This window comes from Teleopsis dalmanni, chromosome X (assembly GCF_002237135.1).
Source record: "Teleopsis dalmanni isolate 2A chromosome X, ASM223713v2, whole genome shotgun sequence".
In the NCBI taxonomy this organism is placed as follows: Eukaryota; Metazoa; Arthropoda; class Insecta; order Diptera; family Diopsidae; genus Teleopsis; species Teleopsis dalmanni.
Window position 1 is genome coordinate 61,847,190 of NC_051848.1, and position 72,089 is coordinate 61,919,278.

The window sequence follows — 72,089 nt, forward strand, 5'->3', positions numbered from 1 at the left end:
GTTACCAACAGAAACAGTTCCAAACTGTCATTGATACGACGAGTTGTCCAGTGTATAAAATACCTTTTCCGGAGTTAACAATCTGCAATCAGAATCGCTTAAATTGGTCACGTTTAGATGAGGCAAAGAAACGTTTTCTTAGTAAGCAACATCAGGCAAAGGATTACGTATCTCAATTATTTGCGGATGTGCTTGCACGTTACGATATGCTCACTTTCGGTAAATTCGATAGATTCGACAATTTAACCACTCAACAACTGAAAACTTTAAATTACATTAATTTCACGTCTGTGGTGGTTTTCATGTCTTGGCGCTGCGACGAGATTTTAGCCAATTGCACATGGCAACGCAAATCCTTCAATTGTTGTGAAATATTCTTTCCACGTAAATCACAGTACGGATATTGTTTGGCTTTCAATTCAATCCTTTCACCACAGGGCTTGCGTAAGCAAACTTTGGACTCGTTTTGGCCTTGGCGCAATGGCGCTGATAGTCCTGGCAGCGGCTTGACTGTTAAGGCTTTAATTAAAGAATATAATCACTGTCCAGCAAATATAAACGATAAAGGAATCATTGTAAGTTGACATTTTTTGATTCAGAAAAAAAAAATTTAATTAAATTTAATTTTAACATTTTAGTCAATGCTCGTGGAACCGTCCGTTTATTTTGATTATCCCATTTCTGTTTCGGCTAATACCAGAACAACAATTTCCATTAATGCTATTATGCATTTTTATGACGATGTTACAAGAAACGTTCCCTCCGATATTAGGGAATGTATATTTGAGGTGAGCACAAGATTATGGATTATTTTCAATACGATTTTGTCACGCATACCAAAACAAAGAAATTTATTTATTAATACTTGTTTAAGTAAAGGAGTTTTTTTCCACACATACGCAATTAATATATTTAGATATAGATTGAAGGACCTAGTAGTCCAGTTTCTTATTCTTAGTTAACTTTCAAATTTATTTAAGTATTGACTCATAAATAAATAAATATTAATATATATTACGCAGCAGAAACTAATAGACTATGAATATAAATGAATGAATTGTGATGGAAATTGTAACCTCTATCAAGATAAAGAGGCCTTACTATAGTGAAGGGATAAAGCCACAACTCTACACTCCTCACATTAGTGTGTGTGCATTAGAACCTGTAAATAGCGTAGTTTGGGCATATTTTGAGATTTGACGTATTTTACCTTGTGACTATATCCTGAATACAAAACGACAATTGCGGTTTTAATCAGTTATCATAATCAGTATGTTTGATATAAATAGTAATTAATTTCTTATGAACAATTTGTAAAGAATATATAAAGCAATGACTGCGTTAGGTGAAACGTCATTAATAACATATACTGTTAATCAATTGAAGATAAATCGGTCTCCAGCTATTTGAAAATATTGTCTTTATTTCTCATTTGAATATAACTACAATCAAACTTCCACAACTCGAAGTACAAGACTTATGTTAAAGACTTATGTTCTTTGTAATTGTATCTAATTTACTCTCTAAACCCTGTTGCATTTTATTTAGTTCGAGTTATAAAAAATTGGAGTTATACAAGTCCCAGTTATGGAAGTTTAACTTTATTTCGTTTTAGTGGAATAAATATTAGTTTGACACAACTAATGAAATTAAAATTCTCTCAAAGAAGCTCTTATTCTTATCCAACTTCTGTTCATTTAAAGAGCGTGTTCGGTCAAAAAAGATCAAATTGTTGTTCCAGATAAATTTAAAAGAAAATTGGTTTTAGAAGAACTGTCCATTTAAGAGAAATATTACGTTTATTAATAAATTCTTAATAGCTATCGAGCTTAGTTGTATGTGTTATATGAAGTCAAACATAACTTCTTTTCTATTTTAATAGAAAAATATTATTTAATAGTCATAATAATACTTATTATATATACTTTCAGAACGAACAGGATAGTCCATACTTCACAACACTTGCGGGTCAAAAATACATGTATGAGAATTGTCAAACTGTTTGTCAACAGGAATATCTAATGACTTTATGCAACTGTACTGTTGATTTATTTTATCTTTCAGGACAATATCCTAGTTGCAAACTAAGTGATCTACCATGTCTGGTACGATATAATGGTGAGTTCAATCAATTTTCAGGTTAAGCCTAGTACTAATAGCTGATTTTATATTTTTTTAGTTTTATATTTTTTATGCGAAATGATTGTTAGTACTAGACTTTAAATTATAAACTTTTTTAAGAGTATTTGTTTAATTTGGTATAAGGCAGAAAACTGAATATATCTTAATGAAATACTGACAGATTGTGGTTGCTAATAAAGGATTTATAATAAGTAAGATCACTGAAGAAACAGTAATATCCTATGATTCATGTGATTTTTATTAATGTTTTGGACATGAAACGGATAAAAGCAACATTTGTTTCGTTAATGGGAAGTTTCGGATAAGCAAACTTCGTGACAATATATAATAGCTTTGCAGCATACTATATACACTATCTCACACTATTCTTCAGATATGGCATCCTGTGACTTATTTCTTTCAAACTCAAAAAGTCACTCACAGAGTAATGTTTTTTTAAGAACAAATAATATAAAAGCGCAATTGCGGAGTGAGCTGAAGACAACTATTCTCTAGGATGAATTATTTTAAGATTGATAAAGAAAAATACAAAATTATTTAATAACTTTGACAAAATTACTAATTTATATTTTTTATTATACCATGAATTGTATTTTAAAAAAACAGATGACAAGTTGCTTTGTTCCCTATAATATTAAATACACATTGTAAATAATTTTTAATCTTATTAACACCATATTTTAAAAGCTCTAGAAATAGGGATCAGTAAATATTTCAACAGGAAAAGATACGTATATTGCTTCAAAAGAAATTTTATACAGCGAAATGATCCTTCGAGTCTCGACTTCTGACTTGAAATCACCATTTCCGATTAAATACTTTAATATCAAAAATTATTTAGTAAATATTTATAGATATTAAAAAGTTATTTTAATATGTTACCAAGTGGACTTTCTGAGCTGACCATACAGATATTTTCATATCGTATAAGCATCTGTAGTGATATTAGAAAATATTTGATAATTTATTAGTCCATATGTAGTTTTTGAACTAACTTTTATTATTAGAACAATTTTTTTGTTTAGATGTAAAAAGCTAATTGATCTCTATCTTCTCTATTTTAGATCGATTGCAGTTTTTTGAACAATTGGGAGAGAATGAATTTATCGATACGAATATAACTGGAATACAATGTAAATGCTATCTGAACTGTTACTCCTTGACATATATAACTGATGTGCGTTCGGTGGTACTGAAAGAGAGCAAAAGGTCGGTCAATAATTCCTTTATTGAATTAGATTTCTTTTATGCGCGTAACACATTAATGGTTTTTAAAACGACTCTTAAGTACACCTGGGTTGATATTTTAGGTGAGATGTCATTTTATATATTTTTTTTAATTAATAAAGTTTTAATAAATATTTGTATTTCCAGTATCTTTTGGAGGAATCATAGCATTATGCTTGGGGTGCTCATTGATAAGTTTCGTTGAGTTGCTATATTTTCTTTTCATGGATGTTCCAAGTTGTCTGTGGCATGAAGGGAAAGAAGCGGAAAAACTTAAAATTAAAGAGCTGAAAATAAAAGAAAATCTTAATCGAATTTTGCACGTTCATAAAAGATAATATGTAATTATCACAAATAATATTTGAAATCTATAGTAACATATACTATCTTGAGTACTCTTTAGATTTGCACAGTTTTTATGTCACTGAGTTATAGAAATCGAAGTACCGCATATATTTTTTATACTTATATATACAGCTTTATTTTGAATATATTTTTCTAATAACATTTGTAATTCGAAAAACCTTTTTTTTTATTATAATGTTTTATTTATGATGTGAATATATTCCCCATTATGTGCACCAAAAATAGATTTGACTGTTCCGTCTTGAGGTCTAACATTTGGACTTAATATTTGCGTTATTCATTTCTTAGCAAATTAATAAATATTTACATATATAAGAATAAAATTAATAAAAATATGACTACTGTACTCATAATTGAACATCAATAATTCTGCTTTTGTTAACAAAATTACTTTATATCTACTGTTTGCCGCGGTTACGATTACCTATACCCACTCAATAAAACTAGATACAAGCATTTATATTAGTTAACATACTAGTTATAAGGTACTTCACTTAACTTTTTATGATCCGTAAGAGTTCCAGCACTGTAGAGTGCTGGTGGCTCCGCTCTTGCGACCAAATATTAATAATTTTGATGCCTTAAATAAAACTTTTTCATGTAATAACTGTTATTATTGTTATAATACATTGACTTTCTGAGTCATACATATTTAATCCAGTTTAGTATTTGGTCTATTTTTCGAGGTTTTAAGTCAATGTTAGATGAGATATATTCACCAAAGAATTTTTTTTTATTTATTTAGCGCTCTCTTAATGCATGCTAAGCAATCTCGTTTCCTTTGCAAAATCAGCTAATTCTATTCGAAAAAAATCCGAAATTCGACTGCTATGCAGTTATAGGCTACTGTGAAAGTGTAGACTGCTACACTGTTCTAGGATACCATAAAACGCCAGGCTGATACAAAATATTATTCTACTATATAAAATGCTAGCCTGACAGGAAATCTTAAACTGTGACGAAATGCTTGATTGCATACCATATGCAAGTTGTTGATTTAAAAGATTTACAGATAATTTAGAAAACTACCAGATATCTATATCGCCACCCAAACGAAAATTTCAGAAAAATTATAGAATTTACTGATGTGTTGTAAATTATTTTTCCAGATAGTAAAAATACATATTTTTAGTGTCCATTAAATAAATTTGTTCGTAACGTTTTATAGGGAATTATAAAAGTTATAATAATTATTTATTATATACTATAAATAATAACAACTTATATAGTTTTCAAACTCTATTTAAATGTTACTGAAAAGTTTATTTCAATAATTTATCAATTCAAAGAAGTCACATAAATTTTTTAACTTGCATGCATATATTCTAATACATACTTTTTACAATTCAATATACAATAAAATATATGTGTTTTATTTTCCAACGTACTTGATATATTAAATGGACTTAAATGGTAACATAAAATATATAGATAGCCCTTTTAAAAAAGTGGTATCAGTCACCGTGATTTATCGTTGCCGTTCTGAATTTAGTCTTTTGCCACACTTGATTAAAATGCATGATTAAGATTAGTTTTTATAGTAGTTTTCACACAGTTTTCTTCACTTAGTGAATTGAAATTTTAGTCATGCTTTAATCGTTTTGAAAAGGTGATGAAACCAAAACATAAGTAATTCTTTTTCTTTGCTGCTCATTCACATCCAAGCAGAGTTCATACATATAAACTTTCAGCCTGCAGAATTCATCAAGTATAGCATCGAAAATTAATGTACCAAAATTAAATTTCAAAAATTACTCAAGTGTGGCACGGATCTTTTAGGTGCATTCTTACTAGTTTATGTTATAGACGAGTACGTTACTATATTATTGAAAATATTTTTTTCAGTACACAAACATTGTCAGTATATTTCACTCTTCAGCATTAGAATTTTTTCTTGTTTTTTAAATTTAAATTTGATCTATTATTTAGTTATTATATATGTAATTCCCCTCTAAACGTTCGTTCAAGCTGTCAGTTAAGATGATTGTAAGTTGTGTACCACATATGGTGGATACAGTGCGGTAATTATTTCCACCACTGAACTGCATATTTGCTGCACTATAACCCAGCATGCGAAATAATCTTTGGAAGCAAGCATCGATGTCATATCATACTAAGTAAATGTATTTTTGTGCATTATATGTCATAATAAAGCCATCAATGCTTTATTGATGCCTAGAATTACTTAAAAGCATCATTGCAGTGTTGCTCTTTTGATATAAACGCAGGTGTGGGGAATCAATATAATTCAATATAATTGTGTGTTGAAATTAATGTAATTTTGTAGGTGAATTTTTATAACTGCCAAAAAGCATTTAAAAGTATCAACAAAGAATCAAACTCAAATAAAAGTCATTTATATTTGTGAAGAACACATTTATATTTGTGTGCATTATTCATATAAATGATATGTAATCCGTATGTAAATCATATGTATTTAAAATTAGTGTAAAGAAAAACAGGCAAAGTCTATAATAAAACTAAAAGAAGAAGAAGAAGTAAGTAATAAGTTATAAAAAATAAAAGTAATAAAAACAAATTTTATAAAATTGTTTTAAGATGAATAATAAATAATAATAATATGAAAGATATATATATATATATATTTTTAAATTCATTTTCCTTTATTGCGATATGTCATTTAAGAATAGACAATTAACAATATTTAAGAGTAAATGGCTGAATACTTAAAAGTACTGTGGGCTTGCAAGGACTGTGCTCAGTAGCACATCCGTCTGTTGAAGTCGGTCACAGATTAAAGTTCCAGTGGTATTTGTTTGGGGAGACGTGTGAACTTTCTTCCTTCTGCTATAATTCTAATAATAAAGTAATTATTATGATATTGCATATGTTATTTATGATTTCTGGCGAAAGATAAATATGAATTTATTATATTTATCTTTTTAATATAATTTAATTAAATATACAAATTAAAACAATGATAAATTCAACAAATTGCTTACTGTTTTCTTTTGAAAACACCACGAACGAATTTCAACACAGCTGCTTCAACTGTAAATATTTGCTTCGCGTTTGTTGGCGTTGCCAACAAAATATTCTTCTCCGCAGAAATAAATATTAAAGTATTTTATTTGTAACACTTATTTGATTACATTAAATAAAATAAATCCATATTTGTAGTTTTATTATATATAAAGAAAAAACATGCGATATATCTAGAATGAGAATACCACTACTTCAAAATTTTTGCAAAATATTGAGGTGAAATACAGCATAAAGCAACAAATTGCGCACTTTGATTACTTAAAGCTGTTTATTTGCGCGGCAGTGGTGTTCTCACCACACTTTACACACAGCTGTTCCATAAAAATCTGTGTAATTTGGCACTTTATTTGTGTTACGCTCTCAGTTTGTACTTGTGTTTTACTTGAGTTTTACTACGAGTAGCTCGTGGAACAGACTTTGTATAACATCACACGAGTTTTGTGCTATTTTGTTTTCGTGTGATTGGCTTCTCCATACTTAATATGGGTTCAGTAAAATCTTATCAAAAATTTTGTTGAGTTTAATTAATGTACAATGATGAGATTTGCTTTGAAATAATTTGTTAAATTAAATATTTAAAATAAAATGATTGAAGTAATAAAATAACATCGAAAAAGGAGTGTTTTAATTAAAAAACAACGAATGATTATTTTTACCTTGCTTTGTTATTAGTATATGTGCATATGTATGTATTATTGCAGTCGATGACGTAGTTGTAACTGCTGTTGTGTGGTGAATTTGGTACAATAAATTTCAATAAACAAAGACAGTGACGTAGCAACAAAATATATTATAAAAGTGATTTCAACTTTTTTCTTTGCATGTAAAACTAGGAAGTTTTGTTGTTATTCTAGGAAGTGTCACTCTTCCTAGTTAAATCGAATACATTGTTTCAAATTGAAATTGTTGTACGTTGTCTACAAATAAAGTTTTAGCATTTACTGAAGAGGTGACGAAGATTACAGTAGCAATAATAGTGCAGCACAGTAAACGCACCAGCACCTGTAAAATTGTGGCGAAAACGTTTAAAAGAATGAAGACTCAGACAACAGCGACTGCGCCGATAACAGAAACTGCGCCCATAACAGCGACTGCGCCGATAACAGGAACTGCGCCGATAACAGGGACTTCGGCGATAATAACAGCGACTGCGCCGATAACAGGAACTGCACCTGTAAAATTGTGGCGAAAACGTTTAAAAGAATGAAGACTCAGACAACAGCGACTGCGCCGATAACAGAAACTGCGCCCATAACAGCGACTGCGCCGATAACAGGAACTGCGCCGACAACTGGGATTGTGCTGACAACAGCGACTGCGCCGATAACAGGAAGAACGCCGACAACAGGGCAGGCGAACAAGCTTTGTTACCTTAAAGGTAAATATATTTTTGGACTGTAAGTACACACATATGTTATGTATATAGCATCCATGTTGCTAAAATCTTCATAGACTCCCGTTGTTTGGAATTTTATTATAAAAAAATATATTTTGTTATAAATATTAATTTTATTATGGGATTTTTGCAAAGGAAGTGTGCAATTTGTAGATTTATGATGTTTAGGTCTATAAATTGAAAAAGTAGAAAAATTAAAAAAAAAAATTAACTACCAAATAAAACTATCGATAAGCATCTTTGTATTGTTGCTAAATAAAAGACATTTCAAATAAAAGAACGACATTCAAAATATCTGAGGCTAATTCAAATAAATTCAATCTCAAATTCAAGTCACGTCTTTCATACTAATCCTAAAGTGCATATTTGAAGCCTAACTACAAATATATTTGATATATGTACATATATACCATATATATTTTACAAACAATAAGAATAAAAAAACAAAATACAGTTTTTCTATATCTCTGTTGCAGTATTCCAACATATAACTTAGTGTATCTTATAGATCCTTATGGGTTCCGATGATTTCTCTGTTAAATGATGTTTTTTACAAATAATATATTGTAGTTTTTAATTTTTGAATGGAAATGAGATTTCAATGAGATTTCGTAGATTAGTTTACCACTTTCAAGTGAGAAAATTGAATACAAATTCGTAATTATTCTAAGATTTGCTAATCAAATTAATACTAAGACAAAATAACATCTTAAATTCTATTTTGGTAAATTAACTTCTTTCTTCTTACATAAAACTGTAAAATTTCGGAAAAAAGAAACGCGATAATAGGGCTGAATTTTGTCACATCTGTTTGTCCAGCTTTGAGTAATACACGAAATTTAATTTAAAATTTCTCTAACTGCACATCGGCATTGTCAATACATATATGATGTATATTAAGTCCGTGCGTTTTTTATCTTACTGATGTTTGAGTATTTTTCAAGGAACAGGAACCTCTATGTTCAATGGAGATAGAGAATTTTTTGAGTGCTTTTAATAATGTAAGAATCAAGAATTTTAACTCTAAGTTTGCAGAAGTTAGTATGGATCATTGATAATTAGGTCGAACGGAGAAGGTACTAGTGGCAGATATTCTAACTAGTTAGTAGTCTGTATACCTTATGACGTAAAGTCACAAAAGCAAGTACTTCTCAGTAAAACCACTTCTCAGTGATTTTCTCAGAAAATTTATTAAGAGAAAGTCATTTTCAATTTAGTTTATTAAATGAATTTCTTAGTATTCTGTGACATACGATTAACATTTGATTGTGCTTTGTAGATTGAGATTATATCATAAGTAATTTTACACAGTTGGGTACAGTTAGGTCACGGTGAAGATTGCTGTTTCTGAAGTACCATGGCGCGTTTACTATTGATCGTAGCATTTTATTCTGGAACCGCTATATAACTTCTATATTTGTTTTGTTTGCACAACCCCATAGCTGTGCGTTAGTTGAGATATTGTTGATTAGGAAGAATTCGAGTAGGTCTGGAGATTAGTTGCAATGAGTTGGACAATATGTTTGTTTCGCTGTTGTTATGATATCCAAATTTTTTTCCCTTACTGCATTTGATAGCGCTCGGTCTTTGATGGTAATGAGCCTCGATTCTCAGGCGGTATGTTTCGCATTAAAGTCTCCACCAATCATGCATTTGTGTTGAGAATGTTCTAGAAGTTGCTTGTAGTCTTCAATTGTGATTGTGTGTCTCAGTGGATTGTGACGTCTGCCAACTATGAGAAATTGCTGCTTCGCTTTGATGCCTATATTGATGATCTGAAATTTATCAGTGCATATGTACACTTCCTCATGAAGCTCAATGTTTTTTCTTTACTAATAGTACCTCCACCCCTAGCATTATTGCTGGGATAAGTAGGGTGATAAGTGATGTCAATAATGTCAATAAATTAAGAGAGAACTGTTTGTAGCAAGAAATAAAAGTTTCCTTATTTTTTTTTTCTTTGTAGGTGAAAAGCATTAAAAGACACAGTGTGAGACTTAAATCAATTCTTTCGAATTTAGGAATTAATGCATTAAAATTTGACAGCAATGTGTTGTAGCGCCAGCATGGGGATTATATGACCAGGGTTACTAAAGCCGCGGTTGAAGAGATGGTGGGATCGGAGTTCCACTCATTAAGATAAAGGGAGAGATATTGAAGGGTTTATAGCGTAAGGCTTGGACAATATCCGCGGGGAGGGTGCTGGGAATGGAGATGTTAGGAGAGGGGTTGTGTAGCCGGGGTACCTTCGAGGAATGAGAGGCGATACTCGTCGATGCTAGGACGGTGCTTGCCATCAAGCGTCCGCTTGTAATTCATGTAATTGCGAAGGAGATCACAATCAAGATGTTAATAGTGAAAAAAACAATTGCTTATTTAAATTAATTACACAATATAAAAATATGGTTTTAACATAAAATAAAGCAAATAATTTCAAAAAAATGCATAAACAAAACTGTAAATGTATTGTTTGAAATTAGCATAAAAAATTAAAGACTTTAATACAAATTTTCATTTATTTTCAGATTCCGATACACATTCTATCACAAACACTCTAACTTTGTTATAAGGTAGTTCATGTCAAAGTTTCTCATCAAATAGCCAACTACCAACTTCTTGGCTTATGTTACTAAGAAAAGAGCTTATTTGTAGATAAAACCGCGACTCAACTGCTTAACCTAGCAGTTGCTTGCTGGTGGTGCCTTTAAGTACTTATAAGGTTCTTATAATTTCATCAACAAACCTGGCAGATATCACAAATATATGTAAGTCTTTTAAAAAAAATAAAATTTATTTACCGCAGAGGTTGAATTGAAATAAAATATCTGTTTCTAGAACCCTATGTCTTTTATCCTGGCAACGAACGGTGTTTAGCCAATACTTACACAGAATAAGAAACTCAATCGCTACTAAAACTAAACAATCTATCGAACCAGTACTTGGTTTTAAATTTGCTAGTAGCTGCACCTTATCATGCTGTCAAACAAAGCTTCCAAGAAGAGCTTCTTGAAGAATAGTGCCTAAATTGCTAGTTGGCAAAAGTTAGAGTCTCGAGCCTTTGGTAAGTTGGAAACAATGCAGATCTTACTGACAAAAATGTCTACAGAACCGTGCACAGAACTTTGGTGCTTAAGTAAATAACTCCTCCATCAAGTTATTGATTAGTCTTGGAATCAAAATTGTACCATAATATAGCTGCTATGATTCTTTCACATCATGCACTTGGAAATTAGAGCTGTTAGGTTTTTAGTGAAGTGAGATTTCATTTCTATGCGGTGTTAAAAATTAATCCATTGGTAGTAGCGTGATTCTCATGCATTCCATTTTTAAGATGCACCTACATTGTACTCAATACTTTAGCCTTTTCGATAAGAGATAAAAAGACGTGATTTGCACTATTGATAGGTACTTATGGTGGCTAGCATGGTCGTACAAGCATGCCTTGTAATTTTAAATACAATTCGAATGAACTATTAGGATATTGGGCATTTTATTATTATAGAAGTTTTTTTTGGATGTACTATTTTTATAGTCCTGTATCCCAGGTTATTTGCAGTGTAAGAAAGGAACTACAAAACTACTAAGAAAAAAAACAATATAATTAAAATCTTTTCATATTGTGTTTATTAATAAGTCAGGAAACAGAATCGAAAATAAATAAATTGTAATTTTGAAAGTTTAAGATATGTATAAACTAAATTTACTTGGTTGTTTTTTGCATGGCAGGTTTTTGAGCAGATAAACCAGTCGCTAAACGTTTGCGCGACATATAATAATCAGTTCTGTTATTTACAGGCTTTTTAACTGAACTTGATTTTTCCTTAACTTCTTTGGGATTGGCACTCTGAATTGACTCTTTTAGTAATTTTGCTTTGGTAACTAACGTTGTATTTGGAATTTTTGCTCCTACAGTGCGTTTTTTAACACACTCCTCAGAGGTTTTTGATTTACCACATGCTTCTGATACTAGAGAAAATAGGTGGTTTTAGGCACGAGTCTGAGATAAACCGATTCAATGATTGTCAGTTTTTAACTTACCTGAACTAAGTGTGCTAAACTTCTTATCGTCTTTTTCAGTTTCCGTCTGGAGAATTTCTTTTTCTAATTCATCTTTAATAGGTGCACAAATCTCATGATTTGAGTTGTGCAAGTCCGAATTATACAATTGTTCTGTGGAATACTTTGAATGGACAATTTTTTCAATATCGCCCAAACTCTATAGAAATAGCAAAAATAATACGTTAACTTTTTTTAAAATAAATAATTAATAAAAAATTATCATACCTGCACTGACGGAGTGCGGCTTAAATCGTATTTATTGTCTTCTAAAAACTTTGTGTATTTCAGATAAACCTTTTCAGATACTATTGCATATGGCTTTTCCTCCTCTACTAGGGCTGTTTCAATCTTAACATCCTTTGCTGGATTGATTTCAAACGTTTTAGTGGAAAGATCTGGCTTACTCTCTTTACTATTAGATGCAGTTTCATCCAATACCGCATTAGTGGTTTCATTCCCATCGGTTTTAATAGCATCACTTAAAATTTTTTGAGCTGTTTGCGGTTGTGTGGTATCATTTATGTTTGGAGTAATTTTAGCTGGTGCGTTGGTGGTTTGGCTTAAATTGTTTCGAAAGTTCAACATTTTCGTAGGACAAACAGATGGTGTTATAAGCCGTTTTTCTTTCAATTCATTGTTTGCTTGTAATGTGCAAGTATCTTTGACATTATTTTCTGAAACGACCTTATCACTGTGTTTGTCAGAGTTTTCAGATTGTTCCATATTATTTTTTGCATTCTTTAAAATAAAAGTCTTATAATATATATTAAATACTAGTGAATATCATAAATTTTAATACCTCTATCGAGCAGGCTTCGTATTCCAATAATGTGTCAATATCGAGTAATCGATTTGCATCTGTATTTGCTATTATAACAGTATCAGGCCTACAAATTTTGTGGTAGAAGGGAGCGGGCAATAAGCAATCTTTCTTTTGGTGTTTGGTTAAATCGGCTTTTATTTTATTCAATGGTTTCGGTTGATCAACCGATTTCGAATTTTTAACTGCATTGGGCTTTCCTGGGATATATAGAGTTTTTCGAGTATTTGATAAATTATGCATATTTCTTGGATATTGTGACGTCTTCATAGTACTGGGCGGGATCTTGGGTACTGCTTCTTTAGTTTTCTTAGCTTTGCTTCCCGATGCATTGTTCAGGTCTTTTTCAGTATTTCCTGTTTGCTTAGCATCAACTATACTGCTGTCACCTTTTGCTAAAGACATCGGTTTCAAAGATCTCCTGTTATATAATGTAGCTGGCTGTTTTGTTAAGGATGTTTTAGGTTGAGGATGTAGATTATTAGTCGTTCTTATTGGTCCTCTAGCAGTCATTGCATGCACACTACTTTTACTATTAGAAGATTCCACATTTTTCATACCTGGGCGCGCGCTTCTTTGCGTGTATAGATTCCTTTCCCTTGTGTTGTCAGTTCTAGACTCTGTAGCTGCGATAGTTTTTACAGTTTTTGGATTTGGTTTCGATACTTGTATTTTAGATGCATTAGCTTGTACAGTATTCAACTTAGGACCCAAAACGACTTTTGAAGCAGTTCCAACAGGTTTGGGTTTTGAGACATGTTCTACAGTTTTCATTACAGGGTACTTGGTTTTCGTATGTTTTGTATTATTCTTAATACATGTGGAATTGTCTTCATTCAAATTAACTGGAACCACATCTTTTACCGTTTTTTCAGTGCTATTCGCATGAGATCTGCGTGCAGTATTATCATCGCGCTTTATAAGTTAAATATTTTTATTTATATTTGTTTTAAATATTTATATTCTAAACTATTTATAAATAACAAAAAATCGTAATTACCGGACTTGTTGAGGCCATATTGCTTATTGAACTTCTTGCATTAGCTTCTTTATGTAGTCTATTGGGCATCTCTAAGACGTTCTTAGATGTTTTCGACGTCACTTTCTCTTCGCCATTTCTGCCAACATTGTATGTTCTGTTTTGTTGAACGCGAGTTGTTCTAACAACTAATGATCCTTTGACCTGCGGCTTTGGTTTTATTTCGTCATCTATTTTAGGCAGTATCACATAAGGTTTGTTAATTTCGCTTTTCAAATTGTGTGTGTTTGCATCTTCAAGTTCATGTATTTCTGTTAAATCGGGAGTTAGTACTCCGTTTACTTTGTTATTCGGGCTTATATCACATTCTTCCTCAGAGCTGGTAAGTCTCACAATTGTGAATGTTGCATCAGATTTTGTGGATATGACGCTATTTACAGTTTCTTCACTTGCTTTAGATAAAGTACTCTCCTGTATTGATTTCGTGCTACCACTTTTTTTTATTTTAGACCATTTATCCACAATTTTATTGGTACCTTTACGTTCGGTCTGTATTGTTCTGGAGTTAACGTATTTTTTACCTGCTTCTGCGCGCGATTGTGACGTACCCATATGAGACTTTTTAAGTTGTGAATTAACAGCTACTTCAGCATCTTTAGAATTGCCATTACCACTTGAAATCCTCTTTAGAAGTATTAATAAAAGATTTTTTAATTAATATATTTATCTATTAATAAGAAACAAATTTACCTCAGTTATTGCTGAGCCCACATTAAGCAAGTTTTTCCTAATCACCTTTTTTACAGTATTATTCACAACTTTGGACTTGCGCGACATACAAGTAGTATCTGTAGTATTCGCACTTAAAACTGTGGTCTTCTGGTTTCGCACTGATTTGGGAGGAATAATGGGCTTAAACTTTTGAGAATTTGTATGATTCTCTATGGATCTTCCAGGTACTGAAGATGGAATGCTACTTTTAACACTGTCTGTACTTTTGGATTTCTTTACGCCCACCATTTCAAACGTCACAGTGCGTTTAAGTTCAGTTTTAGACTGAACTTTTTTTTCATTTTCTGTAGTAGCATCACAAATTTCGTTATATCCTCCCAATTGTTCAAGTTTTGTTGATCCAGCTTTAATAACAGGGTTTGGCTTTTCTTTCGGTATATTGGTTTGAGAAGAACCCAATTTAGAATACAACAAGATTCTTGACCGAATACTTCCCAATTTATTACGCGATGAACTACTCACCAGTTGTGTTGCTGAATTCTTACTCTGAGGCTCTTGCTCAAAAATGTCATTAGATTTATTAGTATCAATACCGCCTGAGACTAAGCTCTGCATATCTAGTTCAGCGCTTTCTGGTTGATTTATATTCTTAGGATGGAGTACACTCTTTACGAGAAAAATGTAAGTGTTTAAAGTGTGATTGTTGATGTATTAAAAGAACCACATACCTGACTTGGGCCGTTTGTGCGACTTTGCTGTTTGGCTGAAAACACCTTTTGGAAATCCTCCATTTTTTTAGTTTCTTCGACTTCTACTGACGTACGTCCCAATTTCCCTTCTCGCGCTTTGCTTAACTTCATTCCTTTTTCTACCAAAAATCTACCATATCTGACAACAATGTCTGCCGAATATAATTTTGATATAAAAATTTTTCTGACATTGTTATCCATATTACTTGAAGAATATTTTGACAAGTATTACCATGGCAATGTTTTGAAAAATTATTTGAATTTGTTAGATAAGATTTTTTAAAATCTAATTATTAACTTGTTATATCAGTAAAATCAATGTATGTTTTTAATCGCGATTTCCTAGGTTTTCCTAGACTATGTGATTTAACTATCCAAATTTCATGGTAAATAAATATGCACTTTAACTTCAAAAACATTATTTTTCGTGTCTAAAATAATCTAATTCTTCAAATTTTATTCCTAAAATACATACTTTTATAATTATATATACTTTATAATAATTATGTACTTCTACTTGCCAACCGTTATTCGGTACTTATGAATGTGGAAGTGGATAGGCCATTCGCTTAGACAACTGACAGATCACATAGCGAGGCAAGCATTGGCATGGAATTCACAAGATAGCAGAAGACCTGGTGAAGAAGAACGGCCGAAAGCAAACTAGCTGAAGCAAGGTATACATGGAACGACATCTGCAGAGAAACAGCAAATGGAGTCAGATTTAAAAGAATTAGTAAGGCCCTATGCCCTACTAAAGAAATTGGATAATAGTAGTAGTAGTATAGTTATAACTATCTGTAGTTTATATCGTCAGTGTGAAAATTAGTTTAGCAACACAATTTGATTGCTCAGATTTTAGGGTTTAAAGTTATAAATTTTTTCTTGAAAAGATTATACAATATACAAACCCGGTATATTAATTTTGTCATAGTTGCAGATGTATTTCGTAGATATTTTTTGAGCAATCAATATAAAAATTTACAACTTTAAAGCTCATATCGCGAGAAGTAAATTATATCAATTATATAGCATACAGAGAAGTTTCTCCGAATAACCAAACTTCGCCATCAAATATCAACGTCTGTTATTGACATAACATTTTAATTGGAAAATTTTCATTAATAGAAATATTTATCTTTAAGGCGAATAAATCTTTTATTTATTATTAAGAGCATTTAACTTAAAATTGGTGTTGGTTATAATGTCACAAAAAATTTCTCATACGAATACGACAACAAATCAATTGACACTATTGTTTTCATTAATGAAATGAAATATATAGTTTAATCTTGACCTAATCGGGCAAAATCTTATATATAAAGCTAATGTGTCTTATATGACTATTATTTCTGTGATCAGAATACAATAATCAAGCCGTCGGTAATTTATAGAAGACCAAAGATCTTATAAATAACCCTATAGTCGTAAACTTCCAGTGGTACTTTACCATTCTGTGATATCGTCTATGCTTCTGCGTGAAAGAGAGGAGTAGAGAGGTAAAATACGTGATCTTTAGATTTAGGTTCTGTCAGTTGGAATAGAGGTCTATACCCCAATTATTTACTGAGACTATAGTAGTACGTATTAACAATGGTTGTTCTTCGTCTCTTTTTCAGGCTAACATCGTTGTTAGTAGTTATAGCAAATATATCATGATAGATGAAACCTTTGACAGCTTCAAAAGTATAGTCGCCAGCAAGCAGCCATGCGTTCGAGCAATGCATATTTCGGCAAGTAGCTCGCATATACTTCGTTTTGCCCTCCTTTACTGCTACGCTTATTTTACAAGAGCTAGAGGGTAGGAGAAACATCACCGCAACAAAAAAAAGTGATAGGTGTTATGTTCATAGAGACTTTCTTGGATTTATTGCAGTGTGTATAGCTTTCGATATTGGAAACAGTTTTAACATCGAATGAGGGTCGGAGATCATAAGTTTCTTCGAGTCCCGCGTAGAATATATCATTGGTCATGCACGAAATTAAGTTGATGTTAAAGCAAGTTCCTCTGATGCGGATCGAAGCAATCCATTTTTTCACTGTTGTATTCAAAATGACGCTTGTTTGCATCACAGCTTACTCTTTTTGAGTATACAGTCCTATATATTGCATTTCTCAAAAGGCCGTGATGTTAGGTTATAGCTATTGATAGCTTGAAGGTTAAATATCACTATTTCAGATACATTTTTTCGGTTGCGAATTGTTTTATTTATTAATACACCTCGCACAATACCTGAATTATTATAGAACCAGTCAAAATAATAATTAGTTAAAAAATAATAAATAATAATTGAAAGCAAGATTTATCGCTGAAAGTTTTAATGGAACACTAATTGTGCTCGTCCTCAATTCCTTTAAATAGCGAAATTTGAAACATCTGATTTGTGTGCAGTTTACTGCTAACTAATTTTCTTTTTCTTTCAGCACTATTTATCGTTTGATTTGTGGAAAGAAATATAGCACTCAGTTCGTCACAGTCCACTACACTGCAAATCTCATCCCGGTATATTATAAATATATTTGGCTCCGTTTAAACAAAGCCAGGCGCCAGGGTAGCCAGGCGAAGGACAATTGATGCCGAATTAACATCAGCGCGCTACTCATGGAACGACGGTTCAGACGAATTGTTGAGGCCCTATGCTCCACTGGGAGTTAACGGAACAAAGAAGAAGAAGAAGAGACAAAGCAGTTTTGGAAGCAGAAAGAATCTGATATTTGATTTCTGAATAATTTCAAGACAAGCAGGAAATTCTCTCTCTCATACAAACGAAGTGAGCTCCTCAAGAAGCTCACTTCAAGAACAAGCAATGGTCTGATCTAAGTAAAAAAAAAATCGTGGGTCTGTGCCTAGATAGATTTGAGCACTCATGTGCAAAATGTGCAGAAATGTGTTACTCGTGAGCATGCAATTATGAACTCTGCTGAGAGCATATAATTGAAGCGGTATTTTTGAACAATGTCTCGAAATATAATTCCATCTAATGCCAAGCAAGCAACAAACCTTTTTAAGGCTTTCGAATGAATTCCAATACGTTTAATAAAATATGGTCCAGGTCAAGGCTAAGTCCGCGAAAACACTAACCTTTATTCAAGTCCCAACAGTGTTGAGTCAATACACAAACCGTAAGCTTTTCTGAATACAATTAAACGGATTCGGCTGGTGACTAAAAGTAATTGCTATCCAAATGTGAATACACTCCATTGTTGACAGTATAATGGGTGCAGTATTTAACGTACAATGGGAATGGGAATGGTATTCTCACATCAAAAAGCGCAGTCCAAAATTATATAATACTAACTTTCCGAATATTTTGGAGTACACATGACGTCATTAGCTGTGATTTGTAATATGAATAGTTTTCTGTATAATAATAGTTGTCTATTTTACTGGCTGGATTATCATGTAATCATAATATAACACATTCAGAATTAAAAACAACTTAATGTTTTACTTGCCACTGCAAGACCTCTTTTAGGACTGATTTTATTATATTTATATTTCTTAAATCTGATATAATTTTATATAATACTCTATGATCGACAGAAACCTTTCCTTTGCCAAATATTATGAAATGAAAACTCTTCTTACAAACATCACTAAAACTTTCTCTTGGGTGAACAGTTTTTTCAAAAATATCCTTTTAGCTGAACACAGTTCTTAAGTGAACAAAAATTCGCTAACGATTAGTGTTCGCTAACGAGTAGTGTTCACTAACGAGTAGTGTTCACTAAAATGAGTTTTTACTCTTATTTTAAATGTCTGTGTAACTTTTGATTATTGCGATACGGACAGTAATTTAAAACTGTGATTCCCTAACACTTCAGTTATTTTTTAATTTGTCTATTGATAATACTGGCATAGAAATACCTTAAGTAGGGAATTCTGACAATTCGTAATACAATTACCAACATCAATTGCAAACCATATTTTAATATCGGTTAATGTACCTCCTAATATATTATATACTTTTTATTTAAAAATATAATTTTAACAAACTTCTATACCGATCTTTTATATCATATATAGTATATGTGATATACTACATGTATATAACAATCTTTGAACGAATATTTTATTTGTTGGTAATTGAAAAGAAAAGTATAAATGTAATGTACTTAGACTGGGACAGTTTGAATAAGAATAATTTTATTTTACTTTTTATATAAAATAAACATTGTTTAGTAAACGAAAGTTATAAATTATATGTCAGAAATATATATCAAAATATCAGAAAAAAATTGTAACCAAATATATAAAAATAAAGTGATGAGTGAATTTCACTCCTTAATTTGAGATAACGTTGAACATGAATCTGTTATGGGTCGGAATAATATCCATTCTGATAATCACTTTCAACGGGTTTAGTATCCTGTTTTTTGATCTTTGGGCTACTGCATGTTTGTTCATCCTACATAAACTATGATTATTATTTTATATTATTATAATAAAAAATATGTGTTACAAAATCCTCGTCTTGAAGTATTTCTCTAATTTGCATTAATGGCTTGTGTTCTTCACATACGCATAAGATCCGTTTGGTTTCATACCTTCGAACATGATACAAATGCAAGCCCTCACCATATTTTTTAGTTGAAAAATTGACATCGGGTGTAAGTTGCGGAGCACCTGTAGATAGTACATCATTACCTATTTTTTCAGCAGGTCCACTATTTAAAAATTTTTCTGATGATGTGATTTTTAATAGCATTGTATTGCGTCCACTTGGTTTCTCATCACTACTATCGCTGCCGCTTTCGCAGTTGCTTTCACAGTCGCTTTCGCAATCGCTTTCACAGTTGCTTTCGCAATCGCAATCCCTTTCGCTGTCAGTTTCAGTGTCTTCAAAATATGAGCTTTTGGAAGGAAATCCATTTGCCATATTGAAGACGAAGTTAACAAACTTAGTTTGAGTATCCAAATAGTTGATAAATTTATCTACACTATCCTCAGCGTCAGACCTATACGTACAGGATAAATTGTTTAATATTTAGCATTTACGATTAAATGAATAACTTACATCTTTGTTTTCTGTATTCCTACCTAATTGAGAAAATAGGATGATGTATTAGTGCTACCAGATTGTTGTGAACTTTCACTAAAAAATGTTTCTTTATTTAAGAAACTTTAAGGTCTATTTATTTATTTTAAAAATAAATATTTTGTTTACAATGTGTAAACTTTTTATTAATTAAATAATTATAATGCCTTCTTTAATATATTTAAAAATTTCGTCGTTTTCACTATAACTTTAAAGCAATGCACATAAATCTTTTCAGACACTAACAACCTTAACAATATGTATATATATAATAAATAAAATAATAATAAAAAAAATGTATTATAATAAATATGATAGCAAACATATTTAATCCATTGATGACCTATCAACATTTTTTGATTATCTGTTAATCCTTCAATCAGGCATCACTGATATTGATGTGCAGATAAGTTTTTTAAAGAACCATTTGCTAATTAATAGGTCTGTTCCACGAGCTACTCATAGTAACTTTGAGTAAACACTGTGTATATATAAGCGCGTTCCACCAGCAAATTTTCAAGTATTTTTGTGCAAATTTTACTTCTGTTTTACTATGAGTAGCTCGTGGAACAGACCTAATATTTTCTTCAGATTTCTGCACATTATAATGGGCACATTATGGTAATTACCTATTAATACCATTCAATTAAAGAAGATTTTCTGATATTTTCGGATAATATCCTAGTCATTTTAATGAAAATAAGACTATAGAAAACAATTTTTTTTGTTTTAATTTTTTAATGGTAACTCAAATGGGATTTTAGGGTCGTATGTCTAAGACAAATGAATTTATTTATTAAAGCTTACTCAAAATGCAAAACTTATATCTTTTCAAATGATTTAATTTTTTATTATTTTTTTAATACATCAATACATCAGCGGTCCAAATAGGGACGATGAGGTTTGCCAATTTCTTCTTGTTGCATAATGTATTGTGCCTGATCGTGTTTTGCCGCATCATAGCTAAGAGCTTTCAAGACAGCTGCACCATCCAATACCGTTCCTGTCATATGTTTCATTGCCTCTTTCGTACAATTTTTTATGAAATGAATAACCAGATCATTTAATAGGTTAATACATTCCGGGTCAACATTGTTGACAACGCCCATACCAGCCAATAATTGCTTAATTTCAACGGAAAAGTCTACGTTGCGGGCAATTCCAGTTGCGAGCGATTTCTTTTTATTTATTTTTGCTTTCTAGAAGTGTATATTCAGCAATTATGTTCTAACAATATATATTTTATAAACTTACGCGAATTTTTCCAACCATCTTTACTATTTCTTGACAGACTGACTGAAATCATACTAATCAGAACTAGGTGTAGCAAATTATTGGAGAGTGTGGAGAGTTTGGAGAATTTCATCTCATCTTTGGGAAATTATTATTCGTATATTTGCCAAAACTTATAAAAAAGAAAATTGTTCTGTAAAAATCATAATTTTTATTTAATTACTATTGAATTAATTAATTTCTTTTTTTATTCTATTTAATCGCAAATTTGAACTCAGCAGATCCAAATTTTCCTAAAATCATTGAAGAATCAAAAACGGGAAAAAGACTTCAGTTTTATCTCATAATGGAAATAGGCAGTTAAATTGTATCTAATCAGGTGTTTTAGTAAATAAAATATTTGTTCATTGTTGTTGGAATTGAACCTATTAAATGGAAATTTTAAATGCCGTTGGTGGAGCAGTTAAAGATGCCAATGGTTGGAAGAAGGCATGGGTGCACATGAGTTAAAGTAGTCAAAAATGAAAATAAGAAATGTTAACAGTTAATATTATTTATATGTAAAAGAATTATACATACAAATATGTAAAATGACATAGTCGCATTTCATTTTAAAATTGTAGTGTGCATATTTCTTAGAGTAACTATATTGAAAAATTGTAAATAAAAAAACTCCATTGTTCAATTTTAGATCCAAAAGCAAGGGAAAAGTTCAAGAGTACAAACATGCAATGGGGCTTACCGGAAATGCGTCCGTAGGTATAAGAAATTTAACCGACCTGAATGAACGGATTATTACAGTAATGCATCCAGTTGCGGTGCAAGGCATGGACGATGTCTGCGAGCCAACAATGCATGTTGAAATTGATATTTCATGTTTTGATAACATAGAAGTACGTATTTGAGGCGAATGACTTATTATCGCTTTTATTTTTTTATAAAATTTTTAATTATTAATCTAATAAATGTTTAATTTTAGTACCTTGAGGATGGTAAGGAACTGCCAAGCGGTTCAGGTCCATTTCGTGGTGTCAACGACGAGGGTTGTGTGCATTTAAGAGCTAATCGTCCAACTAAGCGAAGAAATCCAAATCACTCGTTAGAACAGACCAACCAAAAGTCCGTCGAGTTGGAGGAGAAAAGGCTGAAGCTTGAGGAGCGCCGACTTGAGCTGGAGGAAAGAAAGCTCAAGCAAGAGAAGGAGATTGCGGACCAACACGTGCAGGCCACTAAAGAGCATACAGATGCTATAAAACTATTAGCGGATGCACTTAACAATTTTAATAAATAGAATAAGGCTATTGTAAGTTTTTTATGGTGGATAGGCCTACTGAGGAACCAGCCATATAAAATAATTTGGTTAACGCATTATGTGCAATACCTCAGGATGATGTGGAAATTTGCGCTAATAAAATAATTGTTTATTTTTAAAGTTTTTCTTCCACATTAAACACTGAAGATAAAATATTTGTGATACAAATAAGTTTTTATAAAAACTAAAATACAATTAAATATTTAACACAAATTTATAAGTATAATATTTATGTGTTGAAGTAATGACCTATGCTCAGTATTAATAAAAAAGTGTTCAATATTGGTCATAATAACAATTTATTATTAATAAAACAATATTAAAATAATAACAATATAAATAAATACATATTTTAATAATATTAAAACTTATTTAAATAAAACCCGATTAATATTGAAAATAATTATTGATTATTTCCTCTCTTGCTATAAACGCTTCAGGGACGGATTATTCTGCTTCAAAGTCATTATCTTCATTTATTTCTTCGTTCGTGTTTTCTGCGTATTTAATATCATTAACTTCGTTCATTATATTATGTTTAATAATGAGTTATGTAGCACCAAATATGAATTAACAATTTTGCCCGTTGTTTCAGGATCATACATTAAAATTCTTTCGCTGCTAAGGCAACGAAATCTACTTTTTAATAATCCGAAACAAGGCTCCATGCAATTTCTTGCCTTTCAATGTTGCACATTATAATTATTATGTGCCGTCGACAAATTATTTCCTCGAACAGGTGTCTTCAAAAACGGCAGGAGGGGATGACCGCTATCTCCTAAAAATACAAAAACTTTTTCTTATTAAATAGTATATTATTTAATTGATCCACACACTAATGTTATATTAATTTAATTTTAATTTAAATTTCACAAAAGTATTAAGTACTTTTTTCCTGCAGTCTCTGCTTTTAAATTTTAAATTTAAATTATAATTCCAACAGCTGATATTTGTTCACAATTTTTGCATTATCCACATCGCCGGATAAATTTAGCGAAGAGATTGTGTTAACATAATTGCATGATCGCTTATCTCCTAAAATAAACGAATCACTTATTTAAGAATTTTAGCGAAGAGATTGGAGTTTGAGCGATAGCGATTAGTGGAATTGGCCTACAGGTTTCGGAACAATACAAGAGAACTGAAAGATCGCATGCTTTTAAGATTTTTAACTTTGTGCGTGAACTATAGTTGTTGGAGCTTCACATTTTACGAAGCCTTGTAAAAGGTTTCTATATTCTATTTATGTCATCTTGCGCTACACATCAATTTTTTGACACAATACTCCCCAGATACTGGAATTTATTTATATGTACGATGGTCTGTCACTGTTTCCAATTTCAAAGGTTCGTCAACTTGATGGTTTATTCCGACTTCTTTTGTTTTCTGTAGATTCAGTTGAGGCCATTATGTTTTTGTTATTAAAATAATGAATTTTTAATATTAAAAATTATTACAAATAGTTCGTAAGTTATATAAATTAAGATTAATAAAATTAGTAATAATATAAATACAAAATAATAAATAAATAAATTAAAAGTAAAGAAATAATAAAATATTTAAAAAATTCTATAAATAAAATAAATAAAATCTAAATACATGTCTAATGTTGATCTCAGGGGGTTATAATAAGTATAAGAATAATTAAAACGCTAAGTACTTTGCAAACATACTTATTAATTAATGATGAAGAGATTAGATATTTTATATTTTAATTAATTTAATTTTAAAAAATTTATTATTAATTAATTTTTAATTTTATTTATTTAACTTTTAAAATCAGTTAAATGAAATATTTGGTATTTTTTATGAAATAAAATGAAATTTAAAATATTTACATTGTATGAAGTACCATCACGCATTTAGATATTATTTTTACAACTAATAGGAATAAAGTTATAGAACACACTAAATATTTTATTAAGTTGCGTGCTTAAATTTTTAGTTGTAAATTTTAAATACTTACTGTTAATTTTGTATAGTCAAACCAAAGAATCTATAGTACAAAGAAGTGCCACGCTCATACAAACGAAATACCCACTTTATTTTGCTGGTGGATTTATAATAAATCCTCATGCAACAATGTTCGATCGAGTCACAACTGGTATGATGTTCAGTTCAAACTCATTGCAACCCACAATTGTTTTTATATGCCTGTTTCTTTTGCCTTTCTTGTTTTTATTTGTCTATTTAATTCATATACATGGATTGGTAACGAAGTGAATGGTAAAGAAATCCCTGAAACAATTTTTTCATATACGTTGTTGCTTTATTTTCTTGTACTTTATTTTCTTATTGCAAAAAATGATGCACTACAAAAACCATTATGTATGTACAAATGTGATATTGGAGACATTAAGTCTGCAGTATATTAATATGTATGTTTTTATTGCACATTTGTGCATATATTTTACCTTAAAAGGAACTACTTCTTAATAGTTTGAATTTTTAATGACTTTTTGTAATTATTTTAAAAAATATTTGCAAGATTCATATAAAAGTGTTTGAAAAGTATTTTAAAAAAAATAAAAATATTAGAAATGTAAGAAAAATTATGATGAAAAAATGTGTAGAAGTCACTAAAACCACTAATAATGCCTCCTGATTTGAGGAAACGCATGAATGCTATTTACACCGGATTGAAATGTTAAAATTGGTGTTTACGATATTGCTTCGGAAATATTGCGCATGGACAATATTTAAGAATAAAGCTTCATACAATTGAAGAAATCAGATGTGAGACATAAATAAATTTGTAATGTATTTTAACACTACAATTCATACCAATAGTAATTTTGTTTTTGTTTTATACTATTAAATTCAAAAACTTATCAAATGTACACAATTTTGACTTCGTCACTGAAATGCTGTTTGATCGCTTGAACATTTTACAGCGAACAAACATACAAACATGCATATAATGTAATACAGAGGGTTGCATGTATGATTGAATACGTATGCAGTCGGGCTTTTGTCAGCCTTACTCGACTCACATATAGGTTTGAACTGGACATCATACCAGTTGTGACTCGATCGAACATTGTTGCATGAGGTTGGGTGGATTTATTATAAATCCACCAGCAAAATAAAGTGGGTATTTCGTTTGTATGAGCGTGGCACTTCTTTGTACTATAGATTCTTTGGTCAAACTATTTTTTATGATTATATTAAATTTTCTTAATTCAATTTTATTAGCTTTATTTAAACTATAATAATAAGAACTTTAACATATATTTAATTATATATATGTATGTATATATACATAAAACATAATAAGATATTAAACACCATGGTGTTTGTTAATATATATCATCATATCATTGCTACTATAGTGTATAATACTATCTTCACTGCCAAACATATTTATACCATTACACTAACAACAACTATGGTTACGCTACTGCCGGTGCTTACTTATCTCATAATAGGCAAGCCGCATATATTTGTAGGAGACCAATATAAAGTTTCATCAAAAATCAATTTTATAATAATTTGGAAACAAAGTCAATCATTATTTTACGAAAAATATATACAAAAACAAAATTATGCATTGACTTCAGAAATATTGCCTCATCTACCCTTGCAACCGAAATTATTTAGTAAGTTTGCAATAGGAATGAAGAATAGAAGAAGTGTCTCCGACTACCATTAAACGCCCTTTCCTCTCTATTCCCTCTTTTGCAAAAAGAAAAAAATTTTCTTAATAAAAAAAACGATAAATTGCACTTTACTGATTGCCATTTCGTCTCGATGCAGCAAAACTCATGAAGCATAAGAACGCAAAACAGAAAAATGTCGCCAAATAAATCCCACAAGCCCCCAAATTAACAATATGAATAGAAAATATAGCAACAATTTCTATACTCTATCACACACCCTCTTTTGTATGTTTCGAACACTTAAGATCATTGTGTTATACGCAGTTTTTGTTTGTCTTAATTGTTCTAAAATCCAAAGCTCATATGTGCTTTTAACTGGCTATTGGAGCTGGCTGCTAGAAATCATTGGGGTCATTTTTTTATTCAATACACAAACCTTAAGCTTTGCGGAATACAATTAAGCGGATTCAGCTACATGACTAAAAGTAAATGCAATCCAAATGTGAATACATTCCACTGCTGACAATATAATGGGTGCAGTGTTCGACGTATAGTGGGATTGATTGTGCTGTTCTCACATCAACGAGCACAGTTAAAATCATAAAATAGCACCTTTTCGAATATTTTCGAATATCCATGACGTCATTAACTGCGATTTGACAAGAGGTCGATACTTTTGAGTAATGGCTTAGCTTTATTATATATTATTCCATTAAAAAAAGATGAATATCTATTCTACAATTTATATTACTGAAAATTAAAATGAATTAAGTTTTGAATAGATGTCCATTGCTTAATAAGAGATGGCAGCCTAGTATTGGTATCGTTTTAATGTCGATCCAATTGTTTTACAATTAAATAATAGGACTTCTTAAGCATCTGGCAATGTATGAGTACTTGAAATACAAACCCTGGTAATAATTTCAACACAATTAACTCTCATTGCTTGTATATATAATTCCATTAAATAGATGATTAATCGGGCGACATATATTGTTAATCGAAATGGAAAAGAAATTGTGACGAGGCTGTCACGCCTATTTGCAATATTTGTTGTCTTTTCTGACAGAAGTTGAATCGTACTAATATCTGTAATTATTGGTACATTCGAGAATTTGATTCTACGTGAAATTTTATTCTATATATTGAATTATATTCTATATATATTTAATATTTATTATATATATATTGAAGTATAAGTCGAAAGTCTTGAAAGACATAAATAAATTATCAACCCTGAATGATTCTAATTTTTAATTTTCACAGTATCTATAATGATTGATTACGTATAGCGTTGTCCTGCAGCTGTATAATCAGTTTGTTTAAATCAAGTTTTAGATCACAACTCATTTTAGTAAGAAAAGTGATAAGATCCTATCAACATCTGAAGATAAGTAGAATCTTTCGTATAACAAGAGAATTAACTAGAGAAGATGTATTGAGAACTTAACAACAAACATCGGGTTTAGGCTTATTGTAGTTCTTTCAGACCACTGTTGTATAGGAATCCAATTGAAAAAACTGTGTATGTCGTTCGAAATCCACTGTTAAAGTGTCGAAAACTTGACGAAAAACTGAGAAGTACATACTTTTCCTGAGACTGTTCAGCTTGAGCTAAAAGAAAAAACAGACATTAGGGAAATGCTTTTATGGCGGTTGCTCAGACTAATCATCAGTAATAAAAAAAAAAATAAAGGGAATCCAATTGTGTTATCTCGCTGTAATATGATTTTAGGAGGCGATGTTTAGACATCTGTGGACTGGTTTCTGGTCTTTTGATCACTAGCGATTATAACTTATGTATTTATTTATTATTTGGTTTTTCTTGCTTGCATTTCTCTTCTGAGTTTTTTCAATTGATCTATTTTATACTCCAAAACACGGTTTTCTGCAGGCTGATGTTTATTTTCGAACCCATTTGCAGAGTTTAAATAAACGGTCTCGACGCTTTTCTTGGTGTTTTTTTAGACATTTCACTTACTATGTATTGTACCGCCATTAACAACAACTTTCAGAAGTAACTCCGAAGAATCATAGGTCTTTAGTGCAGCAAATAAATGTTATCAAATTAATTAATCTTTACGATGAATCTTTAATATTAATGGAGATCTTTAAAATAAAAGTTTGCTATATTTTCAAAGACTCAAATTATAAGATTGAAGATAAAATAAAAATCTTGGTTGTGTCTTGTAAAACTGTACTGAAAAGTGAATGGATGTAGAAATGATTATAGAGTGTTAATAGAGCACTCAATTATGTTACCAAGAGACGATATTAATAGCGAAGGGCAGAAGTACGACACCTAAGTGGTACGCATTAGCCTCGTTAAATGACGGGAATAATTTAAATATACTTTTCCTAAAGTCTCATCTAACACCAAACAGAAAAAGACGAAAAATATGACTTCTCCAAAACGAGATATTGTTTACTTCAGCATTCCGCTTTAAGCACCTCATGTGATTTGTTCTTATTAAAATCCATGAAGTTGTATGAAAATGCCTCTTAGCATCACTTGCGCTATTCTAAGTAGTTGTGTTTTCGCTTTTTAATAATGAAGTTAATCACCAAACAGAAAAAAGAATAGTGAAAAACTTAAAGGACAATAATTCTGGAAGTGATGGCAAACGATATGTTTCTTTGTAGAACAATCTTTTAGGTTTGATTTTCATCCTTTTTGTAGCAATTTTCTCCCGTAAGAGAAAGATGTCGATGTCTCTATATTTGCAAACAGTCATATGTAGGAGAAGAGTGATGGACTGGTTTGGAAACACAAATAATAAGCCATAAAATTACCAAGAGGACAAGAACCTATTGGCTGTAAATGGGTTTTTGCAGTGAAATATGATACATATGGATATATCGATAAGTATAATGCACAACTGAAAAGGCACACCCATAAGCATCATGTCAGCTATAGTAGCTAAATATGAAATATGATCATCTTAACAAAGCTTCCTTTTTAGATCTTTTTTTTTATTAGGTAAATAATCTCGCTATTTTGCTTCTTAACATTTTTTATAAAAGCTTTTCCAAACAGATTAACATAAACACAGAACGTACAATACAAACAAAGTCACACATACATATGTTAGTTACATTCAACATTACTTATAATTAATAAAAGAGAAAACATTCCTCTTAAAATATACTAAGGTTCAGAATAAAAACTGCACCGCGCTGCTTACAAAGCATAAAAAATAAAAGAAAAAACAAGCCCCGCAAAATATGTACGTAAAATAATCATAACTCTTAAATTAATGCGTGTAAGCGGTTCAATAAAAAAAGTGAACCTCCAATGTTATGCAAAGTAAATAAAAGAGAAAAGAAATGACTGAGCGAAAATCGCTTTACATTTGACCAGAGGTTCAGTCGACTAAACTGAACCCCAAGTTCATACAAAGCGTGTAAATACAATTAAAGTCACAGTTGCCGTTTTATATGAGCAAATGGTTCAGTAAAAAAACTGAACCGCGCATAGTAAATACAAAGTAAAAGAATAAATGAATGTATGAGAGTTTCTTACTTTTATTAAACCAAAAACAAAGTCATTATTGCAATTTTATACTAGCAAATGGTAAAAGTAAAGAAAAAAATTAAAGAAATTTGAAGTGAAAAATAATATTTAAAAATAGATAAATGTGTGATTAAAGATTTGAATTAAATATCTTTTTTTAAACGATCTTCTGAAAGAAAGGTTTTAATTCATAAAATGAATAGACCAACTCCAGATATGAAGAAATTGGTGCCTGATGTAAAAATGTCGAAATCTGTGATAAGTCGCCGGTTTCCTACAGCTATTTACCATAAAAGCCAGTGGACCACAGGCTGCGAACATTTAAATAAATTGTGTTGTTGGTCTTGTACGCTATTTGCTTGTGGAAACGACAAAACTCAGGAGTAGGGGGAATATGTTACAGTTGGAATTCTGTTTTGATCAAATTGTGAATATCTTGCCAAAAACCTGACGCCTCGCTACTGCTAACAGCTATCAATATGAGTCTGCATTATAATAAGAATGATGCGGCAATTAAAGGATACGTTATAGGAAACTCATATACAGGTTATAATAATACAAATCCTAGAGTCAGTAATACAAATCCTAGAATTAAGTCCACATGCTGCACTTTATGAAGAGATAACACTTGGAAATGGAATGATCATAGTCACACCAATAATTGAAGCAAGTAAACTAAAGCCAATATACTAACTAAATAAAACAGATTCTACAAGTAGTAGCGAAAGCCCAAGCCAATCTAAAAACAAAACCATAGAAATCACAAATAAACCTAATGATTGTCGAAAATACAGCACCGCTTGTCCAAAGCTGTCAACAACTTCGCATCCAAACGCGCATAGAAATTTGTTGAACAAATTTGATGGTTAACGTATGTATGGAAATGTCAAATCAAATTGTGGATGCATGTCGAAATCAAAGAATAATGGGTCGTTCTCCAAAACTTTGACTCTCTAATGACACTTCACGGAATATTTTTGCTTGACTTGCATTGAATGTATGCAGACACTACATAAAAGACTTGAACTAATCTTTAAAACTGTAACTAGGTATATTTTTCGCCACACTTGACACACAGCATGTCAAGCTCCATCAAATGCTGATTGAGTACTTCCCACCGTACATAAAGCAGTTTTTTTCAATGTGGGGTTAACCTGTTTAAGGAGTAATTCAAGGTTATGATAATTTATTTAACTTAATGGATATTTTGTATAAATTTTATAATAGCTAGACTACATCAGCAAAACAAGTACGATAGGTGAGCTAAGAGGCCCCAAAAATACATATTTTATTTTTTATTTCTTATAAGTGGTGGTTTCTCTAAGGTAGTGGGAATACTTTTAATAACGAACACCACTGATAGTATATACGACATTGTCAATACTATCACGACATTGTGTCACTTCGTTTCAAGCTCTATACAGGATGATGATCGTTATCAATAAATTAAAGCTCAGTTAGTCCGAATTTGTCCTAAATTATCACATTTTTTCAATTCTTTTAATTCGTAGTTTTTAATAAAATCAGTATATGCTTCTTAGAAGGGAACGTCTCTGATTTCTTTTTTGTAAGTAAAGTTGTCATTTTAATTTCTTGTATATCCTGGTACCTTGGAAACCAAATTATTGCACTTCATTCTTTTTTACGGAGCGTGAAACTCACGGCAAATAAAACACAAAGTAATATTCCGGCGATCAAAATATTTCTATATCATGGTAAACTATATTTTAGACTCTGTAAATGAAAAAATTATGTTTCATTAGTCCTTAAGACTTATTGAGTTTAAATTCGAATATTTTTACAGCATACTGGTCTACAGCGTATTGGAGATTTGAAAAATATTTATCGAGTGGTGCTTGATATATTTGCGACTTAAAGACTATCAAGAGATAGTTTCAGTTTTGGAATAGTACATCCATTTCTACTGGAATTATTCTAAATTGCTATAGATTAAAGGAAAAGGGCCAGAAATAAATGCATACAAATTATGAAAATGTATTAGGGAACTCTTTGAATATCTGACAAAGTTTTCTTCAATTGATAACAAATTTAATTAAATGGATTAGCTTTGGGGTACAAAATATAATGAAAATTGATATAGATAGTTTTGACTATTTCCAGTGAAATCGTATTAAATTTTTCATTCTCCTTAATTTAATTTAGTTTTATTTTTAATTTCAATAAGTTTTTTAAATCCAATTCCTATGGATCCGTTCCTCCTAGAAGTACTGTTTTAAATATTTTTTACCTAAATAGGTTTTTCGTCTTTTGTTTCATGAAAATTTAGACGAATCGGAAGCGATGAATTTAATTTTTATCAAAATCTATCGCGTTTACAAAAGAATAGCCCATATACAGTGGTAAAAACAGGGTCATCATACAGTTTTTCAAGTTGTTGGATTGTTCTATTTCTATATAATGGCCTTTCTGTGTTATAAAAAGGACTATAATATTGATACACCACACTAATCATATAATAAAAGGAATTCTGGGTTCTTTACAGAGGGCTTTATTTATTGCCGTATTTGTATAATTTTTATATATTTTGGATCAATAACATTGTGTGTGTTATTTTTATATTTATTAATATTTGTCAGTGTTTTTAAATGTTTTTTACAATACAAACTAATTCCAATTTCAGCAATCAAACCAATCAAAAATTAATTCAAAAAAGCTGTCGTCGTCGTTATCTTCATCTCGTGGCGTTGTTGTAGTTGGAGTAGCTGGAGTAAGTGAAGTAAGTGAAGCGGCTTTTTTTGGTTTTGGTATTTCCAATAAAATTTCATATATTTCCTTCAGGTTATTTTCAGATTCCTCAGCTATTTCAACTGCCCTTTTCACAGGAACCCCTAAGTCAATTAACAAATTAATCACGTCATATTTGTCAACGGCGGCCTAACGTGTGTCAATATATGAAAATGTTATTATTAATATATATTTAAATAAATAAAAGTTTTGATATTTACATTGACAAACATGAATCCATTCAACAGCAGACTCAGGAAGATGCAGTAAGTCCATAACTTCATTTTGTGCTTCGACAGAACTTTTCTCAAAACTGAAGTTTTCAAAGGAAAACTTGCCTTTTTATACAATAGTTTTTATCTTAAATAGTTGAACATAAATAACTTTTAATTATTTACTTTAATTACTTCTCGACAATGTGACATAAGTAAGTAATTTACTATCATCTTATAGGTATATATTGAGAAACCCAGTGCTTTGTTTAGTAGCGTGGAATTATTAGTTGTAATTTTTTTTGTATTTTAAGATATTTAGATAATTTCTTTGTATTTAAATAGTTTAAAAATTTTTATAGAAATTTAATTATAAACTCTTAAAACTTATAAACAATATTTTTAATATTTATTATTTATTGATAATAAACTTATTCAGACATGCGAAATGTATGCTCGAAATAAAGACGTCCATCCAATGGTAATATCTGTGATGTTAAAAATAATATCCATTAAGAATGTTTACGGCACGAATCAAACTGTGGATAAACGTCGAAACCACAGAATTGTAGGTCGTTTTCAAAGACTTTGATTCTCTGATGACACTTCATGGAATACTTTTTCTTGATATGCATTGCATTTATGCAAATAAATTTCAATTGACCCGGAACTTCAACCAAATATCCAATATATTGAGAGATTTGTGATTGGGTGGGTTTTAGAGAAACTTGATGAAGATTCGCTGTTTCAAAATTAATGTATACAATATTTCAGTAATTTTATTATTAAAATAATTTGCAATATACAATGTTGTTTGTTTTTTTTTTCAATATATTTCAGCAATAAGTTTAAATATATGTGACTTGTAAAATATGTCATTACATTAGACATTATTAGACATTATCTATAGGAATTTGTAAAATTTTTACATTACGAATAGAAAATTTGTAATAGATAACTCATATTTCTTTACGAACTCATGTAAAATGATCTGAAATTAATTAAAGTAAATCACTTTTCATTATTTTCAATTACTTCTCAAGATAAAAACTATTGTATAAAAAGGCAAGTTTTCCTTTGAAAACGTCAGTTTTGAGAAAAGTTCTGTCGAAGCACAAAATGAAGTTATGGACTTACTGCATCTTCCTGAGTCTGCTGTTGAATGGATTCATGTTTGTCAATGTAAATATCAAAACTTTTATTTATTTAAATATATATTAATAATAACATTTTCATATATTGACACACGTTAGGCCGCCGTTGACAAATATGACGTGATTAATTTGTTAATTGACTTAGGGGTTCCTGTGAAAAGGGCAGTTGAAATAGCTGAGGAATCTGAAAATAACCTGAAGGAAATATATGAAATTTTATTGGAAATACCAAAACCAAAAAAAGCCGCTTCACTTACTTCACTTACTCCAGCTACTCCAACTACAACAACGCCACGAGATGAAGATAACGACGACGTCAACTTTTTTGAATTAATTTTTGATTGGTTTGATTGCTGAAATTGAAATTAGTTTATATTGTAAAAAACATTTAAAAACACTGACAAATATTAATAAATATAAAAATAACACACGCAATGTTATTGATCCAGAAAAATTTAAAAATTATACAAATAAGGCAATAAATAAAGCCCTCTGTAAAGAACCCAGAATTCCTTTTATTATATGATTAGTGTGGTGTATCAATATTATAGTCCTTTTTATAACACAGAAAGGCCATTATATAGAAATAGAACAATCCAACAACTTGAAAAACTGTATGATGACCCTGTTTTTACCACTGTATATGGGCTATTCTTTTGTAAACGCGATAGATTTTGATAAAAATTAAATTCATCGCTTCCGATTCGTCTAAATTTTCATGAAACAAAAGACGAAAAACCTATTTAGGTAAAAAATATTTAAAACAGTACTTCTAGGAGGAACGGATCCATAGGAATTGGATTTAAAAAACTTATTGAAATTAAAAATAAAACTAAATTAAATTAAGGAGAATGAAAAATTTAATACGATTTCACTGGAAATAGTCAAAACTATCTATATCAATTTTCATTATATTTTGTACCCCAAAGCTAATCCATTTAATTAAATTTGTTATCAATTGAAGAAAACTTTGTCAGATATTCAAAGAGTTCCCTAATACATTTTCATAATTTGTATGCATTTATTTCTGGCCCTTTTCCTTTAATCTATAGTACTTTAAAATACTTTTGTTAGACATGGATGTACTATTCCAAAACTGAGATTATCTCTTGATTGTAAGTTGAAAATCATACGTCGTCAATATAGCAAGAACAACTCGATAAATATTTTCTTTATCGGTAACAAAGATAGATGGAAGAAAGATCGATCCTGGATAGAGCTTGGATTCAAGTGACTTAGTTCGTGGCTATAGGGTCATTGGTGTTCATTGACCAGTAAATACCAATGTCGAAAAGTTATGAATCTTTAACCAAAATTTCAAAAGTTGCAGGAAACAACAGAAAAAGAGATGTCTAGACACAAAATCCTGTGAACACAGCTTTTATATTATGACATATAGCTCAGAATCCCTTTCACAAGTAACAACTTAACATCAAAACAATTGTCGTTAAACCTACACTAACTGACGAAATTACCAGAATAGTACTGCCACAGTCCTAAATCTTCGACTGAGATTTAAGTCGAACATCTAAAGCTTTAGGAAGCTAATGACCTTATAGTTGACTGTAGTAGTGAAAATAAATATTAAATATCCTTTATGTGTGTGTAATAATAATATAAATCTTGTTATACAAACGAAAGGATAGTAAACGGAACAAAAGGATAAAGACTGAAAAGGGTACTTAATCACGTCACATACACCCATTGGTATACGTTTTGTCCCTGTAAATAAATATAATTTTCTCTAATTCTAGTTCAAATCTGTCCGAATTTTAATATTCAAAGAAAGAGTCAGCTTTACAGTTGCATGACTCACCAAAACATGTCCGTGATATCCAAAGAGCTCAGAGAACATACAAAATTTACATACATTAAGACCGAAAAGTTTTCGGAAATTCTCATTTAAAATTCGCGCGCTGTATATTTTTCGATATTTTAAGTTTATGTAGTTTGGCAGAAATTAAGGACAATTACTATGCCAAAAATGAGCGCGATCTGTCAGACAGTTCGTTTACGGCAGCTGTTGAAACCAGTTCACCTCAGTAGTGCGTTGCGAAAAAAACAATGGAAAAAAATATTGAACAAAGAGTTTGCATCAAATTTTGTGTTTCGAACGAAATTTCGTGTGCAGAATCGTTGCGAATGCTACAAAAGGCTTATGGGGAATCAGTTTTATCGAAAACTCAAGTTTATGAGTGGTACAAAGCCTTTCAGGACGGTCGTACGCCCGTCGAAGACATTCCGCAACGCACTACTGAGGTGAACTGGTTTCAACAGCTGCCGTAAACGAACTGTCTGACAGATCGCGCTCATTTTTGGCATAGTAATTAAGGACAGTGCCGCCAAACTACATAAACTTAAAATATCGAAAAATATACAGCGCGCGAATTTTAAATGAGAATTTCCGAAAACTTTTCAGTCTTAATGTATCTATATATATACATTTAAACACTTCCTAAATTATAAATAATTAGTACTTCTTCCTAAAATCAGGGAACAGGAATTGGTTAGTTTCTTGAGTACTTCTCAAGAATTTGATATATACTTCTTCGGAGTTGTGAACCCAAACGATGTTGCGTTGGTTTATTTTGGATCGGTAGATGGAAATCTATAGTAATTGCATTAGAGCAGTTGTAGATGTTGTTGTTGTTTTTCACGATGTTGCAGTAGCATATCAAAGAACAGATTTTTAGAGTAATTTGTCCACTAAAATTTAATAAATTCATTATTTACTTTGTCGCTATTTAGATCAGCTTCTGACCAAGGTTCTAGTTGATTCATATGTCGTTTAACATAATTTGTATGAGCCCATTATATGTGGATTCAATATGAATTCTATTCCAGGATATACATTAATTCATAATTTAAATCTGCGGCTAAAATATAGCAGTGCATCTAATTTTAGTTTTTTTGTCCAAGCTTTTGATGCGGAATTTAATGCCTTCTTGAGTGTGTTGTCATCCTTCACGTGCTTCTGAATAATCACTGTATGCATTAGCAGTCATCATTAGTGTTCAAGCGTAGACACAATAGTGTATCTGCGTTACATTGCACGGTTGAAGCATCGCGTCTAATATCAATATCATAAGCCATCAGAACGATAGCTCAGCATAGTAATCTGGGAATCTGATTGAAGTCATAGAAAAATATATGTATCATGATTAAATTTGGTTATCAATGGCTTATGATTGATAAGAAGCACTTATTTTCTGCCACACAAATGTTGATGGAATCGTTTTACTCCGAAAATTTAAAAAACTTCTTTCTTTTCAATTAAATTATTTTTAACTTGATCCTTATTAAGTGTTTTAGTTGCGAATGATATAGGTCTTTCGCTGCCAACCGGTTGAATGTTTGACAATACTTCACCGATGTCAAATTTTTATGCATCAGTGGTGTGAACACACCACTGAGATGTAAGATGTGATGTGAGATGTGAGATGAGATGTAAAGAATGTCAAGGTTGAGAAAAAGTGCTACTTTTGGAACTCCAGCTAATAGCGTGTTCTTTTTGCAGAGTTTATTAAATCACGGACATACAGATGCGCATTTTAATAATTGATGATTTCTCTAAGGTGGTTTAAAATTCCTCGTAAGGAAGACACTGACATTGAAAGGAGAATATTGATAAGTTTCAAGTTTTCTCAACTTGTTTACTGAGAGAATGCAGCACTTTATATTTATTACCTCAAATTGAATGAATTATGTATTTAGGAATTAATTACAATAACCAATAAGATCTCTTCATTAGACCAAATTAAATAATATTCAACGCTTTTTTAGTCACTGAATCTGACAAAGATAATAAAAGAAACTTCCGAATGGTTATTAAGACAGTGGCGGATAATGACTTTTTCATATTCAATTAAGAGCACATGTTAGTTTCAAAGTGGAAGATTCATTTCCACTATCCTTATTTCAAACTTCTCTAAGTCAAAGAAGAGGAGTTAAATATAATTGCATACAAATTATGAAAGAGTAAAAGGAAGCTATTGAAATATTCATTTTCTGTAATGACAAATTCATTCAAATGTATTAGACAAACGCTGAGTTTCGGACTACAGAGTTAAATAGGCCTTAAAATACAAAATTCGTACCTAAGTCCATTTTCACTAAAATCGAAATATAGTTTTCTTTGTCCAATTTGCCTTACATTTGGCTGCAGTAGTGAAAAGCAGGTGATTCCAGTTTGCTAAGCTTAAACTGCACCTATACGTTATAATCTTTCTGTGTTACAAATTTGTTGAAAAACTTAATCCGCCACAAAAATTATATATCAGAATTTATACTTCCAGTTCATTGAGTGGGCTCTTCTTCATCCAGCACTATACTCTCCACAGAGGAAGTAGTCATAATATGTATACATAACATTTTTTGTGTGTTAATTTGCTTTATTTGTATAATTTTTATATTTTTGGAATCAATGACATTGTTAAATTTTATTTGTTAATATATGTTAATGTTTTTTTAATATTTTTTGCAATACAAAATAGTTCCAATTTTAATCAAACCATTCATAAATATAAGCTAAAAAGCGATCGTTGTCATGTTGGTGGCTTTGGAGTAGGTGGAGAGGCTGCGGTTATTTGGGTATTTCCAATAAAATATCATATATTATGCCTAGATCAATAGTGGGGTCATCAGCTATTTCAACGGCTCTCTTCTCAGAAACTCCTAAGTCAGTTAACAACCTAATCACGTCATATTTGTCAACGGCGGCCTAACGTGTGTCAATATATGAAAATGTTATTATTAATATATATTTAAATAAATAAAATTTTTGATATTTACATTGACAAACATGAATCCATTCAACAGCAGACTCAGGAAGATGCAGTAAGTCCATAACTTCATTTTGTGCTTCGACAGAACTTTTCTCAAAACTGAAGTTTTCAAAGGAAAACTTGCCTTTTTATACAATAGTTTTTATCTTAAATAGTTGAACATAAATAACTTTTAATTATTTACTTTAATTACTTCTCGACAATGTGACATAAGTAAGTAATTTACTATCATCTTATAGGTATATATTGAGAAACCCAGTGCTTTGTTTAGTAGCGTGGAATTATTAGTTGTAATTTTTTTTGTATTTTAAGATATTTAGATAATTTCTTTGTATTTAAATAGTTTAAAAATTTTTATAGAAATTTAATTATAAACTCTTAAAACTTATAAACAATATTTTTAATATTTATTATTTATTGATAATAAACTTATTCAGACATGCGAAATGTATGCTCGAAATAAAGACGTCCATCCAATGGTAATATCTGTGATGTTAAAAATAATATCCATTAAGAATGTTTACGGCATGAATTAAACTGTGGATAAACGTCGAAACCACAGAATTGTAGGTCGTTTTCAAAGACTTTGATTCTCTGATGACACTTCATGGAATACTTTTTCTTGATATGCATTGCATTTATGCAAATAAATTTCAATTGACCCGGAACTTCAACCAAATATCCAATATATTGAGAGATTTGTGATTGGGTGGGTTTTAGAGAAACTTGATGAAGATTCGCTGTTTCAAAATTAATGTATACAATATTTCAGTAATTTTATTATTAAAATAATTTGCAATGTACAATGTTTTTTTTTTCAATATATTTCAGCAATAAATTTAAATATATGTGACTTGTAAAATATGTCATTACATTAGACATTATTAGACATTATCTATAGGAATTTGTAAAATTTTTGTATTACGAAAAGAAAATTTGTAATAGATATTTCTTTACGAACTCATTTAAAATTATCTAAAATTAATTAAAGTAAATCACTTTTCTTTATTTTCAATTACTTTTCAAGATAAAAATTTTTGTATAAAAAGGCAAGTATCCCTCGAAAACTTCAGTTTTGCGAAAAGTTTTAACGAAGCACAAAATGAAGTTATGGACTTACTGCATCTTCTTGAGTTTGGTCTTGAGTGGATTCATATTTGTCAATGTAAGTATCAAAACTGTAATTTATTTAAATATATATAAATAATAGTTCCTAAATATATTTGACGAGTATCAGGCGGTCTCCGATCAAACCACACCAGAAACATTGACAGAACCAGTGACACCAAAAGAAGAGGACGACTGTATAATTCTATTTTTGTTTAGATTATTTGATTTCTAAAGTTATGAACATTTGCGTTTGGAAAAATAATCTAAATATATTAAACAATTATTTGACATCTTGAAAATATCAAAACATTAACATATATGTAAAATAAATAAACAAAATATGTGCTTATATTAATATGTCTTATCTCTGTAGTTTCCAGACAACTATTATTTTACTATTCTGTTAAATCGGTATATTAAGTTTGTTAGAAAGTTTGTAACAATAACAGGCACTTTAGACTATGCAATTTAATGGTTGTAATTGGTATGTAATACATACGCAGAAGTGTAATATTTTTTATATTATATCATACATTACAGATATGTTATACTTTCAAGGCATAAAATGAAAATACTAGTTGAGTTACTCACAAATTGTGAGCAATAAATCTTATCAAATGAATACGAATTAATTTTAAAAAGAAATCAAAAAGTTTGTGATAAACAAAAATTTATTAAAAACTTGATATAATTGAAATTTTTGACCTTAGCCCTAAGAAAATGATTTCAGATGTCGATGCGACGATATATATATTGATAAGTCGGCATATTATTCATAACAAAAATCTATTCAGACCCAATATTCTCTTTCAGATTTTATGCTATTTTTTTTATATCACAGCCAGGCTTCCTTGGGTCATAGCCTAGGATCTATTTCGAGATAAAGAAATAGAAAAAATATTTACTTGGTTCTTCTTTCGGTCTTTTGACTTCCAGTTCCATTAACATTTTTTAGAGTTTTTAATACTCTGCAGAAGTCTTAATATATTTAAGACAGGCTTCTTTGGCTACGACATTTATTTTCGTGAATTGAAGTAACTGCAAGTAATAAATATTGATTTGATACTTCCATTGCTTATTTCTCTTTCTGATCCATTGTTTCTTCTTCTTCTGCAGCAAACCTTCCTTGTCTAGGATGTTAGTTTTTGTAATTCGAGAAGGTTGGAAATAATAAATATTTACTTGGTTCCTCTATGCTGTTTTCCCTCTTCTGATTCTTTGCTTTTTTGATTGTTCTTTGTATTCTTCATGAAAGCCTCTACGTATTTCTGCCATCCTTCCTTGGCTATTGCATAGTTTGTGGCATAGTCCCTATTTTGCGCTTCAAAATACATTTTGTTTATTTGTGTTCGTACTTCAGGTGAAAAATTATTGTACACAGCTTTCAATAAACCACACATACCCTTTTCACTACAGTTGGGTACATGATCTTCCTTATTGATGCTTGGTCGTCTGTATGTAGTCATTGGAAAAGATATGCTTTGAACCTCAACTGGCTTTGATTCATAAAATTCTAAACAAGTCCAACGCTCATTGGTTTCTTTCATTAGTCTAATTTCAATTTTAGTAGGAAATACTTTATATGAAGACTGCATTACTTTTATAGCATGTAACAGCCTTATATCAAAATTGTAATTCTGAGCGGTTACCACAAGACCTTCCCGTGAAATTTTGACATGACAATCTTTCTCGTCTGACTTTTTTAAAAATATAGTAACAACTACAAATGTTTCCGATTGATACCAGTCATGGCGCACCGACATCTTTTGAATTTTGTTTATTCAAATATACTAAATATATACCAAATTATTAAATGATTTTTTGAATTTACTAAATAATTATACTTTTTTTATAAATAGTTATTTCTGATAAAAAATTTCAAAATCCAATCTCTATGTTGTCTATGTTTTTTGCGTAAATAGAGTTTGAGGCATTGAAAACGTTTTCATAAAGCGAAAACGAATCATATTTTTGGAATTTTATATCAAGTTCGTTGGCCTATCTTATACCCTTTAATGTCATGACCAGTAGAGGATTGCATTTTAATATATAGGTATTAACTAAGACCAGTGCAGTCTGATTGTGTTATAATTTACAGAATGAACTCTATATCTCTCACTATGTGCGTATTATTGCGGCATATCGGAAAACGTAATAGTGGACGGATTTTAAAGAACCTATTCTAATATGATACCCTGGGAAACGCAACCATCTCTCTCTTATATAATTAATGAAAAAATCATGACAGCTGCCAGCACATCAAACTGATCTACACCACTTTCGCAAAACATCTTTCGTTTAAACCTTGCTGTCCACTCTGTTTGAAGGGTAAAGACACCACAGAATATTTTCTTTGCTTCTGTCTTGTCGTTTCAGAACACAGTTTAGAGTTGTAGAATATGATGATAACCAAATAGTTCTGAAGCCAGCTCTCCAACTCTTCGCGATGATCTCTGCTTTCCCAACAAGGGAACATCAGAATTGTGATATATCAGAATGAGATTCACAGTACAATCGATCTTCACGGTCTGAGTGTGGTCTTTTTTCTACCTGTCATTCCCAAGAAGTAACTTTAGTGGGTTGAGATCTTCAACAGTGGCTTTTTTGCTTTCCACTTATTGGAACAAAAACAACAGAAATGTTTGTTTAATGACGAATGGGCAGATATTAGTGACAACATGCGCTCTAATCTCGGAAAATAGGCTTGTTTATATTTATATTTTAAAAAATGATCTGTTATAAAATTATTATAACAGAAATGGTAACATATTTAACCCACACATTTTGGATTTTGAATATATATTTAGGTAAATGGGAAACTATAGTATATAATGCCTTCTGACGGGTATCGAGTACTATCACTTTTGATGAGCAATGTTTATATTTTTCTTCCTTGATCTGTATCCACAGCACGCGGCTGCAAAGTTCCCTATTTATTTCTAAGAGGTGGTTTTAGTAGGTTCAAGTCTCATACTGTCTCATTCGATGCTTTCCACCTACTGCAAAAAGAAAAAATATGATGTGGAATTATTATTATCAACTGTGTTGTTATTATTTATATATTATTTGAGTATAAATTTTACAAACTTTTACTATTATTAATTATAACAATTATAACTATGAAAAATAAAATAAAAACTAATATATCCATAGAATTTAGTAGTAACTATCTTTTACATTATGGGTGCTCTGTGGTGTTACAATTCTTTGCTTTAATCCAAGCCATCGGAATTTTTGAAAAAATTTCCATTGTTGCCATTTTTCTTTTAATTCATCAATTATAAAATGTGGCAGCTCTATAAGGGAAAAATAAAGCAATTCCACCGCGCTGATCAATGAACAGCCCAGAAATAGTCCGGCAATACCACCGAAAGCAGCTCAAAATATATCAAAAAATAAAAATCAAATATATAACAATTGAAGCATAAAAAATATATAATATATACTTATATAGAATAAAAATGTGTTTATAAATATATATAAAAATTAATATTTTTTTAGTTGAAATATTAATTAATTTTAACATTTAATAAATCAATTATTACTCTTTGTGATATATTGTATTCAAGGTCTCAAGATATAGTCACGGATACACTTTTCTGCCAATAACACAAAAGATACAAACCATTCATTTCTATGCAGAAGTAATTATTTCAGTTCAGTTTCTTTATAATACATACATCATGCCTTTATAATCTATATTATTTTCTTCTCGATGATGGCAAGTACAAATATTTCACATCTTAGGGTCTCTGAATACAACGGTATTAGTGTTATTTTTGTTTATATCTACTGAATACTTCTACTTTCTAATGAAACTATTCATTTATATTTGCTTTAGTTTCCATATCTGCGATTTAAGCCTATTTATTTCCTTTGCCATTATTTCATCCATTATTTATCCATTATTTTAACAAACCATTAGTTGCGTATATTATTATTTCCAGGTCCGGTTCAAGTTTTCGGTAAGAAAAAAATAGATACGCATTTTTAAAGCATAATAAAATGAAGTCACTCACTCAATTAATCATTAAGCTCTAACCCAGAAAAAAATTATATACCTAAAATTTATTAGAATATTTTGATTAAGTTAAGATCAGCCAGAAAGAGAGCATGAAGGATGTTTCTTCACGCTCAAGACCTTATAACCTAACAATCTTAATCTCATTTTTGCATATGCTAGGCAATATATTATGCTCTATCTTATCCACATGCCAATCATTCAACATAATTGATATCTTGGATCTACGATGACACCCGTAATAGTCATGAGGTGCTCATTTGTATTGTCCTATTAAAGTTTCGATCAATATTCAATACATAATCGATCAATATAATTCTGCAGAATTAATGGCTAAAATTGGTTTTGGTCTTATAGGCGAAGTAGCAGAGCCTTTATCTTGCCAAGTTATCTGTCGATTCATTATCTATTGCAAAAGTCCATATAAAGTGTAGTTTATTACAATTTAATGGCTTAGAAGCAGTTTGATTGTCACTATGGAAGGCACTGCGACAGTTTGACTGTTACTGTGGAAGGGAAGTACCCCTTGCTATTGTAGTGCTAGTGTTGAAATAGCTCCTGAGTTGGAATTTTTTGATGTGATACTAACCCATTTTTCTCTGGAGGCCCACTTTTTCGCATTTATTAGCTTTTCTGCTCTTTTTCATTTTACTGCATTTGATTCTTGAGGTTGATCTTCACGTTCTTAACTAAATTTATTTCTAGTATGAATACTAAAGTCAAAGCTTAACATATCAAAACTGAAACAATAAGTTAATATTAAAGAAGCTAAAAAAGTTGGGATATGGTTCTTGGAACATGAAAGTACATATCGTCAAGCGGAGGCTTCTACAATTCCAGTTCTAAAGAAATAATATACTTGCATTGTTAAGTTATATTCCTTGCTATTAATTTAAAACTTATAATGTTTTCCAATCCCATGCTCTTCCATTTTCCTTATAAAACGTGAATGGATTTACACGTCATGTTGTTGTGGCCTATTTTGAAAAAATGTATTTCCTATTACAGAAATACTTATACACTCTATTGCAGTACAATAATTTTTAGCAAAGAGTATCGGTGAATCCCAAATTTGACTATTCACTTATTCTTGAACTCACCTAATAAGTCAACCCAATCGAAAACTAGACGTGTCCGATAGAGCATTAATGTATTAAAGCGATAGTGTACATCCAAGTCGACATATGACTCATTCTCGCGTAATCTTTCCGGCAAGTACAATGTACGCAAGTATGGATTATAGAAGAGAGAATAGCAATTCCGCAGACACTCACAGACCATTCCTGGAAAGTGATTTCTGACATATTTTTCTTCGTCTTGCAAATGTGAGTAGCGCACAAAATCTGAGAATGAGAAATAAAATCAAGAAAAGTTTTTAGTGTTAATAAGAAGTTCGGCAATAACAAAAATTGTTACGAGAGAACCATTATTTTTTGCTAAGCACACTAAGTCCTTAGTCTCGCATGGAGGAAGTGTTCCTGACATATTTAAAAGCATAGAGTTAATAATATTAACTAAAAGAATAGTATTATATTAGCTCACCCATTGGAAATAGTAAGTCCATGGTACAATTGCAAAAACGCATCATGTATTCCTGATGACACTGGGACTCACAATTCTCAAACATGTATATGAAGCCCGGCAATGATTTAAAATTAGCACTCGTTATTTCGTCCTATAAATATTTTTTAATAAAAAATATTATATTAAAATAAATTAATATTACAGAAAATACGCAATGTCTTTGCGAGGATGATATGCTACGTGTCGCTTTATCGAAAAAATACATAATGGGCTCCAGTATACACATCGCTCTGGTATCGATCGGTACATTAAAATTGTCACTGTCCCAGACATTTGGTTCATTTATCATTACCTATAAATGCAAATATTATAAGTGTAAGCCGACTATGTTTCAACATGAAAATTACATTTATGCCTTTATCATTTGTATTATTGGGATAGTGTTTATGTTTATTTATAAGTACGCGTAAAGTCAGAGCACTAGTGGGCCCCGAACTACCAGTACGCCACGGATAAAATGGATCAGCGCGTTGCAAGCTACGTCCTTCTTCAGTCTCCATCGTGTTGAAAGCATAGCAAATACCCCGTTTCGTCTTACGTTTGAGAAATATTTTGCAGCAGTCCAGGCCGTAATGACGCCAAATACAAGATGTCAACAGTTCATCGCAACGCCACGTCATAAAATCAAATACCAAAGTGAAATTGATATGATTTAGGAGTTCTAAGGGTTCATGCTCTAACACTGCAAATCGATCGAATTTAGCAAAAGCAATGTCATCGTATGCAGCAATTATTTTCTCGAATAAAGCTATTTTCTCCTGTGACTCTTCAGCAGGTAAAAATTTCGCCTTGGCTGCCTCCAAGCGTTCCCAGTTGAGTCGATTCAGATTACATATTGTGACAACGGGAAAGTGCAATCTGTAGACTGGAAAACGTGTGCTTTCAATTACAGTTTCGAAACGTTCCTCATTGAAACGCTTTGAAATGATTAGGCAAACGTAAATGTAACCTGAAAAAGCAAGTAGCACGATTATTATCCAAATTAACCTGAAATGAAGAGGATATTCAATAATAGCATATTGCTTCATTTATCACAAAAGTTTATATGTAACCTCTCGTATTTGTTCGTAGAGTCACTCAGTAGTCGATTGACGCCATGTATAGATGAACTTTTGCAAAATTTGTTCGCCAATTCCCAAGCAGTTGAGTTGCGCTGCGAGTCATTTATTGGCTTTTCGACAGTCCAACGCATCGTCTGCATATCGGAATACTTACGATTAAGTATTCGCAATGCATTTGGCTGTGCTGGAGTGAATTGGGGAAATACCATAGCTGTAGTTTAAACTGCAAGAAGAAAATGATTTCTAAAAATGAGATATATATCAAGAAAGAAAAACATGAATGACGAAATACACAGGTGGCTGATGAAATCAAATAAATTCAACTACAGTTAACCTGAGTTGTTTAAGTACAGAAACCTTGCCAAAACCTGTAAGCTACTGCCATAGTCGTATAAGACCATCCACTTACCAGTACTTATTTATTAATACAAAACTTAGGTGCTTAGCAAAAAGCTTTCAGAACTTTTCAACACATTCCAAGGAAAAGTTTTATGAAGAATATTTCTCCTCATATATGCGGATCGGCGATTCCACAAATGCTACAGTTACACACTTAACGTGATCCACCTTAATATGGTCATAAAATAAAAGGTTAATAGACGCTGAAGAGTAGATCATCTACTAATATGAAGAAAGAGATGCAAGCTTTGAAAACGCTTTGTGGCAGATTTTATTGTAAGCGATAGGGAGACAGATCGAACTTACACAGAAATGGATGCAGAATTAGAACATATCGACTCAAAATTGAGATGAGCTCGAAATCAAGATTGGCTAAAAACCAAGATTGTCTCGATATCGGGATTAGTGAAGAAGTGTATCATCTATTTTAAATAAAACTATTTATTTTCATAACAAAAAATTTAATAAAAAAATAAAAAAAAAAATATTATTAGTCAGTTTTTTTTATTAAGAAGCCAAAAAAAAAAAAAAACATAAACATTAACAAAAATTTAAAAAAAAAACTATTAGAACCAGAAAAAAAACATCATGACTTAAAGCAAATACTGCTCTACAGTTCATATTTTTTTGTGACGTTTTATTTGAAGAAAAGGTGAGTAAAACATTCTTTCTGACAGAGTCTGCGATATATTTGTATTACGCTTGTCCAAACTTTTTAAGCAGCGCGGAAAGTTTTCTCATGCTCAAATATTTGAAAAAATTGATTTTTTTAGTCAAAGCCACGTTTTTAATAGTAAGACTTTGAAGTATTGAACGATTTGCTTGATACTTAGGTTCGGTAAGTGTACGAAAGTATAGTGAAAGATAAATTGCTCATGTAACTTTAAGTAATGTGCTTAAACTCTCCGAACCTCAAACTCAAATGTGAATAATTTAAAAAATAAAAACTCAAAGAAGATAATCTAGTGGGTTAAGTAGAATAACATCTAACAAACTTTAGAAATCCCAAGTAGATAATCTCCCAATCTAATGCATAAATCCCAATCAGAGATTACCACAGATTATATATAGATATACAAACGAGTACACAATTATCGTACTTAAGGTTGTCCAGTAGATTTAAGGAAAACGAGAAATCCATGAACTAGCCAGAAAAGGAGCGTCCTCATATTATACGAAGCCAAAATCATTCTGCGGTCCTTTATGGAGTTAGCCATTCAGGCCGGAAAAAGCAGCTCAGCTTGATTGGAATAACCTTACTACCAATCTAAAGAATTCATGCCCAATCAATCAAAAGCCACTAACGCTGAACAGAAAAGGTATTCGACTTGTCACAGGGTTTTTCGTTGGACATTAAGGAGTCAAAAAACATCTATCGCATCTAGGTATGACATGGGATGATAACTGCAAACTTTATCACGAAGAAAAGGAAACAGTAGAACACATGCTATGTCGTTGCGATAGTCTTGTTAGTGTCGGACTTCTGTGTTTATCAACTACCTATCCACTTATAATGGAAATAGGCAATATTTCTTCGAAGAACATAATGGCATTTTTAACTTTTTAGCGCCGTATGGAACTAAAGTGGGTTTGTCACAATAATTCTCAAAAGATGCAGTGACGTGTTGACATAGTTCCCAACTATTTCAAAAATCTGATCTTATCTAATCTAAGATTGTCTAATCGTGCATTAAACACGATGAAGTTCTTGAAGCTACCTAAATTATTTAGGTAGCTCTGTACTGCCGCTCTCATATCATTATCGCATTTATTAGTCAGAAATGTGATTTTTCTAGATGCAATTCTTCTGTATGCCAAAGCTCATTATTGGGATTTCTTTGTTCTGTGTTCGTTAAGGGCTGTCAATATTTTGTTCGTTGTTTATATAAAAACGCAGTTTATTTATAATAATTTATACTGTGTTTTTGATACAAAAAATGTTTGATTTTGTTAGTTGCCAGAGTCTTTCAACACTGAAATTTATATTTAATTCGAAATAAATTTTTTCTGTACAATAATTTTATACCAATTGCACAGTTAAGACAAGAACCGCATATTCCAGTGCTGAATTACGTTTAAAACAAAAATCGTAAAATTGTGATAACAATCTTTACGATCTACATTAGTTGAAATTCAGTGCTGAATTACGTTTAAAACAAAAATCGTAAAATTGTGATAACAATCTTTACGATCTACATTAGTTAAAATGAGTTTTTATCTTAAATAAAGACCACAGACAAAACTAGTCTGTATTATTTGTCTGTGCTCAGACGTTTTGTAAGACTGTCATACAATCTTTCAATCAATGCATAAAGTAAAGACCGTATTTTACAGTCGTACAAAGCTAAAGCTGTTGACTACTATTTACGGTCTTAAGTCTCTTTTTTGAAAACTAGTGGGAAGTACATGTTAATGCAATCTTTACTGTCTATGTTAGTTAAAATGGTTTTTGTCTTAAATAAAGACTTTATCGGACGTTTTGAAAGACTATCATACGATCTTTCAATGTATAAAGTAAAGACCGTTTGTTGTTCAAACCTTAAGCTGGTGACCACTATTTACGGTCTTAAATTCCTTTTCTTGAAAATTAGTGGGAAGTATATATGTGTGCAGTGGCTCTGTTCTCATTAGTTTTCCCCCATACGGGTACTTAGTTAAAGATAAGAATTTCTATTGAAAATGGTAAAATAAATTGGAAAAAAGTATTACAGAGAAGTCTTGCTAATATTATTCTATGATCGCTTCAAGACACTTAGAAATAAGAATAGACTTAGAATAAGAATCAAGAAATAATAAGCAGCCAAACACTGCTCACGCAAAGGTCACTGATGATGGGTCTTTGGCAATAGTCGCTGTTCCGGTCCATGACCACTCAAAATCCATTTCATTAGTTAAAAAGGTTTCATAATTAATTGATAAACGTGACTCTACTTTAATTTGTGGTTTCTGAATATTGGAATAATCGATATCACTGTTATCGATCAGTCATTGCATTCACCTGAAATGATTTTGTGTGGTTTCAAACATCACCTAAAATGAAATCTATGATCAATGGAAATCGTGTCCATAATACACCGACACACATCCAAAAACCTTCGACTGAAATTTGAAAAATGTTTTGAAAAGTTATTCAGACGTTTTCAGTGCCTTTTGATTTGATATTAAATTATTTAAAATAAGAATATATATCAAAAATATATAGGAATAAACGGGGTACTAGCTCTCAACGGAGTGGAGCACTGAGATTAGATTGATCTTTTGTGCTGTTCTTGAGATAAGTCTCAGCAAATTTGGAACGCATTATGTATATAAATATTGCCAAGATTGATGAATAAGAAAGCAGATTATCTCTTTTTAACTATTCAGGTATCTTTTATAGGTGAATAGTCTTATATAAGACTTATGTATTTAATAGAAGACTCAGTGATTACATTGATCTTTAATTTTTAAATCAAAAATAAACAAAAAAAAGTGAATATATGATTAAAAAAAATTATTTGTTGACATAACTTTTATTCTATTTTTTACAGATAATGTCAAAAATTAGGAAAAAGTAGATATGAAATTAAAAATATCATATCAAATTTAATTATTAACATATTTTCATTCTATTTCTTTAAGATAATGTCAAAATTTTAAAGTTTGGCTCCGGTGATCAGTTGTCGAAACTCCACTATTGTAAGTAATGTTGGTCAAAAGTATACATTAACGAAACTTTCTACTATGTACAATCAACAAAACGGGAGGGAAGACGGCGTCACATTTTAAAATTTTTCGTATTTTTAATACAAAACAGCGCTTCATCAAAATTTCGTGTCTTATGATTCCTAAATTGTAATTGCATTATTCAAGAGTACTTCGTTTTATGACTCCAATTTAGACACAAAACAATTCAATTCACATTAATAAAATTTCATCATGGAAGAGGAACAGACTATTATTACCACTGAACAATTGGATGAAATCAAAGAGGCCTTCAATTTGTTCGACATAAACGGAGACGGTGCTATATCAACAGCTGAACTGGGTATTGTGATGCGTTCGCTGGGAGAGAATCCAACCGAAGCAGAAGTTCAAGATTTGATCAATGAAATTGATGTTGATGGCAGCGGCGATATTGGTTTCACTGAATTCTTAAATCTGATGTCACGAAAGTTCTTGGACCATGAAGAAGAAGTTCGTGAAGCATTCAAAGTGTTCGATAAAGATGGCGATGGCTTCATAGAATTTGATGAGATGAAGTTAGTGTTGGAGAATATGGGCTTCAATTTAAATGAACATGAGTTTGATGATTTGATACATGGTGTGGATATTGATCTTGATGGTAAAATTGACTTCGAAGAATTCGATGTCTTGATGTCTGCAAAAGATTATAAACGTGCACATCTTAATTTTGACAGCGAAACCGACAGTGACAATTAAATTAACTTTAAAAGGACTCGATAAACAGAGGGCCCCACGAGCAACTGTGATTTTTTGATTAGAAACAACAAAACTATTAATACTTTCACGTTTAAATGAAATAATTGAAGAAAGTAGTTCGACCTTAAACAATCTCTATCAGCAGATTTTGTGAAAATAAATCGTAAGAACTCCAGTAGGCACTATTAATACCTATTTTGAACAAAAAATCAATTATTTTGAAAAATGCATTATTCTACGAATATTTTTGCTATCAACTCCAGAAAAGATTAAACAGATTAAACCGAGAGAGATTCTCTGTTTGAAAACTTCAGAAACTTCTAAAATTATTATTTTTTCATTATTCAATAACAGTCACCATCGCAGTCACCAGAAGTCGATCGATCAAAAAAACAATTAAGAATATTTTTAATAGTAAAAGCAGGTGATAATTTTTAAGGCCACATTTTATAGTATTATTTACAAAATAGAAAATATATCTTCAAGCTACTAAAATATTACATCGAATTTTTGTAATATTCCTATGAAGTGAGCCACAAATAATATATATTTGTTTTTTTAAGAGAGTGAAAGTTATTGTTGGATCTTAGACATCGTTTCCATACATACATGGTTAATGGATGGATTGCGCGTTATCAACAAAATACAATAGTTTATTGTACTAAGTTTCAAAATTTACATTCGCAGCATTAAATAATCCATGTATATTATCATACATTAAAATTGATAATAAACCTAAAAATGAAACAAAATTTCATTCTACATTTGAACATTTTTAGAAATGAACCTTTCAAGAAATTATTATTTTCGCTTCTTCATGGAATGACTCTATGAAGAATATGTTGTGGAATATTCAACCACGAGAACTTTAAAATAAAGTTCGGGTATATAATGTTATTAAAGCTGATAGCAGGAGGAATTAAATGTTCAATTGGCTTTGATGCCAAACTCATTGTGCTAGAGTTCGACAATACCACCATTCAGATTGTTGACAAGCTCAAATATTATCATCTTTTTCATCCCACACCTTGACTATGTCATCCAAAATCCAAGACATAGGCATGCGCAACTAAAAAATGACCTTCGAAGGTATAACCAGCATAACTGTAAAGTTATTCTCTTCTGTTATAAACAGCTCATTCGCCCCACTATTCTCGTACACTTTCCCCATTTGGTCCGTAAGCAGTTCTGCCTAGATGAAAAGAATCTGTCTTTTTGAGTGCTAGGTTCAACGTGATTTCATTGATTACAAACGCAAGCCGTGGACAAGCACTTCCCTAGCCCCGTGTTTTACGAGAAAGTTCAAGTTACTCGCATTTACGAGTACCTCTTGGCACTTATTCGTCAATGCATCTCCTAGTTGTATAACCCTTCCCATGGCGTCTTAATTCTTAGCACCTTCCCTGCCGACCTTGTGAAGCTGTGTGCTTCAAACCCTCCTAACACCTTATGCTACACTTTAATTAGAGGTATTCTGCTACTTTCATCATCCCCAACTACAATCGTAACTCTTGTAGTCACAAAATCTGTCACTACCCCACCCCACACGCTTGCACAATAATCCCATTCCCTCCACCTGCTCTCCTGCCATCGGTGCTACGCCCATGCTTTAACTTAGATCTGTAGGTATTAACCCTGTTGATCATATTTCTTTTCTTTAATTACTGAAATGAAGTTTCTATCTTGCAGTGAAAATCTTCTCTATTCCTTCATAAGAGGAGGTTTTAGTGGATTAAAGTCTTAAACTGCGGCTGTTGATGTTTTCCACCTACTGAAAAAAAAATTAAATGTTTAGACTGTGGGTTAACAGTCATATGCTAACTACTAATCTCTTAAAAAGTTACCACATGAAACGAAGACCAGAATATCCTTTTTATGCAGTTACAAACACAGGATTAGTTTTCAGGAACTCAGAAGCCGTTTCAGGAGAGGTGCAGTTTTTTCAGGTTACTGGTTAATAGAAATCCATGCACAAAAGTTGCACAATCCTTTTGATATTTTTATTAAAATTGCGAAAACTTGAAAGAAAAAGAAACAACGTAAAGATTTCTTCCAGTTTTCCAATTTTTACAGATAATTTTTTTTTTAACAGTTGGGCGACCTTCCAATCGGTGATGCTAACAGATATGTTGAATTGCATAAAAGAGTGGCTTTTGTCTTTAGAATTTCTTCCAAGATTTTAAATCGTGGTTAGTTGGTTATTCTCGTCAACATGTACCATACATCATTCACCATTTAATTTTTAATGATTTGTCAGCTTTCTACTACTTGACGTACCTACCTTTAATAAAGGCTTGAGTCGTTGCTCTCATCGACACCTACCATATGTTATACTATAAAATTGTTGATAATTTTGCAGTCTTCTTCTACTAGACCAACCTATATATAATGAGTGGTCGGTGTGTTATTTCCATCAGTATCTAATATTGTGAATTGATTTGTCAGTCTTCACCTACATAACTCAGATCAGACTCAACATTATTTTGTGAATGATTTGTGGGTTGCTCTAACCGACATCTATCAATGTATACAATTTGTCAACATTTCATCATTCGACGTAGCAGAATAGACCCAACGGTCGCAGTGCCACATCCCTTAACCATCCCGACGTAACTAACTTTAATAAAGATTTAAGTCATTACTCTCTCAGCCAACTATCATTCTACGTTTTTTCACCTTATCTATCTATCTATTTATTGAGTTGTTGGTTGATAGCTGACTTGGTTCAAGGGAACTTCAGTAAAATTTATCTGATGTGGGACTGAGACAGGGCATGAGGGCATGAAGCCCAGTGCTTCACAAGAAGTTAACGGAACCAAGAAAAAGAAGGGACTGAGTCCAATCGACATTTGTTGGTTGTCTCTCAACAATATGTTTGGAACTATGTTTGGAATTTAGAGAAAATCAAGATAAATATTACATTTCATATAAATTTATTTGAAAATTAATACATTCACATCCACATTTACTGCCACAAAACAACTTTCCAAACACAATGAAGGGGTGTAGCGGCTTCCTAGGAGAGTCAATAAACACTCGCCCGCAACGCAAACGCCTGTAAACTATGCAATATTTCAAACTACAGAGCAATAACAGAGCAGCAACAGCACCATCAACAGCAACAGCAACAACAGTTCGAGCAACAGTTTTGGAAAATATTTTATATGAGAAATAAAAATAAAAATGAAAATAAATTTAGAAGTCGACAGAATGTTCTTTGTGGTTTATTGGGAGTGTGGCTGGATTCCCCGTTTTAGGGCTGGTGTATTGACGGCATTTGGCCGAAATAAATTTGCATGTGACTAAACATAAATAAATATTTTAGCAAAAAGTAATACGAAATACTAAAATAAAGCAAAAAGGGCTGGAAACGCAAATATTCATGCACAATATCTCACAAACAAAAGCTGCACTTGCCACATTCACACCTAAAAGTGAACCAAGCGAGTATGTTATGCGTCCGAACAATGGAAGAGGGCAGTTCCTGTTGGTGGCGAAGCAACAATTGCTGCTATTTTGCAATAAATGGAATAATTAAAATCAAAAACATATTTTGCTGCCGTTCTTGATGAAAGTATATTTTTAACTAATTTTTCGTAATTTTATTATTGTCTTTATTACGGATGCAAATGGAACGGCGCGCCGCGGCGGATAAAGCTGCTGCTGGTCACTCAGCATGCAGCTCTGCACTATATGTTGCAGTGCATGAAGACAAATTTAACAAAAAGGATTATGGCAGATTTGATTTTATTTGATGACTTTTTATTTGATGATATTTTCGAAATTTATTTCACGGATATTCTCGCTTTAGAACCCATAAATTGTAAATGTCAAATAAAATTTAAAGCTCGAAGTTTTTCAGACTTCAGACTAAAATATTGCGATTTTTAAGCTCAACAGATTTGATTATTTTAGAACGAATTTGAAACTTTTTTTGCATAATTTTTTTTTTATTTATTTTGGGATTTGATAACGCAATGAAAACATTTTATTTTATTTATTTTGTGAAAAAATAACAAAAAATCAGATTGTTGACAAATTATGGTAGAAAAATTGGCAAATAAAAAATCATATTTTTTTTTATCTGTGATATTGCAATTTTATTAAAAACTGCTTTTGTCAAAAAGTTAAACAATAATTTTAAAGCCAAATTTAATTAAAAAGTATTTGCGTATAACAAATCTGAAATGCTGAGCACGTGAGAATGGCGATTGTTGAAAGGATTTTCTATTATTATTTAAATATTAAAACTATTTAATTATTATTTTGCTTTTAAGTTGATCAAAGAAAAATTAAAGTTTTTTAAAACCAATAAAACTTCTAATGTGCGAAAAATACTTTAAGAGAAGCCTTGACTTTATCTTTCAGAGTTGTTAAAGAACAGCATTAAGTCTGGTTGACATAAATTGGCATCACTTTTTAAATATGTTTAATGCTTATTTTTGACATATGTTTGTTGTTGTGTATTTTTATATAAAATATAAAAATTATAACCAATAAAAATGCTTTAACTTGAATAAAAGAAAACAGAATGAATACTGGAGGAGCAATGGTCAGCATTTTTATCTTACACATAGGGTTCGGCGATTGAAGTGTTACCTATTCAAGCGACCATATCTGTTTTGTGTGAAATCATATTTTACCGATTCAAATTACAAAAATTAATGGAAATAATCAATATTTTAGGATCCATTTACTTTAGTTCGATGTCGTCACCTTTTGTCTTGACTATGGTCTTCAAACGGCTAAAAAATGTTTTATATGTTTCACAAATGTGATCTTACGGTATTTTGGTACATTCCTGAACAATGGCTTTCTTTAGCATATCCATATGGACATATTTTTCAGTCCTCACCTTGTTCACCACCTCACCAAAATGACCCAGATGGAATAGTCCATCAGATTTGCATCAGATTTGAAAGCAATTATGTGGAGGAATTGAAATGTGGAACATGAATTTTTAACCATTCTTAATTCACACTAAACTTATTAAGTAAAACACACAAACAAAATCATCAATCAATCAAAACTTATTTTCAGATCTTTGGGAACAGTAAGACCCATGAGACAGTGCCGAGTATTGTTGGAACGTTCATGGTCTGCAACCGAAATGTAGGTCTTCTAGTACTTCGATTGTATAAAAACCACGATTGGGTTACTACAATATACCGGTGAAGTGCTTTAAAACAGCGATGGATTATATTCGTTGAGTTATTCTTTTTAAAAGTTCTTCTATATCGACAGTAGCAGTTCGCAATCAAATCCGACAGAACGAAAAGATGAGGTACTGTTTACATTTTTAAATTATAAATGCTGGACATTTTTAATATAGATTATATATAGACAGTTGATTTGCTCTGCTTTTCACTATATCTAGAAGTTTGTCAATGTTTTCAGTTAATCCAACAGCTACTGTGGACTTGTATAAAATCTCACTGAAAATAATTTTTAATTTTTGAATTTTTGAACAATTTAATGATTACCGAAAGGAGTGTTTCTATTTTAAGAATCTATACTGATGTCAAAAATCGAAACTGGTGGCTTTGTAGTATTTATTAACCAAAAAATTCCGAATGTTATATCAATATAACTCAGCAATAGATTTATATATCATATAATATCAAAAATGTAGTTGGTGCAAAACATTGCTTCAGAACTTATGGTACTTACTTCTCTTGTGTGAGTGAATAATGGAAACTTACGGTTCTAATAAGTTACTGATGCACCACACATCACCCGTGTAAAAATCAACTTCTTGTGGGGCTAATTTCTAAAGTGTGTTATCTCAAATTAATGTGATTTGAATAAGTCGTCGCATCATAAAAAAATGGCTTTTATGAGTTATGCTTGTAAATAACTTTTTTATTACTTATTCCACTATATTATTACTGATATATAATAGTAGAGAGATTTTACACCATACAATATAAGGTTAAAGTGTATCCAACTTGGATACACTGATCTGAATTGAAAACATTTTCTACTTGACTGAGTATTCTATCTCTAGAGGTCCTATGATCCACTGAGAAATGAGGATAAGAGAGACTATTCTATCTAGCACTGGATTCAATATAGTGCCAATACAAAATACTACCAGCCGCTTAAAATTAGTTAATATTAACTAGAATAATTGTTTCCCTAGGACTACATATACATCGGTGTATATTACCGTGCTTTAGATTTAGTGTCCATCAATAAATGTGTGGCCTTCTACTTATAGAAAGTGATATGTAACCGATATAAATAATCGTTTCAAATATGAACAGATTTTTAAAAATTAATGAATATTTTTATATAAAGTTTATCTAAAACTTAATTTTTATCTCTTTCTTTTTATAAAATTAATTTAATTAGACTTTCATTGTAGTTTTATTGGCATTTATACAGCAAAACATGAAATAAGTACTGCTTTCCATTTCAGTATATAATAAGTGGTTTATATAGCCATGATTGGCAAGACAATATGTTTTTGTACAGATACATTTAACCACATTCAATTCAACTCATCAGTTTCTGTGTGTAGTTTGCGTACTTATGAGTAAACTGCTTTACTTATATTGACAAGTAAGTCTTTAGGTAAAGTATCTCATTTTTTTGTTTAATTCATGTTCAGCAGATGTTGTTAGTGAAAATGCTAGCAACAAAATGACCTAAGCTATGAGAGTTAAAACCACTCTATTATACTTTACCTTGCTGGTTAAGTAAAGTAGTTTGTCATTGCATTCACTGGTGTACTGTAGATGTCAATCTATCTTGCAAGTGTAGATTATTTCTATTATGCAGGTCTAAAAAGAAACTGTAACAAATCAGAGAAAATACGTTGAAAATAATCAATGACACAATTAAGAGTTTTTACATATCAGCAAAGTGAAATTTTCATGAGATAGTCACATCCTTTCAATTATTTAACAATGCAGAAAAGTTTTTAATTTTTAACTTCGTGATAAAAAAAAAAAAAGAAGAAGAAATAAACTATATCTTCTAACACGAATTATTGTTTTAATAGAGAGTAGTATATTATTTTGAACAGTAGTAAATTAGTTATATACTTAACAAGTTAAAAACGGCATTGGGTAATTTGGACAATTAACACTAACTCTGAGCTTCAAATTTGGCAGGGCATGAGTTTAATCGTTGGTACTTGCAGTCTCAAAAATTTATTTACAAATAATAATTAAATATTAGAAATAATTCCAAGACCACTAATGATAGGTATTTGGTAGTACTCAAAACAGCTGTATGTATGGTCAGTCAAAATTCAATTAATTAATAAATAATAATAAAATTTGTTGTTCTAATCACGGTTGCCACTTGAAAATTTTTTCCTGTACCAAAATTGGTTTAAAAAGGTACCATTTCTGTAAAAAAGGTCCAAAATTTTTTTGGACCTTTTTGTTTTTTCGTTCTGTGTTTTTCATAGTGTTATAAATGAACAAAATATAAAATAGTGCAAAGTTGCATTTATAAAAAAATTAATTGGAAATATCCACAATAAAGTTGGGTCGTCAAAAATGTACCATTTTTTGAACATGAGTACCAAACGAAAAAAAATACCAATTTTGGTACTAAAGTACCATAAGTGGCAACCGTGGTTCTAATTCACTGTTGCTCAAAATACATCTCTATTAAAATTAAATTTGTTCTTTTAAAAATGAAATTTAAAGTAATTTCTTTGATCTATGTAAAAATATAAGGGTAATTTGAATTAACGTTAAATTTTTTGGTACGATATCTTTTTTTTTGCACCAAAAACCACCGTTGTAGTAAGACTCTTTCTGGCACCTACAGCTAGAACTGATTAGATTACCTCCAAAAACAATACAGACAACTTTAAGCAAGAAAGTGTAGAGAATCTAATAAATTCATTGGCGGTAAGAATTTCGGTATTTATTTGGAACGCAAAAGAATGAACCTAATTGTCCATAATAGCTATTATATTGTTAAATATATATATTTTTTTTTGTAAAATTGTAATAATTTATTGATAAATGTTCATTGTTTTAATATGGACCAATTTACTTGATACCCAAAAAGGTCGATCAGCTTTAAAAAGGTATATTTGATAATATTTTTATTAAAGTAATTTGTACAACCATTAATATTGATTTAGTGTTAAACTTATACATACTTGTAAGTCAACTAAATGAGAATTATAAGAAATTTAGCTAGAATGAATTAATAAAAAAATCGTTTAGATTGTCATATCAGTTTTTAGGCATATGATATTATATTATTATATGTTTAATGCATACGCATATAATACTTAAAGCATAACACCATGATCCGCAGATGTCAAGCCATCAAGTGACACTTAGGGACACAAAATAGCTGAGAGACTTAAAGAGTGTAAATAGAATTAAGACAAATTATTAAACAAATTATTAAATCCACATATAGATAATAAGGAAATTGGCGAACCAATCACAGATTTTAGTACATCTATTGACGATAAAATTTCAGATGTTGTTAAATGTTTAAGAGAATTTTCAGGAAAACTAAGAGAATTTAATTCATGGCGCAAGACCGTTGATAGAATATTTAAAATGTAAGCAGGATAAAGAGGCACCCGCAAATATTATTCCATATTACATGCTATAAGACACAAGATAGTTGGTGAAGCTGCTACAGATTTAGAATCATATAGAATTTCACTTGATTGGTGAAATAGGATATCTGATGAATATCAGATGACAGCACTAACTCAGAGATCAAATACAATTAAAGAATATTATCAAAAAATATATCAACATATTTCATTTATTTTAGACAAAGTAATTTCTTTAGAATACGGTGACGCAACAATCAGAGCAATGACAGATACATATAGAGGCAAAGCATTAGATACGTTTATACAAGGACTAAATGCTGACTTTCTTAAAGTACTCAGTGTATGTGAATCAACAAGCTTACCTCAAGCTTCATATTTATGTGAAACGTGAGACGACATGACATTTAGAATGAATTATGCCCATTTGTATAATTCTTAACAAAGAAAATATAATAACCAAATTCCACTACCAAGACTCCTTCGATCAAAATATGAATTCACTTACCAGACAAGACCATCTTATCCAGAATTTGCTTAAATACCTTCAGCATATAGACATAATTATTTTAATAAGCCATACAAGTATTATCAATCAAAGTATCCCCTGTTTAAAAAAAATTTTGGTAAACAATATAAGCAGTACAATCCCAATCGTTTAATAGAAATAATAGCTTTAATAACAGACCAAATTTCTCTTTTAAACCATCTGTCCGAATAGACATTGACCCATCAATGTATACTCAAAAAGTTAACTATCAGAATTACCAATGACAATCTAATCCAATTGCAGTAAAACGACCAGCACTACCAATTGATAACAGATATCATAAATTTCAGAGAACTTTCTATATTAATACGGATACACAAGCACAGGTACCAATTGATGATTATAATGGAGATCCAAATGAAATATTTTCATAGGTTGAGTTTCCAGAAAATAACCTTTCTCGTAACGATGTACCCAAACATACAATTCATCAGCAGGATATTGAAATATATCACCTTCATTTTTAGGTTAAGGTCGTCTTTACTACCATACTTTAAATTTACCACACGGGGTGAATACATTAGATTTTCTCATAGATACTGGTTCAAATAAAAATTATATTCAGTCAACACGTATTATCCGACACCAAACGACAAACCTTTTAAGGTTAGCTCATTAATTGGAAACATAAATATTACACATCACAATTCCATTTTTGATATGAAATAATTTGGCCGCAGTTCATAATTAAAGTTAAGCAATAATTTGTATAACTAACGCTAGATCACAGTGAAATTATAGCACCAATTTCTAACACTGGCTGTAGTTTCGGTAAAAACTTTGCCATTCTACTGACGGTTCAAAAACCAACAGCAACACTGAAGCCACAGTCTACTTCAGAGACCCTAGAATGTGTAAATGCTATCATTTTTGCAATTCCATTTCAATATATTTTACTTCTCCTTAAATTATATTAAAATTGAATTGCAAAAATTATAATGATAGTGATGATAATGATGATTAACCATTCCAAAAGCCTGGCCTTTCATTGCGTAAATGAGTTTTCAGTCACTAAAAAAAACCAATTAATTTATTTTTTGGACGAAATGTTTCTTTTACATCCGAAGACATCGAAAAAACAAGAATAAACTATTTAGAGTCATTACAAGAGAAGTAAAAAATAGATCTAGAATACTATAATTAGAATAGATACGAACTAAAAATATATTTGCCAGGGTATGTTAAAAGAAATAAAAGATTAGGAACTAAGCTATCAAAACCATATGTTAAGGAAATAGTTAAGGAAGGTAGAAACACGAACGTGCTAACTGAGAGCGGAAAATTAATACATAAAGGTCGCATTAGCGACCTTATATATATAATTTTCTTTTCCATAACAGAATGTTTTTGGCTGTATAACCGACAGAAGTTAGAATACTTGAGTTAGTCGTTATTTATATTGAAACAGCAAAATTACAGACTGGGACTTTTAAAATATATCATATAATAACCTTAAGAGATTATGAAGACTGAACTAAATCACTTTTTAAGCCCTTACTTTATGTTCACTGTAAAGCAAATTAAAGGACACTTAAATAGAATCAAACCACAGGAAAAAAACAAATAGATTAATTGACGCTATAGGATCAGTGTGAAAATGGTTAGCAGGAAATTCTGATCACCAGAACTTTGAAATATTAAATGATAGAATGAATAATATAATAGGAAATAATAACAAACAAGTTAAGATAATGCAATTATAAAAAGTACAAATTATTTGAGTAATGTTTCACATGGTATACTAAGAATATATAATATATAATGTTAAAGTCAAATAATAAATTTAAAAATGAGGAATGTTTAATTTATAATTAAATTTAATTTATAATGAAAATTAGAAATTTTATAAGAATATATACTAAATATTGTATATGCCATACATTGGGCTAAGAATGACATTGTAAATGCATTTATTTTGGAAAATATTGAGTTGGAAACAAATGAAAAAATATTAATGAAAGATAATGTTATGTTTAGTAATTTAGATAAAGTGTTCAAATTTTCAAAAATTAATATTATATCGAATAAAAGGCAGTGATTACCACTGGGTAGTCCCGCACAAGCCTGTCAAATATTGTTATTTGCATAAGTATTACTTATTATTCATGCTTAGGATAGATTGTATATAATTTATATTACTATAGCCATAGTAATAATAGTATTTAGATTTGGTTTAAAATTGCTATATCGAAAAACAATATTAATAAAAATAGAAAATCACAAAATAAATCTCAAAATAACGATAAGGAAAGTATTGAAATGGAATACCTGCAATTATCCAGCACAGCAGTTAAGGGTCTTAACCAAAGTCAAACGATAATGTTTGAATTTAAGAGAGGGGGATTTAATGCATATGAATATAATACATAATGCATAAGCATATACCAGCATATAGCAAGTATAAGATAAGCAATCTGTGACACTCCAAACACAATATCATGGTCCGTAGACGTTAAGCCATTAAGTGACACTTAGGGTCACAAAATAGCTGGGAAATTTAGAGCAAGTAAATAGAATTAATATTTAAATATATTAGAATTTTCAATCCAGAGTAGAGTTTAGCATAAAGTAATAAAAATATAAACTCATTTACATATATTATATATTATTTGTTTTATATTGATAATGCAGCTATTATTTGATAAATCTTGAATGCTTTAATATAGACCAATTTACTTGGAAGACTAAAAAGGTGGACCTACTTTAAATAGGTATATTTGATAATATTTTTATTAAAGTAATTTATACAACCGTTAATATTGTTTCAGTGTTAAACTTACACATACTTGTAAGGCAACTAAATGAGAATTACAAGAAATTTAGCTAGAATGAATTAATAAAAAATCTTTAACATTGTTATATTAGTTATTAGATATAAGAGATATTATTTTGTTAAATGTATATATATTATAATTGGTATATTGTTAAATACACTTTTACTATCTTGAATTGACAGTTAAACATTAATAAGTCTGTTTTTTTAAATTTTCTTTTTTATATAAATTTTGATCAAAATCTTAATATAATTAAAATTGTATTAGTCGTTATTAGACGTTTTAATAAACGCAACTAATTTGGCACATTTTTTTATTACAAATGTTTTAGAGTCAATTAAAAACTAGAGTATCAATATATTTAACATAAATGTGAATAAGCTTGAATAGACATAATAGTTGTTCTGATCTTTCTTTTTTATTAACCACTTGGTTATATAAATGACACATCATTTAGATCGTGTGTCTATAGAAGTTACGATTAAGTAGGCTTAGTCCATATCCGTCTCTTTCTATAAACCAGTGTCCGTAAGAATCTATATTATTTTCGACACTTTTGTTTCTTTGATTAGGTCAGAAGTTCTAGAATAAGGTATGTAGGTCTTGTCGTCCTAAACTTAGCGACAGAAGTTAATTTAAGTATTGTTGACTTGTTGCAAAAAATAGAAATAAATTAACCTGCGTATATGACTGGTATGTATATAATTATTATAATAGTTTCTAATACCTTAAATTTAATATCCTTTTTCAATTCCTCACCGTATTGGTTTGATCAATAAGAGAAACTGGAGTTACCGTGGAACTATTAGTTGATAAGCTGATACATCGGCTATACGTGTGAACTAACCTTAACGAGATATTGAATACTAAAATGGCTTTGTTAGCTACTTGACTACTTGTAGGAATAAAGATTTGTTTTTGACAAAAATTCATTTACGCAATGAAAGGCCAGGCTTTTGGAATAGTTAATCATCATTATCATCACTATCATTATAATTTTTGCAATTCAATTTTAATATATTTTAAGGAGAAGTAAAATATATTGAAATGGAATTGCAAAAATGATAGCATTTACACATTCTAGGGTCTCTGAAGTAGACTTTGGCTTCAGTGTTGCTGTTGGTTTTTGAATCGTCAGTAGAATGGCAAAGTTTTTACCGAAACTAGAGCCAGTGTTAGAAATTGGTGCTATAACTTCACTGTGATCTAGCGGTAGTTATACAAATTATTGCTTAATTTAAATTATGAACTGTGACCAAATCATTTCATATAAAAAATGGAATGCTTCTTCAGCTAAACGACTAAAACTAAGAGTTATTACAAATAATTTTAAACTTTCTTTTTGTTTTATCTGCTTTAGTTTTTTTTTTTTGTTTTGGTAGATAAATTTCATCTCAAGGCAACATGCTGCTCTGAAGTCATAAGAACTTTAAATTTATAAAAGTTAAAATTTTAATTCAACTTAATTTTACCTTTCACCTTTATTGTATCTATTATAACGTGAAATGGAAATCTTTTAATGTCATTTCAAGTTAAATTAAAACAACAACTAAGATTCAGATAAAAAGAAATAAAATTAGAAGAAAGTGATACGACGACATTGAACGTATGCAAACCCCTGAGGCCATCATCAGCATCAGCTTAAAAACAATAACGAAACTTTGTTGTTTGCCCAACTTTTCGGAGAGCACATGGATACGAACGACGAGTTTTCCAAACACCTATTTTAATGTGTGTTTGGCATAGTACCGTGCAAAATCGAGCAAAATCGCGTCAAACCTCAACCGACAACCATCGACAAGGGACCGCGAACCACTGAAAACACCTATTTTAGTGAGTTTTCATTTTTAATCTGCTGTATCCGTTTTGAGTACACCTTGAGGCCAATTTTTTTTCCGTTTCCAATTCGTTTTGCTTTTATATTTACTTTAAATTTTAGCATTTCTTATATTTTGCTTTATTTCTTGTTCCTTTTTGATTTTAAACTTCTGTTCCATTTTACATTATTCTATTTTATTTTATTTTATTTTATTTTACTTTATTTTATTTCATTTTATTTTGTGACATTTTGTTTCGTTTTGGCTTATGTTTGACTTTGGTTGAGTGTGATTTTAACGGTTTATTGGCTGCCCGCCGGCTCAACTTAACTACAAAATGGTGGAAGTCGGTAGGGAAGTGGTTACGGTGGTAAGAAATAAAGTTTACACAAAAACCATACTCCAAATTGTCTGTAATTTGGCTTCTGAACTCAATTTTAGTACGGCATGATGAGATCAGATGCTTGCCGATGAGATACCGTGATGCGGTTGTGTAAAAATTGCGCTCATAAACGTGACTTGACATAATAATCTTATTACTTCTGTGTTACTAAAATTTGCTGCTGTTGTTGTAGTTGTTGTTGTTTAGGTTTTTATTTCTCATTGTCCTTTCTAAAAAGTATTGCATTCATTCATTCAATGGTCCTTGTTGGTATGTTCGGATGTATTTTTGCCAGTCAAGTGTTCCTTTAAAGTTGGCGCGTAAATTCTTGTTGATTTTTAGTTTGTTTAGTGTTTTCTTAATTTGACTGTTAGCAGTGCTTTTTCTGCCATCGAATTACATTTATCTTTAGGTCACTTAGTACACAGATGAGCATATACCATTCATATGTTAGATATAACATACGTACGTACGGTAGAGTTCAAAAAAACCGGCTGATAAAAGTTGCAATACGAAATACCTATATTTAAATAACTATAAAGCTTGACAATACTGTATATACACATAAAACAGAGACTTCATATATATATATATACAGATATATATGTATATATATACTTATATACTTATATGTATATATACTAATTGTTAATTTACATAATAAACATGAAAGAGGAATATATTTGATGTATATCATGACTTAACTTCACCTGTTGATACCATGCAAAGCTTCAGATAAAGTGATCCCTTATCATGTGATCTTTTCAATTTCGTGGAAGTAATGGAAATAATCATGTGTCCTGCGCCTTGCTTACGCCGACGATATCGACATCGATGTCAATGGACTTAGCAAGCGAGAAAGCTATCGAGAAAGAATCAGCAAAAACGGGCTTAGCGTTGAATGAGGGCAAAATGAGGTATATGTCAGCAGCTATACTATACTATTTAGTATCTATACTTTTGATTCTGTTAAGGATTTTATCTACGTTGGCATCGCCGCGATGAACAACAACAATGTCAACCTGGAATACAGATGAAGAATCATCACTGCCAATAAGTGCTATTAGAGCCTTACTAGGCAATTGGGACTAAACACCCATGTTTAGTCATCCATAACTTGGGTTCTTCATCATTTATGCATCATTTATGCTGGCGACCGATTTGTCTCTTGTTTAAATCGTCAATCAACGTTATCACTTTCAACCGCAGCTTGGACGAAGTCCAGTATCTAGATTACATTCAAAATCCTTCTAGTACTTAAAGAGAAAAGCATAACAATAGCTAGTTGAAGTGGTTACTGATGGCAAGTTTCATATCGATCACGGAATGAAATTTTTATAGCTTATCTTACAGTCGTCTTGACCGACATATTAGTTTTACTTATATATACCATCACTGATTGTTGTGTTTAATGATAAGGTAAAGAGAGAGAGAGAGAGAGTGTGAGAGAGAGAGAAAGAGAGAGAGAGGAGTTGGTTGGTTTTTGTGCTTAGGGGTTACTGTGTGCCGTGTTGTGTTAATTTTGTGGATTTTCATAACGTCGGTAAGCATACAAATATTTGCTTTCGGAGACCAACTGACATAAGGTTTCGCTTTGTTTCCTCATTGCTTTAAGCATAAAAAATTTGAATTTTATGCAGTAGAAGAGACAGTAGTTGAAAATTTAACATTCTCCCATTTAGTTGGTACTGACCTATTTTTCCTATTTTTGGTTTTTCTTTAAGTTGTGTGTTTTTTGAAATATTGCAAAAATTTGATTATATTTTAATGCGATATGAAAAAGCAATTCGAGGGCTTAGTATTGGTGTGCATTTCATATGCATATTTTTATTGAATCCATATAAGTCGTGTGTGAAATGCACAACACGTGATCGAGTAACTGCACAAATGTGTCGTTTGTGCAATCCAAATACACAGCATTTGTGCAATATACAGAGTAAATAAATGCACTTAAATGCATTGAACGGCTTCGTTTTTAATTTTGGTAAAACCGCTTTGCATTGGCATTGCGACCAGTTTCAGTGCTTCATTGCTTCAGTGCTTCAGACATAATACGAAACCTTTTGATAAATCGCTATGGGCTTATGTCAAAATTTACCGAAACTCGCGTTACGAATTTCGGTCTGCGGTAGTGAGTATTTTTGCGTAATCACAAAAATTTGTCAAACAGCCTCAGGCTAAATTTAAATATTAGAAAATAACGAGGGAATTATGCAGCTACCATGTTACTTGGTACCGTTTACCTTGGACTGATGCGACATAAAATTTGACGCACTGCTCTGAATTTGTAAATCAAAGTCAAATGTTTTGCAATGCCCAAACTTTCCCAAATTTTGAGTTCCTGCACAATCCAAAACGTAATGGTTTGTTCGGTGCGGCACCAAATTAAATTGTACATCATTCAGTTTTATTGCTAACGCAGCAAAGTTGTTGATTTTGGAAAATTTGAATTTGAATTAACAACTTTAATATGAATTTTGCAAACTCATTTATTACAAATGCTTTTATCTAAATTTTTGATGTTCTAATCAGTTTTTAAGTTTTAATAAAGACAGAACTAAGGTGACTAATAACAATTTCGAGTACCCTATTTTTCGCTCCTTAGTGTAACATTTATGCGTTAAAGTTCTTCCGTTGCATGAGCATAAGTAGTAGAAATGTTCACGAAACTGTGTATTTGTTTAGAAGATTAAATAAGGAAATATCAAGTAAAATACTCATATACCAAATAGTCAATGCTTAAGTAGTATTAAAACACAGGACGCCCGTGACATCTCAAAAAACAGCAATCATGTCTCTTTTGTTGCACGCACAGTCTTCTCGATACTGAAGACTTCGATATTCTTTCATCTTAAACGATTAAAACTAAATACAAAAGATGAAATAGTTCCGAAAAAGGTGATGGTATATATTGTACGGTTTATAGAATTCTTTATTTCGGTTGCTTTTGGGTCTTTAGAGTGTAGTGCTGTATTCACGCTATATCAACAGTTTTAAATATATAAAAAGTTCACCGTGTAGATATTTAACTTTAATGATATTAGTTCCCGTAGATTCTATGAGAAGTTAAGAATCAATAATAAGATTCTTTCATTCCGTTCTGTTGGATCCAACCGCCTTCGCTTCTCCGCAGGTTTTACCAGTCCTAGCAGTTTCGAGACCAAATTGCCTTTTTATGTGAATATCTGCCGTGAATGTTTAATACCACGGGATTCTTCAAACATGCATCGGTATATTTCGTTCATGAACGCTTCATAGGATATCCTTGGAGTTTTGTTGGTACCAGTTGCAGTTATGTATTTGGGCATAACTGCTCTCTTCGTGAGGAGCGAGGTCTATCTAACACCTCTGCTGATCTTTCGGTCGTAGCATCCGCTTGGAAAATGCAACTCCACATCAAATGATTGCAAACGAGTGTAATTATTCCATCTGCATTTGGGTTTTAACCACAACTACCACAACACTTCCTTTATGGATTCAACCTCAGTGGTCACGACAGCCATATCTGCGCACTCTGCCTCCCGTGGTACCGGATTCACACATTCGGTTGGATGTCGTAAGTGGAATTCAGTGATACTTCAAACAGAATCGGAATCGGGTAATGTGGTTTTGGCGCCTTCGCAGTCTGTGACTTAACCAGCTCCATTTAAGTATGCGTATCTCCTGAGAAACTTCTCTTTGGTTTACCTTTTCTAAGAGGTTGTTATTCGATCAAGTTTGTGACCAAAATATATGCAATGTTCGCCGCAGACACCGGTTGAAGAAGACTGGAAATTTTTGTGTATCTCGTGATGTTGCGTTATACGACTTGCACCCATACAACATCGTCAAGACATTTTCAACGAATTAAGATGTAAACCTTTGATTTTGGTTAAGTATAATTCGAACATTGTTTAAAAAGTTATTGAGAATTTAATTATAAAAGTGTTTTAATCGGAACTTTATATTGATACTGAGGCTTGGTATGAGTTTATTTCTTCGGAAAGCAAATACGTCAGATCAGATTTTCAAAACTTATAGGAAGGAATTACGTGAATACTGTTAGGCTAACTACAGTTGGTTAGGCTAACTGCTGGTAACTGGTGTACTGAAACCCATGCAGACATACGCCATATTCTTTTCAATACTTACTGAAAAAGATGTGAAAACCTACAGAAAGAAGAAATAATCACACATTTTCCTTCTAATTGCTTAACTTTAATTTTTCGAAGAACAGCTTTTTAGGGAAATACTTTTTAAGTAGATTTTTTGGCTATTTACTAGAAGTAAAAGTCAAATTAAATCACCTTAATTTAAGGGATTAATACTAATTTTTTTGTCAAGCATTATAATATAAAAAATTTGTAACTATAACTAGTACTGATGTGAAACCAACCAACCAATCAATTATAATCTATATTAAGTTTAAAGGAAGCGTAAAGTGTCACTCACATATATTATATGAAGTTAAAACAAAACTTGATTCCTATAAGGATAAAATCAAAATATAAGGACTCAAATTATTTCGACACATTATTTAAGACTATACATATGATGAGCATATTAAGTGTATATTGAATTTTGTTTAATAAAAAAACCAAGAGATGATTCAACACAAGAACAAGATTTGGACTTAATATTAAAGTTAATTTCATTTTTGAGGTGGAATTACTTTATGCACATACGGAATAGACTCCTGGGAATGTACACTCTTACGGAAAAGGCAATAAAATTCTGTAAAGTAGGTTCTATACTACTTCATCGATGCAACAGTGCTTAGGGACTTACTCTTAACCCAGAAAAAGGCACAATAGACCTGACGCACAGTGCGACCGATTGCTAAAAAGCTGGTCATAAATCAAAAAGTAAAGAAAATGATGTTAAAATTTGTATTACATAGTTATGAGGGCCGCTTATTAAAAATTTTGAATTAGATTTAAAATTTTGAAAAAGATTTACTCAATACTACTACCATAAGAGTATTCACTCTTATATGTAATATGTAAAAACAACAACAAATTCATTTATCCCTAAAAAAATTTGTCCCCCTTTATTTCTACTCACGAAGTCTCCGAATAATTTCAATGCAAATAATAATTGCAAATCCGAATATTCCTAGACTCCGGATTTACGAAAACTCCGATTTTTTTTTTCAACTCGGGAGACTTCGTTGATATTTGATTAATCGAATAATCAAATAAACTGGATTTTTAAAATATTCGACTAATACGAACAGCACTATTATTTATTATCCATGATCATGTCTTGAACCCAACATAACATAAAAAAATGTTTAATTTAAAATTATTTTTCCTTTGACTTTTGACCAGCTTTTCGGCAATTGGTCTCACTGTGCGACGGTCGTAGTGCCACATCCCATAGCAATAATAATACAAAAAAATAATAATATTTTTAAAAAATTAATAAATCACATACGTCACATTAAATGCATTATTACCCGAAATACACACAACATTAAATGATATCAAAATAACATAATGGTTTTAGAATTCAACCTCTGCAATATTTTCAATCGAAACATATCTATATTATATCCTTAATAATTGATTAAAGGGACATTAAGAAGTCATTCGTGGATTTGAATTTATATATGTATGTGGCACTAAAATATTGTTTCAAAACTCATTTAATTAAAATTCAGGCAATACTCAACTGCAGCACGAAATGTGCTTTCCAACCTCTATTATTTTTCCGTTTTTTGGTGTCGATGTTAAACACTGAAACTCATCGTGTGAGACTTTAACCCACTAAAACCGCCTATGATTACGAAACTACTGAAATTTTAATAAACCTTCTAACCAATATGAGCTTCCCCTCCCATGAGCACGGCAAGCACAAAACTCTATTAAAATTGATTTAGTCGCACGTACGTACGAAAACAAACCGTTTTAATCTCATCCGCAAACACTGAATTCGTAATTGCAATTTTCGTAGCATGATTTTCGGATTTGGCAATTATTCCATTTAAAATTTATTTTAGCATTGGCTGTCACCAAAACCGAGCGAATTAGCCACGTCGTAACTAGCCTGTAAGAGGTAATCAAATGCCATATTAGTTTGCGGCGTACATGCCTGTGTAATTAATTAAGCTACGTTTTGACAAATGTGCGCTGTCATGTTTTGGTGGCTTCATTCTAATTTGAGTTGCGCTCCACAGAACGGCGATGTGATATGAAACGTTTATCCGAATTTGATGAAAATTTAATACGATTTTTTGTACTAATGGCTTATGGGATTATAGTTTTTTACTCTCACTTTGCACTTATCAGCTTTCCTTGTGTTAGCCTAAAGAACTTTTTGGATCACTTTGAGAGGGCTTAACTGGAATAATGCTGAATGTTTTCCCAAAGGTATAT

General features: G+C 31.0%; 9 protein-coding genes across 9 annotated transcripts in view; 3 read left to right on the forward strand and 6 right to left on the reverse strand.

The window, feature by feature from the left end:
* The window catches only part of LOC119688496 (pickpocket protein 19-like), a 5,893-nt gene extending 2,054 nt beyond the window's left edge, over positions 1–3,839 (forward strand). Inside the window, exons 3-7 of the mRNA XM_038103172.1 lie at positions 1–575; positions 639–788; positions 1,932–2,118; positions 3,207–3,452; positions 3,517–3,839. The exon at positions 1–575 is cut by the window's left edge and continues 71 nt beyond it. Coding sequence (XP_037959100.1) covers positions 1–575; positions 639–788; positions 1,932–2,118; positions 3,207–3,452; positions 3,517–3,707 — 1,349 coding nt within the window. The 3' untranslated portion in view covers positions 3,708–3,839. The remainder of the gene's footprint in view (positions 576–638; positions 789–1,931; positions 2,119–3,206; positions 3,453–3,516) is intronic.
* Positions 3,840–11,765: 7,926 nt separating this feature from the next.
* LOC119689291 lies at positions 11,766–15,652 on the reverse strand. Its single transcript, XM_038104082.1, has 7 exons — positions 15,456–15,652; positions 14,746–15,393; positions 14,017–14,679; positions 12,996–13,931; positions 12,422–12,934; positions 12,176–12,353; positions 11,766–12,103 (listed from the first exon to the last, which is right to left on the reverse strand). Exons 1-7 carry the CDS (start codon positions 15,585–15,587, stop codon positions 11,838–11,840), a joined length of 3,336 nt encoding a protein of 1,111 aa, XP_037960010.1. The 5' UTR covers positions 15,588–15,652; the 3' UTR covers positions 11,766–11,837.
* Positions 15,653–19,698: 4,046 nt separating this feature from the next.
* On the reverse strand, positions 19,699–20,533 carry LOC119662165. The gene is made up of 3 exons (XM_038071722.1): positions 20,495–20,533; positions 19,940–20,435; positions 19,699–19,885 (listed from the first exon to the last, which is right to left on the reverse strand). Coding segments are annotated over exons 1-3 (591 nt in total). The 5' UTR covers positions 20,497–20,533; the 3' UTR covers positions 19,699–19,792.
* Positions 20,534–21,375: 842 nt separating this feature from the next.
* LOC119687002 lies at positions 21,376–21,817 on the reverse strand. Its single transcript, XM_038101141.1, has 2 exons — positions 21,770–21,817; positions 21,376–21,714 (listed from the first exon to the last, which is right to left on the reverse strand). Exons 1-2 carry the CDS (start codon positions 21,785–21,787, stop codon positions 21,391–21,393), a joined length of 342 nt encoding a protein of 113 aa, XP_037957069.1. The 5' UTR covers positions 21,788–21,817; the 3' UTR covers positions 21,376–21,390.
* A 10,922-nt stretch (positions 21,818–32,739) lies between these two features.
* On the reverse strand, positions 32,740–33,237 carry LOC119662666. The gene is made up of 2 exons (XM_038072345.1): positions 33,140–33,237; positions 32,740–33,068 (listed from the first exon to the last, which is right to left on the reverse strand). Exons 1-2 carry the CDS (start codon positions 33,200–33,202, stop codon positions 32,811–32,813), a joined length of 321 nt encoding a protein of 106 aa, XP_037928273.1. The 5' UTR covers positions 33,203–33,237; the 3' UTR covers positions 32,740–32,810.
* Positions 33,238–34,224: 987 nt separating this feature from the next.
* LOC119687168 lies at positions 34,225–34,672 on the forward strand. Its single transcript, XM_038101385.1, has 2 exons — positions 34,225–34,312; positions 34,384–34,672. The coding sequence occupies exons 1-2, from the start codon at positions 34,250–34,252 to the stop codon at positions 34,639–34,641; spliced, it is 321 nt and encodes a 106-aa protein (XP_037957313.1). The 5' UTR covers positions 34,225–34,249; the 3' UTR covers positions 34,642–34,672.
* A 6,192-nt stretch (positions 34,673–40,864) lies between these two features.
* On the reverse strand, positions 40,865–41,995 carry LOC119689347 (protein SGT1 homolog). The gene is made up of 2 exons (XM_038104166.1): positions 41,361–41,995; positions 40,865–41,308 (listed from the first exon to the last, which is right to left on the reverse strand). Exons 1-2 carry the CDS (start codon positions 41,939–41,941, stop codon positions 41,254–41,256), a joined length of 636 nt encoding a protein of 211 aa, XP_037960094.1. The 5' UTR covers positions 41,942–41,995; the 3' UTR covers positions 40,865–41,253.
* A 1,334-nt stretch (positions 41,996–43,329) lies between these two features.
* Positions 43,330–47,053, reverse strand: LOC119688497 (pickpocket protein 19-like). The gene is made up of 6 exons (XM_038103173.1): positions 46,836–47,053; positions 46,131–46,770; positions 45,926–46,075; positions 45,742–45,874; positions 45,300–45,542; positions 43,330–43,555 (listed from the first exon to the last, which is right to left on the reverse strand). The coding sequence occupies exons 1-6, from the start codon at positions 47,051–47,053 to the stop codon at positions 43,335–43,337; spliced, it is 1,605 nt and encodes a 534-aa protein (XP_037959101.1). The 3' UTR covers positions 43,330–43,334.
* Positions 47,054–50,848: 3,795 nt separating this feature from the next.
* LOC119662146 (calmodulin-A-like) lies at positions 50,849–51,982 on the forward strand. The gene has a single exon (XM_038071703.1). The coding sequence runs from the start codon at positions 51,162–51,164 to the stop codon at positions 51,663–51,665; it is 504 nt and encodes a 167-aa protein (XP_037927631.1). The 5' UTR covers positions 50,849–51,161; the 3' UTR covers positions 51,666–51,982.
* Positions 51,983–72,089: the final 20,107 nt, after the last annotated feature.

Excerpts from the sequence above, each read along its gene's own strand:
- LOC119662146 (XM_038071703.1), top strand. The coding sequence starts at position 51,162 with ATGGAAGAGGAACAGACTATTATTACCACTGAACAATTGGATGAAATC.
- LOC119687168 (XM_038101385.1), top strand. The coding sequence starts at position 34,250 with ATGAAGTTATGGACTTACTGCATCTTCCTGAGTCTGCTGTTGAATGGA. Across the intron at positions 34,313-34,383 it reads ATGGATTCATGTTTGTCAAT|GCCGCCGTTGACAAATATGA; the intron begins GTAAATATCAAA and ends GACACACGTTAG.
- LOC119662666 (XM_038072345.1), bottom strand. The coding sequence starts at position 33,202 with ATGAAGTTATGGACTTACTGCATCTTCCTGAGTCTGCTGTTGAATGGA. Across the intron at positions 33,069-33,139 it reads ATGGATTCATGTTTGTCAAT|GCCGCCGTTGACAAATATGA; the intron begins GTAAATATCAAA and ends GACACACGTTAG.
- LOC119689347 (XM_038104166.1), bottom strand. The coding sequence starts at position 41,941 with ATGTCGGTGCGCCATGACTGGTATCAATCGGAAACATTTGTAGTTGTT. Across the intron at positions 41,309-41,360 it reads AAACAGCATAGAGGAACCAA|ACAAGGAAGGTTTGCTGCAG; the intron begins GTAAATATTTAT and ends CTAACATCCTAG.
- LOC119688497 (XM_038103173.1), bottom strand. The coding sequence starts at position 47,053 with ATGGTATTTCCCCAATTCACTCCAGCACAGCCAAATGCATTGCGAATA. Across the intron at positions 46,076-46,130 it reads CAAATGATAAAGGCATAAAT|GTAATGATAAATGAACCAAA; the intron begins GTAATTTTCATG and ends TTGCATTTATAG. Across the intron at positions 45,875-45,925 it reads AAAGACATTGCGTATTTTCT|GACGAAATAACGAGTGCTAA; the intron begins GTAATATTAATT and ends AAATATTTATAG.
- LOC119662165 (XM_038071722.1), bottom strand. Across the intron at positions 19,886-19,939 it reads TACTTCAAGACGAGGATTTT|GATGAACAAACATGCAGTAG; the intron begins GTAACACATATT and ends TAGTTTATGTAG.
- LOC119689291 (XM_038104082.1), bottom strand. The coding sequence starts at position 15,587 with ATGAAGTTAAGCAAAGCGCGAGAAGGGAAATTGGGACGTACGTCAGTA. Across the intron at positions 13,932-14,016 it reads ATATGGCCTCAACAAGTCCG|CGCGATGATAATACTGCACG; the intron begins GTAATTACGATT and ends TAACTTATAAAG. Across the intron at positions 12,104-12,175 it reads GTTTAGCACACTTAGTTCAG|TATCAGAAGCATGTGGTAAA; the intron begins GTAAGTTAAAAA and ends TATTTTCTCTAG.